We start from the raw sequence: 72,089 nt of genomic DNA, 5'->3' as shown, positions 1-72,089 counted from the left end.
TTGGTATTAAAAATATATTTAACTTTTTTAGTTAAACAAAATTTACTTTATAATCTAAAAAGCTAAATTATAATGTAAATGTGTAAAACATATTAGACCGTTCTTTCCATGTAAGAATAAAATCGAAATATTATTTTTAATTTTTTTCAACTACCGCAACCCCTACGACAGAAATAAAGCAAAAATCCAAAATTAATACCCTGTTAAACATACAAAGAATGCTAATTTGAAAAGCAAAACCCAAAAATTCACAAAAACATATAAAAGTAATCAAAAATACTAAGAACTAAAGTTTTTTTTTCTCAAATAAGGACAAAAACAACTTAATTAAAAGCTGACAATTAAAGATATTTTTTCTTCAAATAAATTAAAAAACAACCTCTTGTTAGCAACAAATCAATGTTTTAAGAGTCAGTCTTATCTAAAATGATTTTTGACAAAAAAATACATTAAAAAAAATTTGTTAATTAAATTGACTTCTTATTATAATATAGCTATTATTTTCATTACATTATAAAATTTTAATTTTATTATGTAAAAATATCAAAAAAAACAATTTATTGTTTAAATGACATAAAGAATATTTAATGTTTTTCTGATAACAAAAAATTTTGTTAGAATTATCTACAAACTCATATAATTTTTATATTAAATCCTATTTTGTTACCAACCATAAACAATAATTCTGTCCTTTTTTTTCCCGTTTTCTTTGTTTAACTATTAAGCTATATTTTAATTATCGAAAAATATAAAAAAATGGATAATCACAAAAACAGCAAAAACAAAATTTTATATTTTTATCTTCGTGTTACAAACAAACTTTTAATTAAATACAATTTTATTAAATAATTTTTTAACTTAAATATCACTTAAAATATTATTTTATGTGAGGTAGGTATAATGTCATGAATGTTTTATATAATATGAATTAATAAAAAAAATTAAAATTTGTGTATATGATTAGCAGTTAATAATTAAATATAAATTGATTTATTCATAGAATTAACATTTGAAAAATTTTAACAATATTTTTAAATTAGCTCTAATTGGAAATTCATTTAAGCAAATCTTTTTTTTTTTTTGCTAACAAAAAATAAAAGAATTAAAAAATAAATAAATAAAAATTAACAAATTTCAGTTATTAAGAAAATAAAAAAGCATAAAAAATGACATTTATGACTAAAAGTGTAGATATAAATAATAACAAGTAAAAGTCTAAAAGTAAATAATAATAAATAAAAATTTAAGCATTAACTACAGAAATTCTTTCAAATTTTAACAAATATTTTGATTTTTATATTTGTATATATAAATAATTATAATATTAAATATCTTAATTTTTTCTTTTAATCAAGTTAAATTCCAAAGTTTTTAGTTTTACATTATTAAAAATCACATTTTCTTAACGAAAATTTGAAATTTTGTTTTTGTATTTTGTCTTTTGAATTTCAATGTTTTTTAATTTTTTTTATTGAAATATATTTAAAAACAAGATATTTTATTTATGTATTTAAATATATATTTATTAATTTCCATTTTTCAAAAAAATAATATAACAAAGTTAATATTTAAGTCTTTTACCAATTTCAGTTTGATTTTATTCAAATTTATGATTAGGAGTATTTTTAATTTATTTAATTGTTACCTTAAATTGTGTTTAGCTCAAAAAGTAAATTTTTTTTTGAATTGAAATATATTTATTGAAATGAAATTATATAAAAAAGTATATTTATTTCATTATCTAATTAATAATCTCTCTTTAATGGTATAAAACATTAAAAACTAAACTATAAAAAATAATATGCTATTTTCCATTTCAAAGTATGTCAAACAAAAAAATTTTACACAAGAAAAAAATGCTTCTAATTGATAATAAAAATCTGTACTTAAAATTATTATAATATATAACAATTTCATAAAAATTTTATGATTTATTAAAATTGAAATAAATTTATAAACTTTTACAAAAACATAAAAAATTTAATTAAAAAAATTTATTATGAGCAATATAACAACAATTTTTTGCTACTTAAAAAGTTTCAATTAATTTAAAATAAAACTTAAGACATTTCTTTTAATAATTGTTTATTATCATTTGTGTAAAAGAATCATATACTATTTGCCTATTTAAAATAAATCTATTTTTATTTAAAACATCTAATGTACTGTTTGTTATAAAAATTAGGGCCTCTCTTATCAGCAGGAGCATCAAAAATCAAATATCATTGTGACGTTCTGACAACAAATTTGTAAGTAACAATTTATTTTATAAATGTTATAAATTTAATTTTTCTATAAACACCTTTTTGATCAAACATGTTTATTTCTAATAATTTTTTGTTTTGGCTATATCTTGTTTCTTGTTAAAAAACACCAAAAACTCATTTATCATATCTTTACTTTTTATTTTTAATAAATCACTGGCATCTAATTTAAAATTTACCACAATTTTTTTATACTTCTTTATTGTAATTTACATAAATGAATAATATATTATTGCCTATTAACTATATTTTTATCAAAAAAATGTAATGTACTATTTGTTATAAAAAATAAGGGCAATTTAATCAACAGTAAGATCAAAATTCAACTCATATTGTAATCTTTTGTTAAGAAATTTATAAGTATTTATTTGTTCTACAAATATTAGAAATTTATTTTTTCTATAAATGTATATTTGATGTTACATATTTATTCCTATTTTTTTTTTACCTTCTATATATTGTTAATCAATAAATTTACACAATATTTCTTTTACTAAATTTTTTTTCATGCTAAAACTAAATTTATACATTTTTATCTTTTAATTATTACACTTATTAACTGTTTGTATTTTCTTAAACATCTATTTGCCCTTGAACATCAATCCATCTAGAACTTTAATAATATTATTCATTTTCAAAACAATTGTTAGCATAAAAAATTCATAATAAAAAGTTATTTGAAGTATATTTTTTTTTTTTGCTTTTTGTAATTCTAAAATATCTTACATTTTACAAACATCTTTATTAAACTGTAATATTTAAATATAAAATTTCCATGTACAAATTTTATGGTTCTGGATGGATTTTTGTTCAAGGGTGAATATTCTGTTTTTCTATATAATAGAATTAAATACAAACAGTTATAAAATATTATATTATCTCAATATAATATATAAATTGCAAATTATTTTAACATATTTATTACAAAATCATAAGTCTCTTTATTTTTTTTCTTAAAAAATATTTTGGTTATGTTTATCTATTAATATTTGAATATTTTGTTCGCTCAACAATATTTTAATTCATTCAAAGATAATATCATATTAATTATTATATAGATATTTATTTTTACAAATATTTTTTCATTTGACATATGGCCAACAAAAATTTTGATATAGACTTTAATCTAAATGATGGTGTTTGCAAATTACTATAAAAAATAGTAATTTTAAATATATTACCACATTTAGACATTAATTTCTATCCAAACTTGAATTTATCAGGCTTAAAAATATATAGCCATAAATTCAAAAAAATATTTATGGCCAATTGTTTAATGGTTAATGTTTGTAAAATAAAATATTATATATTTATGTTCTTTATGAAACAAATTCTTTAAATTTTACATTTATTCAATTTAACCATCTAAAACAAATCTACCAATTAAAAAAATAAATTAAAATAAATACAAAGTTAATACACAATAGAAATTTCCATAACTTATTTCATATAATTCAATAGTCTAAAATTACAGATGAAATTATCAAGAATTTGTTAGCAATAATTTTTATTAATTATTGTATATTTATGTTTAAAAACACTTATTATATTGTTTTTCATCAAAATAAATCACAACAAATTAAAACATTTTGTTCCCTTTATAAATTTTATAAAAAGTGATGATTTCAAAAAAATAACATAACTTTTTCTTTTTCTTATCAAACATAGGGATTACATTCTCAACTGAAAGATACAAATTCAGCAAATCTTATTTTGTGCTAGCTAAAGAAACTGTAAGTATTTATTGTTATGCATATTAAAAATTCTTTATTTTGTTTAATTCATGCTTTAAACTACGTCTTTTTTTTTAACTGTTTGTTATTTTGCATAATAATTATTGATATAAAATATATACACATAAACATATTTATTATATATTCTTTTATTTTTTATTTAACAAATATTTAGGAAAATTTAAATTAGATCACTTTGTAAATATTTTAGATTAAATTCTAATTATTCGTTAATTTACTATTTACTTTGTAGCAATATAAAATTTTCAATTTTTGATTTGCTTTGTTAACATAATTTATCATGAAATTATACTTGTTAATTATAAAATCTTTACTTAAACAAATAATTAAATAAAATTCTTTTTCAGAAACAATCAACAAACAAAAATGTCATCTGAAGATTTTCCAGAAGACAAAAATGCTGAATTCATACAAAGAACAAAAGAAAAATGTATTCAGAAACAAAGTTGTAAAAGAAATATCATTCGTCTAGAAGATTCAATACCATCTGATGCTGATCAAATGATTATATCAGTTGATGATACATTAGATGATCATCTCCAATCTATTCGTGATATTCAAAATTCTAATGTTCAACAAGTTCATGGAAAAAGACCCAGACTTTCTGGCCGTAATTTTAACATTGTTAGAATGACCTCTTCCCAAGAAACTAGCGTATATTCAAACGTTAATATCGTTGGTGGAAATCCCGAAGAATCTGCAGAATCAAATATCTTATTCAATTCTTCAGCAACGTCAAACTGCTCTGTAGATTTATTGCAAGAAACATCAACAAATGCACCAATAGAGACAATTCAACTTTTCAAACAAGTTACACTGCAACAGGTTTATAAACTTTATTTATTTTTCCTTATATATTTTATTTTACTGTTTTTATTAAATAATTAGTTTTTTTACAAAATAGGCAGTTCTTGTTGATCAATCAGAATCAAGTTCTCGAAGAGTTCGACCAAGATCTGTTTTTGGTAAAAAGTTAAAATATAATTAATTTCTTAATAATGTTACATTTCAATTTTATGTACACATATAATATTGATTGAAATTTAGTAATTCAATTATTTTTATTGAAATTTTTTATGTTTTTTTTTTACCCCAACTTAATAGGCAGATCACATCGTCATAATGTTGTGCATAGACAAATATTACAAAATGTTCCAGTTGAAGCTAATTTTTTACCAAATGTGCCACCTTGTAAACATTGCAAAGCAAAGAGATTCTTTCATGAAACAAATAGTTTCTGCTGTGCCGACGGATCAATTTCTTTGGCAACAAATGATGTTCCAGATCAACTTTATAACTTGTTCGTTTCAAATACTGCTGAATCTATACAATTTCGGACATATGTTCGGACGTATAACAACAAATTTGCTTTCACATCTTTTGGAGTTAAGTTTGACAGAAATCTATGCCAAAGAAATAGAGGAATCTATACATTTCGAGCTCAAGGCCAGATTTATCATTATCTTCCCAATTTAGTTCCTTCAGATGGTCAACCTTCTAACTTGCAGCTATATTTTTATGACACTGAACATGAATTTGAGAATCGCATTGTTGATTCAATCAGAATGAATCCTTCTATTATTGCTCAACTTATGGATATCCTTCGTGTAAATCCATATTCTACATTTTTCCGATCTATTGGTGATTTACCAAATTTAGAGTATCAAAAAATCTGTATAAAATCAAATCCTGGTTTGGATCAACGGGTGTTTAACGCCCCAACATCATCAGAAGTTGCAGCAATTTGGGTTGAAAACGATGATTCAGAACATTCAACACCTCGTGACATCTTTGTATTTAACCATATTGGTGGGAGTCATTTAGTTCAATATTATTTTGGTTGCTATGATCCGCTTCAATATCCATTGCTATTTCCTTTTGGTGATATTGGATGGCACCAAGGCATACAAAGAATCAACAAAAGAAGTGCATCTGTATCTACCAATAATTCCACAGCTGAATTACTCAATCCTCACCAATCAACATCAGCAGAACAATTACTCAGAAGAGAACAACAAGGTTAAATTTTTTACACTATCTTTTTTGTGTTAAAACTTATTATTAGCATATTTATTATACAATTTTTTAAATAATTTCTTATCACTCCTGTAGTTTTAAACCGAAAAAGAAAAGATCCAACTGTTTCTTGCCGTGAATATTATTGTTACAAGTTACAAATCAGAGAAAATTTGAAATCTATTCTTCTAATCTCTGGTCGACTTTTTCAACAATTTGTTGTTGATATGTACGTGAAGATACAAACTTCAAGACTAGATTATTTTCGCTGCAATCAACAACACATTCGATCTGAATTATATCAAGGTATTGTTGATAGCATCGATCTTGGAGAAACAAATGCTTCTAGAATTGGCAAGCGTATAATTTTGCCTTTATCTTTTATCGGAGGCCCAAGAGATATGAAGAAAAGATATATGGAAGCAATGACTTTAGTTCAACGATATGGCAAACCAGATATTTTTTTGACAATGACCTGCAATCCGAACTGGAAAGAGATTTCAAATGAATTGCAACCACATGAAGAAACTCAAAATCGGCCTGACTTAATTGCTCGAGTTTTTAAAGCAAAATTAGAAGACCTGAAGTATCAATTATTCAAGCAAGAAATATTTGGAAAAATCTCAGCATATGTATATGTTATTGAACACCAAAAGAGAGGACTTCCACATGCTCATTTTCTGATTATATTGCGTCAAGATTGGAAATTATATACACCAGAATCTTTTGATGAGATCGTATCTGCTGAATTACCTGACAAAGACAACAACTTACATCTTTATACAGCTGTTATCAAACATATGATGCATGGACCATGCGGAGATCTAAATCCAGCAAATATATGCATGAAAAAAAATGGTTGTTGCAAAAATAATTACCCAAAACATTTTGTTTCAAACACTGTTATTGGAAATGATTGCTTTCCGATATACAGACGCTCCAACAATGGAAGAACAGCCAGAATTAGAGGCCATGATTTGGATAATCGTTGGGTTGTTCCATATAACCCTTATTTAGTTGCAATGTTTGATTGCCATATCAATGTCGAGATATGTTCTACAATTAAAGCTGTCAAGTATTTCTACAAATACATTTATAAAGGCCATGATCGTGTTGCATTCAATTTAGTTCCTGAACAAAGCATTCATCAAATTGACGAAATTGAACGATTTCAATCAGCTCGATGGATTGCCCCACCAGAGGCAATGTGGAGAATATTTGGATTTATTGTCAATGAAGTTCATCCTGCAGTTTATAGTCTACATTTACATCTTGAAAATCAACACCAGGTGACTTTCCGTGCTCATGAAAACTTAACAAATGTGATGAACTCTGATCTTTCAGCAAAATCAATGCTAACAGAATTCTTCGCAACAAATCAAGTTGATCAAAATGCAAGAAAATTATTATATAGAGAATTCCCTGAATTCTATGTTTGGAGTCAGCAATACAAAATGTGGACTGTTCGAAAGAAACAAATTGTGATAGGCCGAATTGTTACAGCAAATCCTTTTGAAGGAGAAAGGTATTATCTGCGAATATTATTAAATCATATAAGAGGTCCTCTATCATTTCAACATCTTAAGACTGTAAATGGTATTTTGGCTCCCACATTTCGAGAGGCAGCAACCATGCATGGTTTATTGGAAAGAGATAATAGCTTGGAAGAATGCTTATATGAAGCCTCTTTTTATCAAATGTCTTTCAGTTTAAGAAGACTATTCGCAACAATTTTGGTTTATTGCAATCCAACAAATCCAAGAGATCTTTGAGAACGCTTTGAACGAGATATGTCTGCTGATTTCCAATTAATTGGATGTTCTTCATCAAATGTTAGAACTGAAACTTTACACTCTATCTCCACAATCCTTGAATCAATGGGTAAAGACATTAATTCATTCCATCTTATTGACTAAAACATTGATTTTGATGAAGATGGATTTCTATCTAGAGAAATTGACGACGAATTGGCTATTCCAATACCAGAAGAAGATCTTCATGCATCAACACTGCTTAACAGCGAACAACAACATGCTTACAATTCAATCTTGCAAAAAGTTTTATCAAATCAAGCTGCTGCATTCTTTATTGATGGTCCTGGTGGAACAGGAAAAACATTTTTATACAAGGCACTCCTTGCTACAATAAGAAAAAAACAACTAATTGCTCTTGCAACTGCTTCATCTGGTGTTGCAGCATCAATCTTACCTGGCGGTCGAACTGCACATTCACGATTCAAAATTCCATTAAATGTCGACAAAAATTCAACATGCAGTGTCAGTAAACAAAGTGGACTTGCAAGATTACTACAAACAAAGTTGATCATATGGGATGAAGCTCCAATGTCTAAAAAAGAATCCATAGAAGCATTAGATAAAATGCTAAAAGATATTAATGATTCAGAATTATCTTTTGGTGGAAAAGTTATTGTCTTTGGTGGAGATTTTCGTCAAATTCTACCTGTGGTCCCAAAAGGAACAAGACAACAACAAATTGATGCTAGCTTGGTTTCTTCCTACATATGGCCTAAATTGACAAAAATTTATTTGACTGAAAATATGCGAGCAAGACTAGATCCAAACTTTTCAAGATACATATTGGATTTAGGGAATGGGCTACCACCAATTACAATTAATGAACATGTCAAGATTCCTACAGCCATGTTAATTCCACATGAAAATGATGCTGCTTCTTTGGATCGTTTAATAGATGCTGTGTTTCATGATATTTCTGACTATTCAACAAATATTTCAAACATGATGAATCGAGCTATATTGACACCAAAGAACAATTATGTTGAAGAAATAAACACTTTGCTGATCCAAAGATTTCCTGGGGAGTTAAAACAATATTACAGTTTTGATGAATCAATTGATGCATCTGAGCAGGCAATCATGGAAGACTTCTTACATACTTTAACACCAAATGGACTTCCTCCACATGAGTTACTATTGAAAGAAAATTGCCCAATCATGTTATTAAGAAACATCAATCCTTCAGAAGGACTATGCAATGGAACACGGCTAATCTGTCGCAATTTTGATCGTAATGTTATTCACGCAGAAATTGCAGTTGGTCATCACAGTGGGAAAAAAGTTTTTATTCCAAGAATTCCATTTTTACCAAGTCCTGATGAAAACAGCGGTTTTCCATTCAAGCGAACTCAATTCCCTGTTAAACTAAGCTTTGCAATGAGTATAAACAAATCACAAGGACAGACATTGGATTTTGTTGGAATATACTTACCTCATCCAGTCTTTTCACATGGACAATTATATGTAGCTTTATCAAGAGCTAAGACTATTTCTGCAGTCAAGATTTTGATACGACCAATCTCAACTGATCAACCAGAAAAAAACTACACAAAAAATATTGTCTACACAGAAGTATTAACATTAGCCTCCTCTGATTGATGTTACACAGGTAAAAAAATAAAATATTAAAATTTAATTTTAACTATTATAAATAAATTAAATATTTGTTATAATTTCAATTTTGAATTTTGAATCTTTTACTACTCCATTGTTATTAAGTAATTAATACATATCAATTTTTTTTTTTTACTTTTTATTCCATTGTTTACTTAATTACATTTCTTGTTCTTTATACTTATAAATTTCATTTATTTCTAATTTATTAGCTTTCAAAATGCGGACCACTTATACATCAATCAAAGATATTACTCCAAAGACAAGGGATTGGAAAATCAAAATGCTTGTAGTTGAAAAATCTCCCAAACGAACTAGCCAACACTCATAAGTCAAGTACCAAAATTTAATGTTGGTTGATGAACAGGTACAACACTTTTTTACCTATTTACCATATATACACACATTTTATATACCATTTCTTACATTTTTGATATAATTATATTTCATCATAAATTTTTTTGTTACTTTTTTAAAAAACAAATTTCTTGCTTATTATAAATACTAACAACTTACACTTTCTTATATGGCACAGGGAAATCGTCTGCAAGCAACAATATTTGGAAATGATGTTGATTCAAGGGAAGACACTTTGCATATTTTTCAATCTTACTATATTATTAATGCATATGTAAAGCTACTGGATCCTAAATATAGAATGGACTCACATCAATATCAATGGGTTATAAACGCAAAAACAATCATTGAAGAAATACCAGAAAATGAAGATCAGGTTCAAATACCAAAGTACAACCTGATTCCTATTGATGAATTGGATGCTTATAAAGATTCAATTGCAGAAATAGGTAATTTACTATTTTATTTTAAAATCTTTTTTTCATCAATAACTAATAATTTAAATGTTTTTAATCAGACCTCTTAGCAGTTGCCCTTCATATAAAAGCCCCTAAAGAAATAACATTAACAAATGGACCAGCTACTCTTCAAGAAATGTATGTCATAGATCAAAGGTAAAAAATTATTTCCATCTTTAATCTTTTATAATTACTTTATAATTTTCATTTTATATATTTTTTACTGATTTTCCTCATTTTTATGTCATAGCTTCAATCCAATCTCATTGACTATGTGGGGTCGTTTCGTTCAAGATGAATGCCAAAAAATTTCATATATAATCGAAACAAAACCGATTATACTTGCAACAAAACTAAAAGTTCGCTCTTACAATGGTAATTTTAATAATTCAAATTCTTATTTACTGTTTTAAATCTTATATTTTTTAATTAATAATTATCTATGTTGATGAAACAGGACTGTCTCTTTCATCTCGACCAACAAGTGCATTTACAATCAACCCTGTTATTCCCGAGGCAAAACCACTGCAAAGATGGTAATTCATATTACTTACAAAATTTTTCATTCATACATCTCTACTATAAACATTCCAATCATAATTTTTTTTTTCTTTCTTAAGGGTTGCAATTAATGATTCAAGACTTGAAACTATAATTGCAAGATCATTAAAATATCCACCTGTACCTTTATCCTCGGTTGGCATTCGACAAATAACAAAAAATTGCGACGTTGCTGCATTATTAAAAAGTTTACAACCAATGGAGGTAAATAACTTTTCCTAACATTATCTTTAAATTTATATTCCTTCTTATCATATAAAATATCATTTTTAATATCATATAGAAAGCAAAATTCTGGATCAAAGGAAAGATAAATATCATAAATTTGCAACAAATCTTCTTCTATATGTCATGCACCAATTGTAACAAAGGAACTGGCCATAAGCAAAATGAAAGCTTCCTTTGTTATCACTGCAAACATCAAAGTATTGCTGAACCACGGTACACATTCTTTACATTTCAACAATTTATAATTCATTTCAAAATTTTCTCATATATTAATTTTATCAATACTTACAAAAAACAATACTCTGACTCTTTATAGTTGTCGAGCATATATTGAAGTTGACGATGAGACAGGAAAATTACCAGCTGTTATGTTCGGTGAACTTGCAGAAGAAGCATTCGGTCATTCAGCCATTGATTTCATGAATCATACTGGAGAGGTAACTTTTTTTATTTTTACTATATTTTCATTTTAAACAAAAAAATATTATTTCTCCTTTAAAATATATCTTTTATTATACCTAAAATAATTCAACTATATATAACAATAACAAATAATACTGTTTTAATACACAGGAACATTTACCATTTATAGAAAAAATGGCAGCAGAGTGTTCAGAAAATCAATGGATGATTCAAGTTGCTGTAGACCCAGAAGTGTTCAACCAACAAAGACACAAAAACTTCAATGTTATTTCAATCAGTCCCATCCAATACGGCCCTGAGTTAGAATAACAGCAAAACAAAAAAACAAACTTATTTTGTTGTGTATATCTGTATAATATTTTTGCTGACAAATTCCTGTAAATTAATCAAACAATGCAACGAAGCAAACGTGCATCGCACGTTACACCTCGACTAGTATATATATATATATATATAGATTTAGATTTATCGGTACAATGCAGGGACACTATTTGCAGTCTAAAATTAAAATGGTTGTTAACAAGCCTTTGTCATGAGCCGGTAGAGCTTCACTGGTTCAGTCGTAATATTTTGTATTTACGTATATTTTTAATAAAAAATTATTTAAATTATTATAAATAATAATTCTCTTATTTTAAATTTAATTAGTTATTCTTTAGATTTACTTTATAATTCTTTTAAATTGTGCAATTTATTTTAATATACTTTCTTGTTATAAATTATTGTTTTGCATTTAAATTATTCTTTACTTTAAATATTCTATTGTTAGGTTTTAAATATTTTATTTTATTAATGTTAAGTTATAGTGATTTTTAATTATTTTTTATTTAATTTTATTGTGCCTTTTTATTTCTTATATTCTTATTTTTAGTTGGGGATTGTTTCTGTTGGATTTTCCTTTGTTTTCGACCCAAGCCCAACCGGTTTCAGCCCAGCCCGTTTCTCTTAGAAACCCAACCCTCTTAATCCCCTATACGGCGTCGTTTTGGGAGATAGCACTTAGGGCTTCATATTTTCTCTCTTCTCACTTGCACCGTCCACTTTTTTTCTTTTCTCTTTTTCATTTTCGTTCTTCTTTGCCTACAGCCGACAGCATCTTCTTCCCCTCATGTGTTGCATTCCTTCCATCATCTTCAGTTGGTTAGTTGCATTTTTGTCTCTTGCATGTTGGTTCCTTGTGCTGCAGATCGAGCCCTGTCTCTCTTCTATTTTTTGCATTTTATTTCATGGGTTCTCACTATTTTTGCAGGTCTGACCGAAGCTATTCATATGCCTCTTTCCTCTATTTCTTTTCTTATGTATTCCTTGTTGAAATATTATTGGGAGCAGTCCCTGTTTGGGAGCAGCCGGCGCACACCACACGTGGCAGGGGCGAAATGACTAAACTCTCCCCAAGTTCCGTTCCCTCCCTCAGTTTTGGCAAACATTTGATTTTTGAGAAATGTAGCTCGAGCTCTGTAGCTCCATTCCCTCCCTCATTATGTCCCGCTACCAGCACTTCCCTCCCTCGTTCCGTCCCCCTACCAGCACTCTCAGCCCACTCTCCCCCTCATCTTCTTCGATCTCAGACCTCGAAAACCACCAACGCGAAGCCCTCTGTGACATGATATGAGTACGAATGTTCTTTGCTTTTTGCTTTCCTTGTGAAATGTTTATTTTACTCTCACTAACAACAGGCCCTTCACCCACGACGGAAAGAACACCCCCTTTCTCCCATGTCCTGTCTCCGAAGTCCGAACTGCAGCTCCTTTCTCCCATCTCAAGCAACCGTTCGTTCAACGCAGAATCACTCGGAAAGAGGGAATCTAGGGATCGCCGCAGCTCCGATTTGTGAACAGTTAGGGTATTTCTTTGGTCTGCGATTTTTTGCTCATTAATCTACGATTGGGTCTGCGATTGTTCAATGGTCATGAACCAACTGAGTTTACTCTGTTTTCTAGTGCTCCTAATCTGTCTTATTATCATAGTAAAACGCTTACCCACTGTGTGTATTTTCTAATCTTTAGATGAATATACTCTATCATGAATGGAATTAAAAATTGCAGACAAATCACTTTGTGTATTTTCAAATCTTTATATCCTACTCGTGACTAATATATTGTTTAGTTTTCAAAATCATTATATAATGAATGTTGGGTGATGACGAATTTTTTGGTGAACTCTATTAGGAGCAGCAAGTTTTCTTCCTCATCTCCGAATCTTATATACTTAATTTGGATTAACCTTCACTATAGCATTTTTTTTTTATGATACAACTGATAAGAAATTCTGGGATTTGTTTTTGTTATCCTTTTATTCAATTGGGTCGAGTTTTAAACCTTCCTGCAGGTCCCCCCGCACTAACATTAATGATGTCTTGATGATTTAAAACACTGGAATGTAAGTTCCCAATGTCTGCACATTCTGAAGAGAACCTCAATAAAACCAATAGAGTTTATTGAGGTTCTCATGGGTATTCTTTTAGGATTTCATAATATTTTATTGAAATGCTATAGAACCATGAGTTCGACTTCTCACATTGGGAGAAATTTTCTTTGCTTTTCCAGAATCAATCATGTCAACATCTCAATCATCATCTGTACTTAATGATTATGTCATGGATTCTCCAACTTGTTGGTGTGGTTTGAAAACACCACTTAAGACATCTCACACGTCAAGAAATCCTGGAAGGAGATTTTTCGCTTGCCCAAACTATAAAACGGTAAAAGCAATTTGATGGTTTGCTTTGTTTTGTTTTTACCTAATGGTTTGCTGCTTGGGTGTATTTTATCATATTAATTGGGAATTAATACTGTGTGTAGGGAGAAGCAAAGTGTGAATTTTTTGTTTGGGCCGATATACTTCATTTGCTAGAGCAAAATTTTCGTGCCCGTGAGAATAAGGCGACAATTATTTCGTGGAATGATGTATTACAGCGCGAGTATGCCGTTCGGAAACGGGAAGATAAAGTGAGAGAAATAGCAAAGAATCTAAAAAAGCAAAAGCAAAAACTTTTGTGTTTCTACTGGATTCTGACATTTGTAATAGTATTTATTTGGTTCGGATAAATTCTATGTAAAGTACGGCGTTATGAACTCTTTTGAGTTTTGCATAGTTCTTTTGAAGTGCACATGGTTTGTGGACCAAGACCATGTATGTAAATTGTATGGTGTTAGCCTCACCGTGTAAAGAAGAACTTTTGTGCTTTGTAGACTTTAGCAAAGTGTCATTTAGTGACATTGCTCAAAACACGGATGCTGGAGCATTTAAGTTTTGATGCACTGAAATTATTGGTTTTTGGCATTTTCTGATCCTCATCTGATTTACCTAGGGCAAGGTGGATTTATGTTTTTACCCAGTTAATAAGAGAATAAGTTGGAGCATTTTTTACTCATTTGATTGATTACTTGTGCTGCTGTATTTATCAAGTGTTTGGCAAAATTGTTATTGATATATTATAGCATCCTGATGGCACTTAAAAATATTACCTCATCACAGTTAATATCCGGTCCATTCTATTTGTGGATATGGTAGAATCGAAATTAATATATGTAGATAAAAAGTCAACTTTAATATGTTAAGCTATTTTACATATTGAAATGTACAAGAACAACCATCAAGTATATCTAAATTTTCGAAATAGCAAAGTGTCAGATTTTAATACATATCCATTGGATTCTAGGCACATCACATGAATGGACATTCCAATAACCATTCAAAATCTTTGAAAAAAGATTTAGATCTTCATTTTAAGTGCAGCCTCCTCGAACTGAGATCTATAAAGTTGCATCATATAGTGCATTCCGATTGAATGGTTCATATGTACTGCAGGAAAAGAGGATGCCTGTTAAACTCAAGTTTCCTTAGATAGACATCTCCAATTGATCAACGAGACCTATAAAGGGATCAAAGCATAAATGCATAAATAGAAAATACTTTCTGGCAAATAAAACTATTTTACATTACAAAATACAATTTCATTGCAAAAAATAGTTTAGTAATCATCAAGAAGAATAATTCCACACAACCTATTTTGTCACTTCTAGATTTATTCAACCAATGGTCAGAATTTATAAAAGTATTATTCATCGAAAGAATGTCAGTTTTCAATATGCGTACAATAAGTAGATTATTGTTCTTTTCATGCACAATTACTTTTACAGGTGCCAATGATTCAATATATGCCTGTGAAGTATTCTTGTGAGTGTTATCTTATGAAGTTCAAGAACAACATAAAAACACAAAAAACCCTGAGTACAAATCTAAAAATGGCAGCTAGGTCATGGTCACCGTTGTTTATGCTCAAATGGTTACTTAAATAGGTAGATGCTTATATGGAGTCGATGCATGGTCCAGCTATATATATATATATATATACACCTAATTAATTCCAAATTCTAAAAGTAAGTGATCATTTATTGGCAGTTGACTTGGTTTAATTTTGCCACAATTTGGAAATATTGCCTTACCTAACTATTTGGAAATATTAAATTCTCTTGGATGCAAATTCTACCACAATATAATTCCTTACCTAAGTACACAGAATTACCAATTCTCTTGACGCGGTATATATCAATATATGCATCCATGCATTGTGAAATATTAATTTGCATTGCTGGTTCATTACTGCTGCTATTGGTATCCCTATTACTGTTACCATGCATCATCTCAGTACCCATGAAAGGGAGATTGTAGTAGCCAATGATTCAAAAAAAATACTACGTATTCTTGTTGCCGAAATCTTAGTGCAGAAACAAGATAAAAGCCCAAAAATATGTTACTAAAACTGTGGTATAACCAACTTATGTTACAAGAGTGCAGATATTAAAGAGTAAAGAGTAAACGTATATAGCTTGGATCAAAGTCAGGTGTTAACCCCTAACCAAACTATAGCTTCATCCAAGTAAGAGAAGTTTTGTGCTTCTCACAGATTAGAAGTTTTGTGCTTCTCACAGATTCAACAGCTACCACATAAATAGGAAGTTCATGATTCGTTTAATAATTTAGTCTCTTTTTTTTTTTTTTTTAATGTAGCATAAAACATGAAGCTAAATCTCATGTGAATTGGTAGAATACCAGCAGTATCTATTTCATCACTAGGATCAAAACACATAATTTAGGCATGTGTCAAATAGGTAGATGGATGGACCCAAGTAGAGACACATGTCTATTTCGTTGTCAGCATTTGTATAGGACACCAAACAAAGAGAATTGCATGGTCCTTGATACTTTAGATCACAACTTCTCCCATTCGCACACATAAATAGAAAATCTGTTTGGGCTTCAACAACTCTAACATATTAAATTATAAGGGATAATGCCATTAGACGGTAAATGAAATACATATGACAACAACTACCTGGGGAAATAAAACCAATTAGAGCGCAATCTCAAATTACTGCATCCACTGCTTTCCTTACTGTTTCTATTGTTTCTGGGACACCATCCTGAATTAGTAAATACATACCACCTCATCAGCATTTAAATAAGGATAGAATTAAGAATCAGCAGAAAAGACCCACCACCTCATCAGCATTTAAATAAGGATAGAATTTAGAATCAGCAGAAAAGACCCACCACCACAAAGGATCAGATTAGGAAAATGAAACTTCTCCTTACAAGTAAACTACTATAGCCCGAAAATATGTTACTCACCTGTAGACGGTCTTCTATTGCAGTAACACTGAAATTTTGCAACGAATGTTCTAACCTTTAGTAACCATCAGCAATTCTCATTTTCACATTTCAAGTGCCATACTGCTACCATTTTCAACTGAGTCAGGGCAAAGTAAAGCCCAGCAACATCTAGGAAGCTTTCAACAGTTCCTGAAAAAAAATCATCATATGTTATCAAGGTTTTCCCACATGCAAATATGGTTAATAGAAAATTTCAAAATTAAAGTTATAATGCAGATTCCAAAACATTATCGTTGAGGCTTAATTGAGCTCTCACTTGTTCACAATAAGGTCGATCGAGATCTGTAAGCTCCTCCCTCATCTACACCAACATTTTTTACTCACAAAAAAGACGGGTTTCTCACAAAATCAATGTTTACAACCTGTAAAGGGAGATTGAAATGCCATCAAGTATTAAGTAAAAATTGTTAAATAGGCTAGGTATCTAAATGAACAAAATAATATTACCAAAAATGTTACTACCACCCTTTACAAAAATGAACTTGGTTAAGGTTGAGATCCCGGGCTTTCACCCAATTTACTTTCATCTACCAAGAGTTTCCTGCAAGTCTAAGTTCCATGGAAAATTTCCATATATTAGATTTTCAACTACAAAGTATCAAGTAGGCTAGGTGTTTCGACAATTATTACCTGTTTTTTTCTCTTTGTTGCCATCTTCTCCACGGTTGGAACTCTTCTCTTATTTGGAGGTCTCCCTTTCCCTCGAACGACGTTAGGGCTTAAAATCTGTTTACCCTTATCTTTCTCCACCGTTGGGTTCGCCTGAGTTGATTGAAATGTCGAGTCACACGTTGAACCGATGCATGTTTTATCAAACTCGTCAACATAGTGCAGAAATGCATGGACTTTGTCAGTGTTTGAGGATATTTTGGCTGCTAATTTTGAACATCTTTGGATCATCAGCTCGTAATTATGCGTGTCTGACCTACCCCGCACGTCATCATAACTACTTCTGATTAGTGTGTAATGCCTTTTTACGTCCTTTCTCCATCGATCTAGGAAATATACATCTGGCAGCACATTAATATTTTTCAACTGACAAACTCTAAGTGCATGCCTACATATAATCCCCCTCATCTCAAACAATCCACAAGTGCATTTTACCTCACACTCATCTTCGTTATAGTAAACTAAGTAATGAACTCTTTTGGTTTTCTCATCAAACGATATTTCATCCAACACATCAAATGTTAAAATGCAACCTTGTGTGCTTACCAACCAACAATTACAACACATTAGGCCCATCAACTCTCGTTGGACCTCCTTAAACTTTGCATTGGTATAGACTTTTTGAAACTGCTTCTCAATGTTGAAAGGGGAGACGCAGGGAATAGTTTGGTTGCTACAATTGAAATCAGCAGTTGTCTCGACCTCCACTTTCTTTCTAAGAGCATTATCGAATTGGTCGACAAATTCCTTCAATGTCGTCCCAGCATGGACATACCCGTCAAAAAATGCATTCATACTTTCGGACCTTTGCGTTGTACTCATTCCAGCCCAAAATACACTCTTGAGGAAGACTGGAACCCAAAAGGACCTCTCCTCATACAAGGACTGAAGCCAATTGTTGCCGAACAGATCATACTTTGCAAGTAGTTGACCCCAGCTCTCCTCAGATTCTGTGGTGGTATGTGAATCATATAATGCAGACTGAATGTCAGTTTTCAATCCATAGTTGAATTTGGCGTGCGATCCTAACTTCTCTGGAAGTTTGCGCATTATATGCCATAAACAATATCTATGGCGAGCTTCAGGGAATACAGTAGCAATCGCATTCTTCATCGCTCGATCTTGGTCGGTTATGATAGCTTTGGGCGCCCTACCCTTATGCAATCCAACCACATTTGGAACAACCAAACAAAACTATGTGTGTCCTCGCTTGATAGCAATCCCGCCCCGAATAGTATGGACTGGCCATGATGGTTAACACCAACGAATGGAGCAAAAGGCATACCGTACCTATTTGTTAGGTACGTTGTATCGAAGGATACAACGTCTCCAAAATACTCATAGGCGGCTCGTGTGACGCCCCCAAATTCCGTTTGGGATCGGACGGACATTTGACGCGTCGAGACATGCAACACAAGGTTACCTGCCCCCGTTCATGACATATAAGATGCAATGTTCCTAACATGCATATAACATTATGCAATATTCGCAGCGGATAATTTTTTTCTTTAGCAATACTATGCACCAAATTGAAAATATCTCAAATACTTAAAACATACTTCATACATAAAGACCCATTGAATAGATCACAACACTAGTTCAAAATGGTTATGATCCAAAAAGTACTAAAGATGCAACTCCATTGTACAAGTAGTAATTTACGTTAACTACTATATTAACATTGACGTCGCACCGTCACTTAGTCAACTGTGTTTAGTTGATCAGCTCATGATTCTCCTTCAGGTCCTGTAACAAGATCTACCATTCGGTGGGAATGGTAGTTGGGACTACCAAAGTGAGATTTGATTACAAATTTCAGTAAGTTAACAAAAAACTTCCACACAAGCTAATGATGCATGGATGACAGTAAAAGTATAAATGCATAATCAAATTCATAAGTAATTAAAGCATAACTTGGCGTACAACATAGCATAATTGACATAACTTAAATTGAAACATGAACTGAACTTGACTTGACATGAACTTGATCTGAAACTTAACTTAACATGAAAAATACATACTCCACAGTTGTTGTGGCCCCATGTATTCTACGTGTAAATACATACTCCACAGTTGTTGTGGCCCTATGTATTCTACACAAACTTGACTTAACATGAAAAATACATACTCCACAGTTGTTGTGGCCCCATGTATTCTACGTGTAAATATATACTCCACAGTTGTTGTGGCCCCATGTATTCTACGGAAACTTATTCTTTAACTGCTTAAATACATACTCCACAGTTGTTATGGCCCCACGTATTTTACGTGTCACAATTGCTGTGTCTCACGTAGTGTATGCGTCACAATTGCTGTGACCTCATACATAAGTAATCAAGATGAAACATGACTGGAATACGAAATGACTGAAACCCTGACGTAACATAATGTGACTTGAATATAACTTGAAATACATGACCAACTTGAGATAGAAATATTTCGTAACATTACATAACATATAATAGACAACATATTTAACATGACATACTTGCAACAGTGAATATTACATGACTTGACATACATGTAATAGATGGCATACTTAGCATGACGTACTTGTAAGGTACAGTAATACATGACAGAATATATTATGTAACAGATAAAAATTGATGATAGAATAAATTCTGTATAATAGACAATTACGTGATAACTTGGCATGGCATGACATATATGATAACACACATACATACACTGTAGTTCCTTTACTTAGCACACATACACAGTAGACTGCTAGTAAGTTAAAAGCTAACTTACCTCGATCTTCGCATTTCTTATAAAACTTCAAGTGCGACCACGAGGAACTGTAATTAGTGATTCTAAAAGTTAAAACTAAATCACTAATAATTTGAAATATGAAAAATACTAACTTAAAGAGTAAAATTTTCATTTTACTCTCTACATGTGGGAAAATGACCGTTTTACCCATAACTTAAGGATTTTGCATATTAACTCCAAAAGTTTTCAAAATTTACATTCCTCATGTAAATTTTGTCCTAAACTTAAATATCAACTCAGAAAAATTTAAAACAAAACACAACTATGAAAAACACACTATGGCCGAAACATCCATAGGCCATTTCCCTTGATTTTTGTTGCAATTCCTTCCAACTTCAAAACTCATGCTTAAACCAAAATTTTGCAACAAACATCTTCCAATCCTAAGTTCAAAACCATACTTAAAACATCCATTTAGAAAAAACTAATAATTAACACCAAACTTTTTTGTAAAAATATCCAAGCACTTGAATCACAAGTTTTGACCTTAAATCAAAACATCTCCAAGAATTTCAAAAATCAAATCTTACTTCTAACATATTCATAATATCATCCTAAAATCAACCATGCTTTAAATCATCAAACTAAAGTCACCAAAATCACAAAATAACATTTGGAGTTTTTGGTTTTACACTTAGTCCAAAAACAGAAACCTTTTCCTCATCTAGTTTTGATAAATCTCTTGATCTATGACTTATAAATATATGATCTTCAAACCAAACCATCACATGGTTTAAAAAGATGTCTTAAAACATATATAAGCTTCTAATTCAAGATCACATGGTTAGAAATTAACCAAAGCATAAATTTAGCCAAGAATATCCACACTTTGGCTTATTTGAATATCTCTTTGCATAAAATTTCATATCTTTGAAAATAACATCAAATATCTTCAAAATAATAATATAACATGTATATAAGATACTTAGGATCCTCCAATAAAATTATTAAAGTCATTAGAATAGGTTTAGACCACCAAAGAGTTAAACTTTCTCAAAACAGAAACTGTTTTTCTTCTTCCAGTTTCTAAGTTTCTAAATCTAAGAAAATCTTTCATCAAAACCTTTAATCATGCAAAAATCCTCAACCAATAGTCACATATACATGTTAAAAATACTCCATAAAAATTTCGGACCAATATCTATCCATTAGCTTGGTCAAAAACTCCAAACTATAACATATTCTCCAGTTTATCTCCCAGAATGACCTTTATATAGTTTACATAATATTTAACTGACCAAATGATCTTCAAATGGGGAAAATAATATATCCATGTAAACTAGACTAAAAAAGGAACAACTTATATGAAGGAGACTTTATGATAAAACACTTACAAAAGCTTCGAAATGGGTGTGCAAAAGACCTCCTAAAAGTTGTCCGAGAGAGAGTGTTTGATATTCTTTCAATGGAAAGTATAAATGAAGATAATTTCGTGGGGAGAGGTGGCTGGAGATACTTATGGATGAGATATGGAAGAGATGAGGCTGGAGTTGAGAGTTGAGTGTAGTTTTCTCCTACCCAAAATATCTATAAAAGATTATTTCATAATATTCTATCCAATAGTATCTACAAAAAATCAACTTAAGATATTTTTATCTAATAATATCTATAAAAATCAACTCAAAATATTTTTACCCAATAATATTCATGAAAATTACCTCAAGATATTTCTTTTTATCCAATAATATCTACAGTTTTGAACTGACGTTTTGTCCGAAAATATGAAAAAATTTTATTGCGCCATAAGACTTTAAATAACCCTCCGAGTCTAATGGCACAAACCATAATACATTTTGACACTTCTAACTATCTCCAATAATCTAAAACACACTTCTGATACCATAGTAAATAATAACACTAACTATGTAGTTAGACAAAAACCTATACGATTAATGGATTCGTGAAAACTTATAGGGTTTTCACGACGTTCTTAAAGTTAATAGAAATTTCACAATTAAATTTATAGCGGGCTGTTACAGTTCGACTCCGTCCATCAGCCCAAAACACATTCCATAGCCTTCCATCATCATCCACGTCCATGTAAGAAACAAAGCCATCGTCTTGATCTCTCATTCTTTTGAAATACTCATTAAGTGCATCGCTACCTCCTTTACCCAACCTTAAATATCTAGCTTTGTCAATATAATTCCTACAATCTTTCTCTTGAAAAGCCAAATTCTCATAACCCCCCGCGTCAACAAGAAGAGAATAAAAGTTCTTGTGCATTTGTATACCTGCTCTATCATTCAGATCGAGGATCCTTTGACTATATTCATTTAGATGCTTGTGCGATCGCAATAGTCTACTTTTCTTGGGGCTCAAAGTAATATGGTTGTGAGAGTTTTCTACAGTAGTCAAAACCCATTTCTCATGGCAGTTCAACGTTGCATTTACCTTCACCTTACAACCCATTTTAGTTGTTGCTCGTGGTTTCGAGATATTAGTGTTTGGCTTCGGATAGTACTTTCCGCCACGGGCACAACCAATAGTCAGATACACAGGCCTCCCATCACCATCTCTTTTAGTCCTCTGTGTCCTTACACCAAAACCCTCTTGCTTGGCATATTGCTTATAGTAGGCAATAAGCTCTTTCTCACAGTCAAACTCCATACCGGATCTTGGTGGTTCAACTTGTACCTCATCATCCGGGACAACAGTGCTACCCTTTAAATCTTCATTTATGTCGAAGAACATTTCTATGAATGAAAACATAAGGATGAATTAGCATCAGTACAATATTAGCGTCATTAAATACATAGAATCGAATAGTATAATACCATCAGCATCATGACAACTTCCAACATTTTCTTCAAATTCATATTCTACACTATTTGGTGTCATTGACGCGGGAGGCGTTTCTTGCCTCAAGTATTCCGGATTACTTGACGACTGGTACTGATTATAAGGTGGCATCTGCTCAATAGCAACACGATGTTAGAAAAAATGAAATGACTTTAAACAAATTAAGTAACACGTAGATTTTTTGAATTTTGATAACAAACTCAAATATACCCGGAATGAATCTTCAACTCTAATAAAATCCTCCAAATTAATTGGCGGAGGGTAGGGAATCTCGTGAGGATGCTGCCATTATGCAATTAGTTAGATGCATAAGCATGTCAAACACACTTTAAAGGAAAATAATACATCGACCTGCCTACTCACATGGTTGACATTTGGAGATCCAAATAAATTCTGATGCGTGTAAAATGGCTGTGAAGTCAACGTCGAAGGTTTGGGTGCCATTCTATCTTCCTCTTCCCCCATCACACTAAAATTAAGTCAGTCTTCCGAGGCCTTAATTCAGACTGCACAAAAGAAGAAAAAGTTTATTAAACTGTCACAGTTAATATAGAATCTCACACTTGAAAAATAGTTCCTGAAAATATTATTGCTACAAATAGCATTTTTTGCGTGTGGCCCTTATTAATGCAACCTATCAATAAGGGCAAAGATCCAACACTGTTTATTTGGATGTTATTCACAATTTCTAAATTTATCTATTCAACCTATGAAAAAGAATAAAAAATACTAGGACCAAAAAATTTCTAAATCAGGTAATGCACTTAATTGGGAAATCCAAGATGGAGCTCTTGCCTCACAACATGCACAGAAAGATCTTCGTTAAAGAGAATAGTGTTAACTTTCAGTGGACTTGAAGATAACAAGAAAAATAGCAACTGGCTGATTCCCAAAATTCTAAAATCACATTTGAATAAACAATTGGCCTGGAATCAGTCTTGTCAACTAGCATATAGGACCCAAACTTAACACTAAAATTAAGTTATTGCATGAATGGAAGTAGTTCTTGAATAATTTCATAACCAAGTCATGGGGAGAAGCATTTCTGCACTACAATTTACAGCAGATAATAGAAATGATGAAAGCAAAATCAAAGGAATTTGAATTCACATAAGAAAGACAGATTAACATTATGGTTTTAGGTCTTATTTTTGGCTACATCTTAGAGTTTTTTTATAAATGAATATCTTATTTTTATTTTGTGTATAGGACGGATTTGGGCAGGACACAATATACAGAAGTTCGATTATCCACGAATATGGGATTGTTACATCTTGTTAAAACTCAGACTCTTGTTAAAACATTATGGTTTTATTTTTGCTTTAATCAAATATAGTGTTCTGTGACTTATAAAAAAAATAAAAAAGTGTTCCGTGTCTTATGAGATCTGATAACAAAAAAAGCCACATTCTAAGACGCATATCCAAAAAAGAACAACCAAGAATATGAAACGATGTTTTCATTTCCAACGTTGTATGAAATGGCTCAGAACAGAAACCTTACAGCACTTTTCATCACTCTACTACCAACCAACCAAAGTGATAGCAGCCGTGAGTCCGGCCTTTGTGTCATCATCGCCAGAAAAGTCATCAATGGTACAACGTTACCTTTTTCATTTCCGTAAACTCAAAAATTCAAAGAAATGTACTTTCTAAAATGAATGAGAAACTAAAATTCGAACCACAAATTTTGAGAAAGAGACTATATTAGCAGCATAGTTTTGAGACAGAACAACAACCATGATATTCCAGGAAATATAGAACTGCTAGAAGCGAATAAGAGGGAGAGAGTACCAGTTCCCTCGGTTTGCCTTGGAGCATTGAACTCAATGATCACGCCGATGAGGTTCACATTTTGAAATTAATGGAAGCAACGACGTCTCTTATCTTCAAGAACTTGTAGTCATCGCAGATAAAGCAAGCAATGTATGAAAGAGGAAGCTGCATTGCAAGAAAACAGAGATGCTTGAAAGAGATGCTTGAAAACAGAGCTCGAAACCAACGGTCAAAAGCCATGCAAATTTTTTTTTCCATGCCCTAATCCGAAATATCCATCTCACAAAACCCAAAACTCACATATCCAAGTACACGATGAACGTAACCATATGAAAGTTCACTTTTCACAAACTTTCTGTTACCTTCGTATGAGCAACGCCGGCGGCTAGAGAGTTTCAAGGACTTCGCAGTCCAAAAATTACACCATTTGCTTGTTAAAGGATTTCCCGAGGAGCGGCGGCTTCGTATGAGCAAAGTGGTGACGCTCAGTGTTTCTAGGCGGAGAGCCGGCTTCGCCGATGGCACTGGGCAGAGTAGGGGGTGTGTCGCGGGCGACGTAGCAGGGGTTTTGCGGGAGGGAGGATTTTGAAATGCAAGACACCAACCGTATTCCATTTTTTAAAAACGCACGTTTTGAATTATTAAAAGAAAAAAAAAAGGAAGCCACGTCTGGTGTGCAAGTGTGCAGCTCTACAGTTGTTGTTCCGTAGAACAACTCTTCCTTGTTATTGTGGTGTAAAAACCCTTGCTTTTTTCCCTTTGCTTTTTCCCCAAATCGCGCCCTGTTATGGACCCGAAAATCATGCTCTGTTATTGTTCCAAATGTGAAGCTTGAAGCTCGGTTTTCTCTCTCTTTTTCTCTAGTATTTTCGTGTAATAGCTTGTGGGTTAAATCTTGAGTTTTTGGGCATTTTTCTTACTCAAATTGTGCGCCCATACTCTAGTTTTCTTGGTTCTCATTTCACCTCCATTTCTACTTTTCCTTCCTCAAGTTTTAGTGCTTAAGAGCATCCACATTGATTTCATCAAAGCCATCTTCAAAATTTGATAAAAAGTATAAGTTTTCCATAAATCTAAAAACTTCTTATCCATAATCTCACGTTAGATTAGCTATTAGATTCATTAAAATAATAATATAATATTATTTTTTAATAATAATATAATTTTTTTTTCATATTATGCAATTATATGGATATATATTTATATGGATATATATATTTTTGCCTTTTATTAACTTATATGAATATGTAGTATATTCAGTAAAGCAGTTAACTTATTAATATGCAGTAAAGTATTTGATGAATTAAAATGCAGTAAAAAAGTTGACGTATAATATGCAGTAAATGCAGTAAAGCATTTGATGAATTAAAATGCAGTAAAACAGTTGACGTATAATATGAAGTAAATGTAGTAAAGCATTTGATGAATTAAAATGCAGTAAAATATTTAGATGATTAGTGTATAGTAGCTCTTCATATTTGAAGGAAATGGGACAAACATTGTAGGTCAAAACTTCTCATTATTTTGTTTGACTAATCCAATGCAGCTCTTTCCCACCCATATTCATCATTTTATGCATTTGGATTGGCTTTTGATGAAACCAATGTCAATACTCTTAGTACCTTGTTTTAAACCCAACTTGTGCCCCTGTTTTTAGGCAAGCCGTGAGCTTTATTTTGAGTTTTCTTGGTGATTTTTGGAACTGCCGTGGTCCACATTTTAAACTATCTACTTTTAGATTTTATTGCCTATAAAGCATTGTAAGTATTTTCTAAATAATTTTTGAGATTTAAATATATTTTGTATTAACAAATTTTCTGTGAAATTAGTTGATTGTGCTGGACCGAGTCCGAGGAGTCGGGGGTTGTTGGAATGGAAAATTGAGTTGTTTGTGCGATTGGCTGATGTTGGGATTTGTTAGTTGTTGGATATTTTTGTGTAGTGCCATATACATTGCATAATTGCATGTATGTTCATGAGCATAAATGAAAATTGGGTTTTTATGTATAAAATGGTTTTTGAGTGCTAGTGTATCATGACCCCAAGCAGAAATGGGGTATTATCTCGATAGAGCTATTCTGGTCACTCGGGAGTATAATATACTAAGTGACCTCTCTTGAGTTGTTGCTGAGCGACAACGCGATTGGACGAGATGGTAACCCTCACGTGCCGATTTCGTGGCCCCTCTGCCGGCGGGGGCTAAAGGATGCTTGGCCATAAACGCGTTGGGTGCAAAATTGGGCATCGCTCATTATAAAGTTACATACACGGTCGTTACTCGTGGTGTGGCGAAAGAAGCCAGGGTGTACGGATGATCCCTATGGGAGATCATGGTGCATAAGGTTTAAAATTGGATAACGGGCCATTTTTTTGGAAAATTAGCGGGAAATGTTTTAATGGAATGTTTTGTGCCAAAAATGGATTTTGGCATGAGGAAAAACTATTCATTTTTGGGAAAAGATGATTTTGGAACTCATGCATATGTCATCATGTGCATGCGTGTTTGTTGTTGCATGAATATATTTTTATCTTGTAATCTGTTTGAATTATTACTTACCTGCGATACCGTTTCTTGGTACCGTAGATTTTGATTCAGGTGATGAGGAGGCTGAGCTTGACGTTGCGGCTCTACCAGATGAGTGATTTGGTGCCACTCACTCTTATCTTGGGAATTGATTTCTCACATTTGAATTATGTATTTTGGTTTATATTATGTTTTGTTGGTTAACTGTAATTTTTTTATACCCTTGTATTTAAGTAAATTTGTATTTAAAAAATTATGGTACTTAGTTTACTAACTTTAATTATTTCGCTGCATTTTTGTTGTACACTTTTTACATGTATACACACTTGGTACTTATCGATAGGATGCGTAACCCATATTATCATCATCCTGATATCTCGGTTCTCATGTTTTTGTACATGGAAGTTGGAGGTGTCACATCAGTTAACAAGCCTAAACCACGAATAGGGTTGTAATCGATCTAGTTTGGTCTTGTTTTAGATAAAATTTAGGATTGAACCGATATGTACCGATTTTACATTTTTAAAAATCGATTACGCACCGGTTACCCTTCTTAATTAGTACTTCCTGTTTTACTGGTTTCGATCTGGTTCGATTTTTCAGTTTTAATAGTATCTGTATGTATATTAATATTAGTTATAGTGATTAAAATAATTATATAATAGTATTTGTTATAGTGATTTTAAGTTATTATAACTATATCATTAATAGTAATAGTAATAGTATTACTATATCATTATTTCATATATAATTATTTAGTATAGTGATTTATATAGTAATTTATATATTGTAACGACCATAATTTTAAATTAAGATTTTGTTAATATTATTTTTTTTAAAATTAATAGTATCATCATTATTATTATTTTTAATTTTTAATTTATTTCCTTTAAAATATTCACATTTTCAGCCCTTCAAAATTTTCAGCTGTGGTTTCCATTTCAATTACTCGATGCAAATTATTCAATTTAAATCCCATATTCTTGATGTTTTCAACCTAACAAAAAATACCCTAAACTCTTTATTTTCTATTTCTGTTCTATAGCATCAACCAAATTTCCTCTTGATTTTTTGCACCATATCACAAAAAAAATCATTTCCTTAATCCAATGTTGTTGTAGTCTGTCTGTGCTTGGCATCTTTTCTCCAGTGGTAAATTTCAGCAACATGCTCTCTCTCTATGTTCTTTTGATATTTTTGGTGAGCACTACTGTGACGCCCCCAAATTCCGTTTGGGATCGGACGAACATTTGAAGCGTCGAGACATGCAACACAAGGTTACCTGCCCCCGTTCATGACATATAAGATGCAATATTCCTAACATGCATCTAACAATATGCAATATTCGCAGCGGATAAATTTTTTCTTTAGCAATACTATGCACCAAATTGAAAATATCCCAAATGCTTAAAACATACTTCATACATAAAAATCCATTGAACAACTAAGATCACAACACTAGTCCAAAATGGTTATGATCCAAAAAGTAGTAGAGATGCAACTCAATCGTACAAGTAGTAATTTACGTTAATTACTATATCAACATTTATGTCGCACCGTCACTTAGTCAACTATGTCTAGTTGATCAGCTCCTGATTCTCCTTCAGGTCCTGTAACAAGATCTACCATTCGGGGGGAATGGTAGTTGGGACTACCACAGTGAGATTTGATTACAAATCTCAGCAAGTTAACAAAAAACTTCCACACAGGCTAATGATGCATGGATGACAGTAAAAGTATAAATGCATAATCAAATTCATAAGTAATTAAAACATAACTTGGCATACAACATAGCATAATTGACATAACTTAAATTGAAACATGAACTAAACTTGACTTGACATGAACTTGATCTGAAACTTGACTTATCATGAACTTGTTCTGAAACTTGACTTAACATGAAAAATACATACTCCATAGTTGTTGTGGCCCCATGTATTCTACGTGTAAATACATACTCCACAGTTGTTGTGGCCCCATGTATTTTACACAACTTGACTTAACATGAAAAATACATACTCCACAGTTGTTGTGGCCCCATGTATTCTACGTATAAATACATACTCCACAGTTGTTGTGGCCCCATGCATTCTACACATCACAATGCAGTTAAATACATACTCCACAGTTATTGTGGCCCCATGTATTCTACACAAACTTGACTTAACATGAAAAATACATACTCCACAGTTGTTGTGGCCCCATGTATTCTACATAAACTTGACTTAACATGAAAAATACATACTCCACAGTTGTTGTGGCCCCATGTATTCTACGTGTAAATACATACTCCACAGTTGTTGTGGCCCCATGCATTTTACACATCACAATGCAGTTTAATACATACTCCACAGTTGTTGTGGCCCCATGTATTCTACATAAACTTGACTTAACATGAAAAATACATACTCCACAGTTGTTGTGGCCCCATGTATTCTACGTGTAAATACATACTCCACAGTTGTTGTGGCCCCATGTATTCTACACAAACTTGACTTAACATAACTTGAAATACATGACCAACTTGAGATAAAAACATTTCGTAACATGGCATAACATATAATAGACCACATATTTAACATGACATACTTGCAACAGTGAATATTACATGACTTGATATACATGTAATAGATGACATACTTAGCATGACGTACTTGTAATGTACAGTAATTCATAACAGAATATATTATGTAACAGATAAAAATTGATGACAGAATAAATTCTGTATATTAGACAATTACGTGATAACTTGGCATGGCATGATATATATGATAACACACATACATACACTGTAGTTCCTTTACTTAGCACACATACACAGTAGACTGCTAGTAAGTTAAAAGCTAACTTACCTCGATCTTCGCGTTTCTTATAAAACCTTAAGCGCGATCACGAGGAACTGTAATTAGTGATTCTAAAAGTTAGCACTAAATCACTAATAAATTGAAATATGGAAAATACTAAGTTAAAGAGTAAAATTTCTATTTTACTCTCTACATGTAGGAAAATGACCGTTTTACCCATAACTTAAGGATTTTGCATACTAACTCCAAAAGTTTTCAAAATTTACATTTCTCATGTAAATTTTGTCCTAAACTTAAATATCAACTCAGAAAAATTTAAAACAAAACACAACTATGAAGAACACACTATGGTCGAAACATCCATAGGCCATTTTCCTTTATTTTTGTTGCAATTCCTTTAAACTTCAAAACTCATGCTTAAACCAAAATTTTGCAACAAACATCTTCCAATCCTAAGTTCAAAACCATACTTAAAACATTCATTTAGAAAAAGTTAATAATCAACACCAAACTTTTTTGTAAAAAGATCCAAGCACTTGAATCACAAGTTTTGACCTTAAATCAAAACATCTCCAAGAGTTTCAAAAATCAAATCTTACTTCTAACATATTCATAATATCATCCTAACATCAACCATGCTTTAAATCATCAAACCAAAGTCACCAAAATCACAAAATAACATTTGGAGTTTTTGGTTTTACACTTAGTCCAAAAACAGAAACTTTTTCCTCAACTAGTTTTGATAAATCTCTTGATCTATGACTTATAAATATATGATCTTCAAACCAAACCATCACATGGTTTAAAAAGATGTCCTAAAACATATAAAAGCTTCTAATTCAAGATCACATGGTTAGAAATTAACCAAAACATAAATTTGGCCAAGAATATCCACACTTTGGCTTATTTGAATATCTCTTTACATAAAATTTCATATCTTTGAAAATAACATCAAATATCTTCAAAATAATAATATAACATGTATATAAGATACTTAGGATCCTCCAATAAAATTATTAAAGTCATTAGAATAGGTTTAGACCACCAAAGAGTTAAACTTTCTCAAAACAGAAACTGTTTTTCCTCTTCCAGTTTCTAAGTTTCTAAATCTAAGAACATCTTTCATCAAAACCTTTAATCATGCAAAAATCCTCAACCAATAGTCATATATACATGTTAAAAATACTCCATAAAAATTTCTGACCAATATCTATCCATTAGCTTGGTCAAAAACTCCAAACTATAACATATTCTCCAGTTTATCTCCCAGAATGACCTTTCTATAGTTTACACAATATTTGACTGACCAAATGATCTTCAAATGGGGCAAATAATATATCCATGTAAACTAGACTCAAAAAGGAACAACTTATATGAAGGAGACTTTATGATAAAATACTTACAACAGCTTCGAAATTGGTGTGCAAAATACCTCCTAAAAGCTGTCCGAGAGAGAGTGTTTGATATTCTTTCAATGGAAAGTGTAAATGAAGATAATTTCGTGGGGAGAGGTGGTTGGAGATAATTATGGATGAGATATGGAAGAGATGAGGCTGGAGTTGAGAGTTGAGTGTAATTTTCTCCTACCCAAAATATCTATAAAAGATTATCTCATAATATTCTATCCAATAGTATCTACAAAAAATCAACTTAAGATATTTTTATCTAATAATATCTATAAAAATCAACTCAAAATATTTTTACCCAATAATATTCATGAAAATTACCTCAAGATATTTCTTTTTATCCAATAGTATCTACAGTTTTTGAACAGACGTTTTGTCCGAAAATATGAAAAAATGTTATTGCGCCATAAGACTTTAAATAGCCCTCCGAGTCTAATGGCACAAACCATAATACATTTTGACACTTCTAACTATCTCCAATAATCAAAAACACATTTCTGATACCATAGTAAATAATAACACTAACTATGTAGTTAGACAAAAACCTATACGATTAATGGATTTGTGAAAACTTATGGGGTTTTCACGAGGTTCCTAAAGTTAATAGAAATTTCACAATTGAATTTCTAGCGGGCTGTTACAACTACCGAGACTAAGCCTCATTTGCTTTCGCAACTGAAAATTAAAATTTTGAAAACTTCTCAAAGTTTTTGTATGGTTAGAGGTTTTACAAAAATAAACACACATTTTGATCTATCAATTTTTATCTCAAAAGATCTCAAGTTTTTTCTCAAGTTTTCATCTCCTCGGATCTCACCTTATTTCAATACTGTTCCCTCCAATAATCTATTTTAAATAAACAGTATATTGACATGAATACACACTGCAAAAAAAGAAAAAATTATACCAAACGTGTAGTAAAATATTTGATTAAAAAAAATATTTACACATAAGGTAAATAAATAAATAAAGCAGAAAAAAAAATTGTATCATTGGTAAATAAATAAACAAAAAACAATAGCAAAAAAACAAAGACCAAATGGTTAAAAAAAAATGCACCATTGGTAAATAAATAAACAAAGGAAGCTGCCAAAAAAAAATGACCAAATGGTTAAAAAAAAAAGAAAAGGAAGCAGCAAAAACAAATGTACCATTAGTAAATAAATAAACAAATAAAATATTATAAAAAGTATTACAAGTACTTGTGGGTCTCATCATATTACTAATTATAACAAAGTTCAAACTATTCTCATCTATTCTCTATAAACAAATACATATTTCATTTAATCTTATTCTATCTCATCTCATCTCAACATATTTTAAAAAATTTTATCTTATCTTATTTCACTTCTGAACATAAACTAGGAGTGAGTTATTTTCTCTATTTGAACTTCACTATGATCAGAACCCACCTTCAGTTGCACTGATGTTGATCTTCATGGATCTGTCACATCCGTTCCTCTCACAGTGAGTTGGATTTCCTCACTGTCGGACAGCTTTGCCTTTCTCAGTTCTCAACTTTGTTTATTCATAAGAAAATTTTTTACTTTTGGTTTCTCTCACGATTTGCAATACAGTTCTTCTACGTACAACCGGGATGGGAAACTGTAGGGGAATCAGTTGGCCACATCAGCCAATGTATATATTAAAAAAAAAAAGCAAACACAAGGAAATAGCACAAGCTGAAGAAACAGATCTGTTGTTGTCTTCATGTGTGCGAGTCGTCATGGGTAGGAGAAATTGAAATAGAGAGAGGTCTGTGTGAGTTGGCATGGGTCTTCAAGCAAAGAGAGGTCATCTTTACCCACAAATCACAGGCTTTTTGTCAGCCTGATCAACCAAGAAGATCAAGCTACCTCTCTTTTGTTTTTATTTTTAACTCATAGAGCTAGAGAAGCCATTATTGGCTACTGAGAAAGAAACTAAGCTCCATGAGAAATAGCTTGAGAGCTATGAAAACTGCAAAGGTCATTAAAACTAACGGTGAGACATTGAAGTTGAAGACACCAATACAAGCTGGGGAAGTTGTGAAAGACTACCCAGGGGCCAGGATGATGCAAAAGGTTTTTTGGAAAAAAATTGAAAAGCTTGGAAAACTTATCAATCCTAATGTCCCAAAATTTAGTTCTTCCAAAAAAGTTAAATTATGAGGAAAAAATTTTTAAAAATTATTTTGGTCTACAACATGAACATGGCGGATCACCTCTTCTCCGTATTTGCTAACGGCTATAAAGGTGTGCTTGAAGATTACACCACTTATACGTACAACTAGGGGGGAGTTCGGTCCAGTCTGGTCCGATCCTGGGGGGTTTAATGGACCGGACCGGATGTATTCGGTCCAGGGTCTCCCCACCCTGGACCAGACCAAAACTTATAAAGACCAGTGTGGTCCGGTCCCATTCGGTCCGGTCCGGTCTGGTCGGTCTAATTGGTCCAACCGACTTCCAAATGGGCCAATGATCCAATATTTTTATAACAGTTATTTCGGCCCAACAGTTAGAATCCACTAACAATTTATCTAGTTTGAAGCAAAAAATACAAAAAAAAACTTAGAAAGATAAATAAAAATAACCATAAAAAAAATTATATATATACAATAAATTTGAATAAAATATTTTACTGTCAAAAAAATAAAAAATTTCTATATACATCCAAACAATTTAAACAAATGGATCAATCATCAATCAATCATAGCATATACCATTTAATATTTATTATATAGCAAAGTACCAACTTAATTGCAATTTGCAACTTGCATTATCTTAAAAAAGAAAGAAAGGTCTTTTTTTTTTTTAAAAAAAAAAAAAGAGAAAAATATAGCTAAAATCTACTTTCATGTATCTTACATACATCAAATGATTCAAATCTACCTTCGAAAAGAAGGAAAAATAAAAATCCATTCTCAAGCATATTTAAAAACTGAAAATTAAAAGATCTGAAAAAAAGAATTATCAAAGATTAGAAATCATATTTAATAATTTACATCAAAAGCACTGATACACAATGCACTAAACAGACTAATAGTAGCATAAATTATGTAAAAAAAAAAATATGACCAACAGTAGCCTAAAGCATTAACATAATTACACCAATATAAAATACAAATTATACAATTAGGCAAAGTGAGAATCAGTCCCTGACTATCAGCTACTAGATAAGTGCCACAAATTCCTCACAATCAATTTTTCCATCAAGGTTGAGATCACAGATCTGTAGATAAATAAGTAAAAAAATCACAGCCATAACAAATTAATCAACAATGTTTATATAACTCATTATATAGCCTTGAACATGCAGAAAATACAAAATAAAGACAAGGACCAAGTTTGAACCAACATCAAATAGAACCAAACTCATGTAAGAAACATCAAATAGAATTCCAATAGTGTGTAGGCAGATTCATCATTAGTTTAGCCATAATAGTATTCTTTAACATTAATAATCTAGCTACTACTTTGGAAAACAGAGAGCCCAGATTTACAAACAGATGATGGAGACATGAGGCTGCATGGATCATCATTAGATTTTACAAACAGAAATTGTAATGAAGAAAGAAGTAAAACTGGACAAAAAAAAAAAAAAAAAGATTTGACTTGAGCACAAAACAATCATTCTATTTTCTCACGGTCTCACCTTTTTGGTCTTACATCAACATTGGGTTGAGAGTTGGTACCCATTGAATTTGATCCTTCTGCTAAATCAGCAAATTCCCCAATAAGTTCTCCTTCAATTCAAAAAAATTGAAAATAAAACAAATTAAATAAAGTTAATTTAATATAGAAGATAAAACAAAATATACCACAAAATAAATCAAAAGTAACATGATTACATACCCATATCTATATGCTTCTCAAATTCCTCAACTTCATCCATTAAAGTCCTAAGGCTTATTGGAGTAGAGGAAGAACGGAGCCAATTTTGTACATATATGAGAGCCTTAACCATCATCGGGTTTAAACTATTTCGGAAAGGGTCAAGTACACGACCCGCAGTGCTGAATGTAGATTCAGAGGCCACAGTAGATACCGGTATCGCACGTACATCACGTGCAACCTTCGAAAGTACGCGATATCTAACTGAATTCACCTTCCACCAATTGAGTAGGTCAAAACCTTCACCTTGATCCTCACATTTTTCAGCTAGATATCTATCAACTTCTGACTTGCTTTCCAAAGAATCTTCTGACTGTAACTCTTGCTTAAATTGGGCCATCAATACGGCCTGTCTATTCGTAGACTGAGTTGTGGGAGGACTTGCATCTTCACGTGGGGAACCCGTGCGTTGAGGAGAACTCCCTTCTTTATCTTGGATGTATGCCTCATACATACGGATAAATGTATTTTTCACCTTCCAACTCAAATCAATGATTTTTGATTGATCATATGCATACATTTTTCTTAGCCCAAAGTCAAGATATCGCATCTTGTAACGAGGATCAAGAACAATCCCAACGTAGAGCAACATATTCTGATTATTCATATTCTTCCAATACTTTTCTAACTTTCTCTTCATATTTGTGGTCATTAATCCTACAACGGGTCCTCCTTCTTCACACTCTATGTTAATGACATTCTTAATATTAACCAACTCCGTAACAAAAGTATTGCAAGTTACATACTCACCCACCGAAAAGCGTAAAGTTGCATCATGAAATAATGCAAGAAACTTCTCAAACAACTTTACCTTATCCCAATCGGATGCATTGGGAGGCCCTAACTTTTTTGACTTTCTCCTAGTCACCACATCACCTTCATCATCGTCATCATCATCATCTCCAATACTACTTAAAAAGCACATATCTTCTTCCTCCAACCGATCAAAAGCCCTTCTAAATTTTCCAGCCCTCTCCAACATAAGATAGGTGGAGTTCCACCTAGTCGGCACATCTAGGCAAACATGACTTTTGCATTGAATCTCTTCGAACTGCACACATTTCTTAAATGTACTCCACCTTTGGGGGGAGGATTTAACATACTTCACAACTCCCCTCACCTTCGCAATAGACTCCTCATATTCTTTCAATCCCTCACGTACAATTAAATTCAAAATGTGAGCACAACATCGAACATGTAAGAATTCATGTTCCAAGACCGTATCCCTCCTATACTTGGTTTTCTTTTTCAAATAAGAAACGACCTCATTATTAGAACTTGCATTATCAAGAGTAATTGCAAGTATTTTCGGTCGCCCCCAATCATGCAAACACAACTCTATGCCCTTACCAAGGGTATCACCCTTGTGATTTTTAACCAAAGAAAAGGAAAAAATCATCTTATGTAACTTCCAGTCATCATCAATAAAATGTGCCGTGAGACACATATAATTAAGGTTTTGCACGGATGTCCATGTATCCGTGGTTAGGAAAATTCGTTGCCCTTGAAGAGCACTCCTCAATTTATTTTTTTCCTCATAAACAAATTAAAACAATCCTTCGCAATCGTCCAACGAGATGGAATCCCTACCCACTTAGGGCAAACCACAAGTATAAACTTTTTAAAACCCTCCCCTTCAACAAACCTAAATGACAACTCATCAACAATAATCATCTTAGCTAAGGCTTGTCGGCAAGCCTCAACACTAAATGCAATTGGCACAAGTCCCCCACCGCCACTACCTCCCTCCACCTTCCAGCCTAGAGTTGTCTGGGACTTATCCGTATTCTTAAAAGGGCCTTTCTTACATTGCTTCTCAATGTGATACTTCATAGACTTTGTACCATTGATCTTTGTATCACATGCATATGAAACACCACAATAATTACATGCAGTCCTAGATTTAGTGGGATCACCTTCTGGTATTCTTGTAAAGTGATCCCAAACTATTGACCTAACTCTACCACTTTGTGACGCACCAATGTTAGATTTATCACTTACATTGGATGGGGGTGGAGGCGGAGGCATATTTGGGCTTTGTATTGACTCCTGGACATCATTTGTTGAAGTTGAAGAATCCATCTAGAAAAATAAACAACCAACAATTAGTGTAATGAGTTTCTATAGAACAATAAATATTAAAATTTAAAAACAAATCAATCTCACTTAAAGACTATTTAACAATACTTTCAAAAAAATATAAGAAAGCAAATTCAACGATAAAGTGCTACATTCAATATGACTTAGTGACTTTAGAAAAAAAAAATTAAAATACCATAGCCCAATAACTTGAGTAGACTACAAAATATCATTTTAGTGACTTTAGATTGCACCGCTCGACCCTCGCTCGACATAGAGCTCGAGCGAACTCAGACAGATTGCACCGCTCGACCCTCGCTCAACATGGAGCTCGAGTGAATTCAAGCAGATTGCACCGCTCGACCCTCGCTCGACACTGAGCTCGAGCGAACTCAGGCAAAGTGTAGAAATTCAACCCTAATATCCACCACTATACAGCACACAAACCATCCTAAAATCCACAACTATCCAGCACACAAACAACTGAACAAGCATCCACAACTATCAACCAAATTAACAAAAATAATAACTAATAGGTAAGAATCTAAGATATAAAAATTATATAATAGATAGAGAGAAAGAGAGAGAGATCGGCACATAAGCACCTCGTATTGCAGGTGAAGGGGCTTAACTCTTAAGAGGTTCATACAGGGCAACGGAGGGGCAACGGCACGTCGCACGGCAATGGGTTACGGTCCGGTCGGTTCCGAGGGGATGCGCACGGCACGGCTAGGGTTTTAGTGACTTCTTTTGAGTTCTGAGAGAGAGAGAGAGAGAGAGAGAGAGAGAGAGAGAGAGAGAGAGAGAGAGAGAGAGAGAGAGAGAGAGAGAGAGAGAGAGACCGAAGTGAAGGGGGATGGGGGAGGGGATGGAATGGGGGGGAGGGGGAAGCTAAAATCTAATAATGAAACGGCGCCGTTTGGGATTAATTTTAACTCCAAACAGCGCCGTTTCATTATTAGATTTAAAAAAAAAAAAATATGTGTTGCGTGAAACGGCGTCATTTCACGCAACTGAGTTTTTAAAACTAGACCTAAACGGTGTCATTTAGGTCTAATTTTACTGAAAACAGTGCCGTTTTCAGTCCCTCCCTAATTTCTTTCCACTTCTAAATTCCAATTCTAAACAATAAAAATAATTAATAAGTTAGTAAAAATATATTTAACTAAACTATTTAATGTGTATTATTTAATTAACTCACTAAAAAATACACTAGTTAATTGTTACTTTATTATTTATTACTAACTTAGTTACTTAGAGACTTAGAGTATATTTAGTGACAATTTTTTTATTTTATTTTATATCCAAGAGAATATATTTAATAATTATATAATTATCTTGTGATATTAATTTAATATATATATATATATATATATAAGTATATAACTAATAGTATACTATTATATATATATTATTACTATTAGTAATTTACTATATACTAATACTATTACTCTAATTTTTTTTTTTTTTGTATTATAGTATATACTGAATTAGTAATATTTATTAACTTATTTACTATAGTTTAATAACTAGATGTAATAACTACAAACTAATAATATGCAGTAACACTAGTTAGTAGTTACACTAGTAGTAGTACTAATACTAATAGATAATAACTTAAAGATATTAATTTAATATATATATAATTAATACTACACTATTATATATATTAGTAAATAGTAATACACTAATACTAATACTACTACTACTAGTCTATTAGTATATAGTAAATTAGTAATATTTATTAACTTATTTACTATAGTCTAATAACTAGTAACTACTAACTACTAAGTACTAACTAATAATATGTAATAACACTAGTTACACTAGTACTAATAGATAATAACTTAAAGATATTAATTTAATATATATATATATATAACTAATAGTATACTATTAAATTTATATATATTATATATAATATATATTAGTAATACACTAATACTAATACTATTACTATTAGTCAATTTAGTCTATTAGTATATAGTAAATTAGTAATGTTTATTAACTTATCTAGTATAGTCTAATAAGTAATAACTATATGTAAATATCATGTAATAACTATTAACTAGCAGTGATTTAGTCTTAGTCTTAGTAAGTTAGTATAAATATAAGTATTAGTATAAAATTATAAATATTAATAATTAGTATGATAAATATTAGCCTATTAGGTTAGATAAAAATTATAAATAATTATATAAAATTATAAATAATTATATAAAATTATAAATAATTATATAAATAATAAAATATATTAAATAATATATTAATCATTCGGTCCGGTCCGGGGCAAAAAACCCCTGGACCGGGACCAGGACCGAAACCAATCGGTACAGGGGATTTTGGACCGAGACCGACCGGACCTACTCCCGGTCTGGTTCGGTCCGGACCGAAATGGCCGGTCCGGACCGGCCGATACTCACCCCTACGTACAACAACTGCAATCTAGAGTTATGTGTGTTAGTGGAAATGGTGATTTCAACTTTTGAGTGGAGAAGATGATGGGGGCTACACATTGTGTCTTTGTGGGTTCTTGGAGAAGACCGATGGGGCTTCGCTTTGTGGCTACGTGGGTTCGTGGAGAAGACGAATGGGGCTTTTTTTTGTGACTTTGTAGCTTCGTGATTTGTGGAGAAGTAGAGTTTTGTGGCTTGGTGGAGAATAAGAATTTTGTGACTTCGTGAGAAGACAAAGGCGTTTTGACAAGTTGAATAAAATGGTACTGTTTCATTTATGCCACATGAGATGCGATTCTCCCACGGTTTGACCAGCCGGTTACATCCATAATTTTTCTTTACAATATTACAAATAAGCTATTTCAATTCTCTGTTGTGTAGCCCTCTAGAACATGTCAAAAAGATGTATCTTACTGTAGCCTCGTAAGACATTTAAACTTATATTTACAAAACTGCCATCTAGCTTTTCAGGAAGTGTGCTATAATGTTATTCAAACTTATGTTAATATTTACAAAAACTGCCATCTAGCTTTTCAGAAATTCTGTTATTTAAATTTATATTGATATTTACAAGGCTGCCATTTATCTTTTTAAGAAAAAAAAAAAATCAAAATATAAGTCTATATACCACACACCATATATTTTTTTAATTTTTTTAATTTTAAAAAATATTTGGCATATGAATAATGAGTATAAAAATTTAATTAGTTTAAAAAGAATAAATTTAAAAATAATTTAAAAAAATAAAAAAAGTGAAGTGTGGTGTGTAATATGTATGGTTTATGAGTAGCAAAACTCTTTCAAGAAGCATAACACGTACCAGTTAAAATGTTTTATTACATTGTTACCCTTATAAGCCATGGCAACAAGTGATTGCTTCTAAATTGATTTCTACGTGAACTTCTTGGTGTAGAGTTAAAAATATTATCAATTATTAAAATTAAAATTTAGATTATATTAAACAGTAAGGCTTTAATGATTTATTTTAAATATTTTAAGTTTAGTAGTTACTGTATGAAATGAATTCTCTACTATTTACTCAAGTAGATTTTAAATAATTGTATTAATTATAAGAAAGTAAACCTAATTTAAGAGATGGGGTTTTCACGATTGGTTTTATAATATTGTCTAATATGCTACTAAATTATAGTTTGAAAGTGAAAATATGTTATTAGTATTTAAAGAATCCACATTCATAGATTTCGTATTAAGTAGAATATTTATTAAAGTATGCATTTAATTAAGTAAGTGGGATATTAGGACACATTTTCTAGAAAATTAGTGACGATTAGTACTTTGTATAGGTAACGAACTATAAAGTGAAGTCGTGGAAGCATCGAGGTAAGTAATTTGACCACAAATTAATACATATTTAGACTATTACTATTAAAGCTAATTCTTTTATAACCATACTTTTATGTACCACGCATGTTGTGATCCATGTAAGCATATCAGTCATCAAAGCATATGATTACATTCATTTTCCATATCATATTCATGTTTAGCATGTTGCAATTATTTATATTAGTAGGAATGTCATGCATCTCACATTGCATAAGACATGTAAGCTATCTTAAGTTTAAGTGTAAGATAAAATTAGATCAGTTAATCAAATCAATTAATCAGATGCCCTTTTAGTTCAGTATTTGGAGTGGATGTGCAAGTCACGGACTCAAGTGTGGTCCGCCGTAATATGCCAAAATTACTCAGCAGCTCCCCTTACTACAGGGGATGTGGGGCCGGTGCACAACCTTGCACACAGGGTTAAGTGTGTGAGCCAGTCAAATCAGTTAGTTAATCAGTTAATTCAAATAAATAAAGACAGTCACACATAGCATGAGTATCAACATGATATGACAAGAATTTTATTCTTTTAGCATGAAAAATTTATGACATATCTTTTATTTATTATGTTTACATTGTGGTGAGTTCTTATTGAATCTTCGACTCATTTTAGTTTTTATTTCATTTTTTTAACCACTCAAGTAAGGATGATGAGGACTATGAGCAGGCGAACCAAGTTGAGAAGGAGCAGACTAATGAAACTTAGAGTATATTTATGGTTTTGCTTTTCATTATATTGGTTTGGAAACTTGGATATGACTATAATTTAAACAATGGTTTTACTTAAGTTTTCTTTTGGGAATGAACAATGTTTTTTTAAAAAAAAAAATATTCAAATCTGTTACCTAGTTTCAGTAACATATGTAATTGACAGTCCTAACTATGGGGAAGGGGATGTTACATATATAGACTTAAAATATATTACTACTAATAACATAGTATTAAACTATTAGTATTAGGCCATAAAATGTAAATTGTAATTAATATCCATTATATACTAATTTACTTATTAAAAAGGATATATTGAAAATTTATTAGGTCATAAAATGTTATTAATATATATATTTTATGATTAAAACATATGATCAAATAAGTTTTCATGTTTAAAATTAAAATTTTATGTTATAAATTAAAATAATATTATCTTATATATAATTATAATTCATATTATTATATATATTATATATAAATTATATATATTATTAAAAAATATTATATATAATATTAAAAAAATAATTTAAAATATATAATATAGCGAACCAGTCTGGTAGTCTTAAAAAGCATAGAACCGAAATCAGATCAATACCAACCGGTTTTGAAATTAAGAAAATCGGTCTCAGATCGGACCGGTCTAAAACGAGACCCGTTAGAGCCAATCCGGTCCAATTTTTCGATTAATTTTTACACCTCTAACCACAAACATAAATCAACCTCTTCATCCGAGCATGCAACCCCAAACCACGAACATGGATCAAACTCTACATCTTCCTCTTTCCAATTTGACAACTCGACAAGTGGATCCCTCACCACTCTCTCTCTCTCTAAACCTCTGTAGAGCCAAACTGGCGAAAAAGGAGAAAATCTTCAAATCGGATCCAGTGAAAAACGGCCATGTACACCACGCTATAAAACGCTGGCATGTTAGCTTCTAAACGTTTTTGCAATAAACTGAGGAACACCTGATCATTTCCCATTTTAGAATAAAAGAATATCATATTCTTTCCTGTTTTACCGTCTCTCTCCTCATCAACATGCCTTTCTCTATCAAACTGAAAGCATGAGCTTTCTCATTTCAAACCCAACTATTTTGCTCCCTCACCATCTATGTTTTTTGTTAATTTCTTTTTCATTGACCTGGGTTTTGATTTAGTCGGTGACTTTTGGTTCTTGTTTTTTTCATTGATGTTGGAGAAATGGTGGACATGTTGATTATCGACTTTAGACAAGTTCTTTTGCCGTTTGCAATTTTATTGTTTCTTATTTCTAATACCCAAAAGATAGTGTGATTTTTTTGAGTGCTTGGATTTGATTTCAGGTGAAATGGAAAAATGGGTTTATTGACAGTAAAGAATTTGGGAGATCATCACTCCTGACAAGGGAGCGCCTGGCAGCCGGTCATGGTGTATATATAAGTTTTACACCAACCAATCAAAAGATGCCACATAAGAGTTTCTTTAGAAGTGAATTAAACATGAATGTAGTGAATCTTTAAGCTTTTCTCCACTTTTCATACCTTGGGACGATACTTTTCTCTCTCAACTTTTTGCACCCATTTCCCCCATCTCTCTCTCTCTCTCTCTCTCTCTCTCTCTCTCTCTCTCTCCTCCTTCAGATAACTAGACCCCAATTCTCAGACTTCCACTCTCTTGCAGTATCCTTCACATTCTGTCGCTATAGATACCAAGCCAACATCTTGTTCATGCAATTTACTTTCTTCTATTTATTCAGAATATTTGTTTACATCTAAAACAAAAATACAACCAAATAACTAAGCAAAATCAGAATGCAAAGTACAAGGAAATTTGATTTTATTTCGCTATCAAAAAGGCACGAACTCATCTCATATATTTGAAAATTAAGTTAGAAATCAGAGCACTGGCCATTTCGCTCCCAATCACTGTCCATTTAGTTAGAAATCAGACCACAAAGATCGTCATCATCTTCGTCTTCTTCCCCTTCTTGATGATCGTCTTTGGTTTCGTTTTGGATATTATTTTTGGTGGTCTCATCTGCTGTTGCCTATTGATGTTTTCGTTGAGTAGTTGCAGCTACTGAGTAGTTAAGCAAATGAGTTGGTTCGCCGAATCGGACATGGACCAAGCCAACGGGTAGGATTTAGTGTGGGAGAAGCTCAGTTTAGGAGCGGAGAGAGTAGATATGGATGAGAACAGACGGCCCAGCTTGCTCGCCATTCTTCCTTCTTTGGTCCTCGACTTTGTACAAAAAAATAGAAAAAACCTGCTGATGGCTAAAATTAATTTGAGGGGCTAAAGAGAGAGAGAAATACTACTACTGTGAGAGACGAGAGAGCGAGTGCAATAGAGGGAGAGAGACGATTGAAAGCTCTGAAATAAAGTCTCTTTTGCATAATGAGAAAAAAATACTCTAAAGCGTACATCCATAATTTTTTAGGTGAAGTCTCTTACGTATTTATGGTTTATTGGATGGTGAAATTCTAAAGCGCACATCCATGATTAGCTGAAGTGTCATTTTATTATTGAATGGTGTAAGTCTTTACACAACGTCCTGCCCAAAGGGTCTCCCGCGCAAAAAATACCCCATTATCATTTCAATTCTTCCTTCCCATCCCCAGAAAACAGAAAAATTTTAAAAAAAAAACAACCAAAACTCCGATCCCAAAAAATATAGGAAAATGATAGGGATCTCGGTCGGGGATCCCGTTCATTTGTCCCGCTCAAGTTTTTTTTTTTGAAATTATTTTTTTGAAGTTTTTTTTTACAGAAAAATTAAGAAAATGTTGTTTAATTATATTGTGAATTTTATTCATTTTTTTAAAATATTTAAAAGTGTTAAAAAATGATTTGAGAAAAATATTTAAAAAGTGTTTTTATTTTTTATTTTTTTCATATCATTTTTTTAACACTTTTAAATATTTTAAAAAAATAATAAAATTCACAATATAATTAAATATAATTTTCTTAACCTTTGTGTAAAAAAAAAATTCAAAAAATAAAAAAAGGTTGCAGCGGGACAACTTAACGGGATCCCCGAGCGGGATCCCTAGCATTGTCCAAAAATATAAACCCGGACCTTTGTCGTTGAGACTTCCGAAGAAAATTCTGACACAAGAAAGCACATCACCATCACAAATACGAAACGACCCAATTTTCAGTAATTTAGATCATCTAATTTCATTCTCTTTAATAATTATAATTTTTTTAAATTTTCGTACAACATATAAACCGAGTTTATTAAATCCGAGCTCACAACTTGTTAAAGAAACCGTAACAAAAATTTGTGTAAAAATACAATTTGAGTGGATACCTATAAGAAACAAAACCATTAGGGCTGTCCATCCAGATTTCGAACCGGGTATACGGGTATACCCGGCCCAAAATCCGGAGTCCAAATCTGGATCGGGTTTCGGCCCGGATATACCCGGTCCGAAACCCGGATGAATCCGGGTACCGGGCTGTACCCCTTTTTTTTTTTTTTTTAACTACTAAGGCTATATACTACTAAATTCTGTTCCAAAAAAGATGTTGTAAAGCAATTTTTTTTAAAAAAATCTAAAGCCTATATTCCATTACATTTGAAAAACTATTTTTTTTTTTTAATACAGAAAACTTATTATCTTTTTAACTAAATGCATCTAAAAAATAGAAATTCAGTATTTATAATATAAAATGCATGCATCACATAGTACATCTCACTTCATATTACATTATTTGGTATTTAATTACATTACAAAATACAAAATTACAGGCTATTATCATTAGTTCAATCGTTAGTTCAAAGACCATGTGGAATGATCTCTTTGTAGGAATGACATGGGTCGTACCTAGAAAGGCTAGTGAATTCCCTAGCAAGTTGGAATGGTCTCCAAGGAAATCCACAGGTGACTACAATATAAACTTCTTTTATAAAACTTGCTCCTTCTGCGAGGCATTTCACATTATTTGCAGCTGCATCATGAATCGAGTAAACCTACAGCCAATGTCAATATTCAATAAAGCAAGCAAAATATATACCACATGTTAATATGCAAGCCAATAAATATTGCATAATCGTGCTTGTTATTTTGCAAGTCAGATATTCAAGCTGGTTTTTCAGTACAGAGTATTCAAACTGCAGTTTTTGCATACATGTCTTGAAAACAAGTACTCTAAAAAATATGGACTATGGATACTTACAGTGGATAATAGCGTACACTGTCTTGGTTTAATATAGAAAAGCATCCAAATCTAAAACAAGAAATTCCTAAAGCTTCACACTGATATATACAATGAAGATAGGAACTACAGACCATCATCCTTCCAAGCTAAAACAGCAACTTGGGGTTTGTTAACAAGTTAATAGCAAAGCTTAGCAAGATTGTAGTTTGTTCTTATCAAAAAAACTTCAATGATGCATTACTGTATTTTAGTTTCTGTTTTTCATGTTTAACAAAAGAAAAACTCTCCTAACATTGTCAATATTACCTAGCACTTGATCAGCTTCTCTTGGAGGAGCCCATCCTTCACCCTCCTTCGTTATCTTCTTCAGTATTCCTCCATCACCAGCTATGTCTCTAATAGTGGTCGAAGACAGCATTTCAATATCAAAAATGAGAGTTGAATTGGGAGGAATCAGGGGTGGAGAGCCGAGTTCCCCATAGGCTAACTTTGGTGGAGAGCCGAGTTCCCCATAGCATTTCAATACTACACATAAAAACTAGAGAACGAGAGCAAGTATTGATACAAAAACATCTACTTGTGAAGTTTCTCTTTGGCTTGATACTCCCTCTATTGCATGGTGACACACTGAATTTCATCGAGCAAATGGGAGACAAAACCAAAGCAATTACAAAAAATTGTCTTTCCAATAAGATTCCATAATTAGATTCCAGTTCATTCAAATTTTCATCCTACATAAACTAAGATAAATATAGGAAAATGAGAAAGTACTAACTAGTTCAACACCATGGATCTTTGAGTGTCAGACCACACTTACTTTGGCCTAATTTAAAACGAAAGGAAGTTCCTTTATCACGACTTGGGTAGAGACATTCCCCGCCCTCAACGCACCCGTTGAAAAGAACTGAAATACGAAAGAGAGTCTTAAACACGCAGATATAACGAATGCTAACTGATTGTTGATACCAGAGTGACATGACCCTAAACGTCAAAGTGAATTCTCGAAGGGTGCCCTGTTTTCACTACCTTCCACTTCATCCCCGGGAAATGGAGTCTGCCATGAGTTTCCTTTCCTGAGAATCTGTTTTCCTTTCCTAAAACATCTCCACGATTCAAAAAACAACCCAAAAAAAAAAAACCTCACTCTCTTTATACCCATGTTTAACAGAAAAAAAAAAAAAAAAAAAACACACCCAGATCAATCAAAATAACAACATATACTTTATACGTGTTTAACAAAATAACAAGAAACCCAGATCTACCAAATCTAAAACATACCTAAATCACAGAGAACAAACCTTGAGGTCACGAGGATGATAGCGAGTCGGCGACGACGATGATGGGTCACGGGATGACGGGGTTTCTTCGATCAGCAATGAGGGAGGAAAGGGAGGCTATCTTCTTCGATCGGCAGTGAGGGAGGGAGGCTAAGGTTTCTTCGGAGAGAGAGAGAGAGAGAGAGAGAGAGAGAGAGAGAGAGAGAGAGAGAGAGAGAGAGAGAGAGAGAGAGAGAGAGAGAGAGAGAGAGAGAGAGAGAGGTATCCATCAACTCTTGGTACAGTCCCGCCGCTAGTCAATCGTGAGTTCCTTGAACGGTTTCGGGGGAGAGCAGATGAGAGAGAGAGAGAGAGGTACCATCGCAGAGCACAGAGAGAGGGAGAGCAGATGAGTGAATGAGAGAGAGAGAGAGAGAGAGAGAGAGAGAGAGAGAGAGAGAGAGAGAGAGAGAGAGAGAGAGAGAGAGAGAGAGAGAGAAGATGAGAGTGATTTCAGGGGGAGGGGGCAGCTAGGGCAATTACGGGTAGGGAAAGTTTTAAGAAACCCAGGTACTGGGTTTTAGATCCGGATTTTGGATTTAAATTCGAAACCCGGCCTAGATTCATCCGGATTTCGGTCCGGATTAAATCCAGACCAAAAACCATAACTGGAATCTAGTTGAGGCCGGATAAAATCCGACCCGTATAAACAGTCCTAAAAACCATGTTCTAAAACGCCTACATTGGAAGTGTCCTTATTTTCGTTGTCTTTTTACTTGACTTGTAAGTTTTTTTAAATAGTCTTTCTATTAAAAATAAACGCTGCAAGAAGTGCCTATTATACACTACTCTTGTGGTGCATGTGGGGCATCAAATTGGATTGAAAAATTTTATTTATTATCTTTACATACTATATATAATTTTTTATTTTTTTTATACTAAATATATGATGTAAAGAAGATAAATAAAAGAAATTAATTAATTTAATATAAATAAAATAAAAATAAATATTATATATAATATGTAAAAATGATGAGTAGGAAAAACTTAAATAGACCAAAGCTTCGGACAGAGCCACGTATCTCAATCTAGTTTTTATTCCTAGAAAATGCCTGCAACTATTATTGGAATAATTTTATTTAAATATTTTTATGCCACGTAAAATTAAAATTTTACGGATAATTTTTATCTGACGAGGCAACAACCGGCTCTTCGTAGAAATGCCTAAAGCTACTTTTAAATAAATCGTCATCACCCTCCACATAAGCTTCTCAAATATAGTCGGGAAGAGCAAATAGCAATAGCTCATCCCCAACCCCATGAAAACGTTCGCCCTCTTCGTCTCCTTCCTCCATCTCCTTTTTGGCCACTTCGTCGCTCAGGACAGCCCGCCACCACATATTGCTCCCGACTATATTCTCCTCGACTGTGGCTCCTCCTCCACCAACTCAGCCTCACCCGATGGCCGGAACTGGGAGGGCGATTCTCACTCAAAGTTCTCGCCCCACAATACTCAAACTACCTCCACTGCATCCACACCCACGGAACAAATCCCTTCTGCTGCCCAAGTTCCCTACATGAGCGCACGAATCTTTCCCAACAACTTTACTTACTCCTTCCCTGTCTCTTCTGGCCTTAAGTTCGTTCGTCTCTACTTCTACCCCGCCACGTACGCCGCCGTCGAGAAATCCAAGTCCTTCTTCTCAGTCACCGCCAATGATTTCACTCTCTTGAGAAACTTCAGTGCCTTCCTTACCATGTTGACGCTGGAACCTCCCGCAGCTGTCGTTGTCAAAGAATTCATTATCCCCGTGTTGAGCACCCAGTGTCTCAACATAACGTTTATATCGCTTAACTCCTACGCCTTCATTAATGGCATAGAGGTCGTTTCTATTCCAAATAATCTATATATGGACAATACCCATGATACTAGAATCAAGTTTGTAGGTTACAACACAATTTTCTATTTCGATGGCACCACCGCTCTGGAGACCATGTATAGGCTAAACGTTGGGGGAAAGGATGTCTCGGGCGTCGACGATACAGGAATGTTCCGGACATGGGTTGACGACTCGCCGTATGTACTGATTGACAATTTCGGGATGACTCCTAACGACCTGAGTAATGTCACCATACAGTATACGACGGAGACACCGGCCTACACTGCGCCGGAGATTGTGTACAAAACTTTTCGTTCAATGGGTAGAAATGTCACGGCCAACTTGAATTCCAACCTCACGTGGAACTTCACGGTGGACGCTGGGTTTAACTATCTCTTTAGGCTTCATTTCTGCGAAACACCACAGAAGCCGGCCGTGTATAAGAACGACCGTGTTTTTCAAATATTCATAAATAATCAAACGGCGGAGACAGATGCAGATGTGATAGTATGGAGCGGCAGGCAAGGAATTCCAGTGTACAAAGATTATGTTGTTTTGACCCCTAATGGAAACCAACGCAAACTAGATATGTTGTTGGCGCTACATCCTGATGTGGTTTCGAGACCACATTACCAGAATGCATTGTTGAACGGTGTGGAAATATTTAAGTTGAACCGATCGGACGGTAATTTTGCTGGGGTCAACCTGGACGGATTGGTGGTTCCCACATCCCCTGAAGGAAACGAAAAATTAACGGAAAGGAAAAAAAGGTTGCCATTGATAATCATTGTTATCGGAGGTGTTATTGGAGTCTTAATAGCTACTTCCGTTATTTGCATCTTCATTTTCCGGAGAAATACTAGGGTCAAGGACTCTGGTTCTCGTACCAGCAACTCCAGGTCCTCGTGGGTCTCATTCCCCAAGGTACCTCGTTCCACAAATTCCCACGCTTCATCATTACAGTCGCACCATTGCCGTAACTTCTTGCTCGTTGAAATCAGAGTGGCCACGCGCAATTTCGACGAAAAGTTAGTCATCGGATCGGGAGGATTTGGTAGCGTATACAAAGGATATATTGACGGGGGCTCCACCACAGTTGCTATTAAACGGTTGAACGCATCTTCGAAGCAAGGGGTCCGCGAGTTCTGGACCGAGATCGAGCTGCTCTCCCAGCTCCGTCACGTCAATCTCGTGCCGTTGATCGGATATTGCGAAGACCAAGGTGAGATGATCCTCGTCTACGAGTTCATGGCCCGTGGGGCTCTCCGCGAGCATCTCTACAAAACAAAGAACCTACCTCTTCCATGGAAGCGGCGCCTCCAGATTTGCATAGGTGCCGCCCGCGGGCTGGAATATCTTCACAGTAGTGCGAAGAACACGATCATACACCGTGACGTGAAGTCAACAAACATCTTGTTAGACGAGAAATGGGTGGCCAAGGTTTCGGATTTCGGAATGTCCAGATTGGGTCCCACTTGTACTCTTCAAAGCCACGTAAGCACAGTGGTGAGGGGTAGTTTCGGGTACGTGGACCCAGAATATTACCGACGGCAGAAACTGACCGTGAAGTCTGATGTGTACTCGTTTGGTGTGGTGTTACTCGAGATCATATGTGGTCGGCCAGCTGTGGTCCGAGGTCTACCGAAGGACCAAGTCAGCCTTGCGGAGTGGGGACGAAAATTCTATCGAAGTGGGACCCTCAGCGAAATCGTGGACCCAAATGTGAAGGCCGAGATCGCACCCGCGTGTTTGAAAAAGTTTGGAGAGATTGTGGACCGTTGCTTGCGCTGTCAAGGAGAAGAACGGCCCAATATGAGCGACGTGTTGTGGGGTCTTGAGTTCGCATTGCAGCTCCAAGAGTACAAAGACAATGCCGACAAGGAAATCAACGAGTTGAACATGGGCAGCCGAATTGGGGTTGTTGAGGGCTGTGCCCGGACCAGCGCCTCTGATCCAGGTGGCGAGATATCTACCGCTGATGAGGACGATCTTTTCTCTGCTTCTGGTCCGCATGTATCAGACAATGCGTAGATGGTATTAGACAATGTGATTAGTTTGGTTTGCACTAATTTCTGCAACTGTAGTAATTGACACAATCAAATAATCAAAGCAAAGTTGTAAAATTAAAGAAATGTTTGTTTTGTAAACATATATCATAAAAAAGACTTACAAATTCACGTGGTTTGTTGTGATATTATAAAACTTTTTATTTTTATAAAATTTATCTAGCATTTTACATTTAGTACTCATCCATCTTTATGATTTTTATTTTTGTAAAATATTTTTACGAAATTATGGTCTTTATAAAATTTTATTTTTGTGAAATCTTTTTATTAAACTATAGTACTCATAAAACTAAGTTTATACACTCAAGTCTTCATTTGCCTTTGAAAGATTCAATTTTGTTTAACTAAGCTAAACCATATATATAATATAGTTTTCAAATTATAAAATCATAAAACACAACCAATAATTTTTGCAGGTTGAAACTAAAAACTACTGACTTTAATTAAACTAGATTTATTTTTCCGGTCCAAGTTCACATGTATTTCAGATTCATAAAAGAGACGCGTTTTGATCATTTCTTGCGTATCGGATGATGAAAGAAAAATATTCTACAGCTTCAAATACTACAAGAAAATGGGCATAAAGGCCGTGAAGAATAAGCTGGTTTACATTTTGAAGATATACTGCCATAAAAGTCCGCTGCCGACAATATTGATAGAATGCAAAATATTGGACATTATTTTGGCCGTAACCCCACATGCATGCATTTCCGTTGTAATTTTTAAAAGAGTTTTGGACTATACTCCAGCAAGTTGATTCACCAATGAGAGAGAGAGAGAGAGAGAGCTATTGCTATCGTGTGGGAGTGATGGAATGGCTACTTAATACTTTTCAGGCCTGGAGTTTGTAAGGTTGTGAAACTTTCTTTTGGGGAAAGCAGTGTTTAGTGGGGATAAAAAAAAGACTTGAAAAGTCATGAATGACCACCAAAATCAATGAAAAAGCAATTGCAAAAGGAAAAAGAAAAAGAAGGGTGTGGACGAGGAGGAGGCGTGGCATTAGAAATCAGGATTAAAATATGAATTTGGGCCTGCTTTTGTCAATTTGTAAGAAAAAAAATAAATTCCAATAAATTATGAATTAGCTAAAGAAAAAATAAATCTTGGGGATTGGGTTTATGTCATAATTAAAAAGAATTGTTGATTAATGGATCCGAGTGGAGCTGTCCCCAACATCATGTCATCGCTTGCTTTAATTAGATGATAGATCTATGAGCATTTAGAATTTTTCTAGATGTATAAACCATGATTTTCACGGAACGCAATCATGCATACAACTGCACTATTATCTGCCACTTTTGACGTCCACCTGTCAGTCCATCGATAAAGTTAATAATCCTCAGTCTAGCTTTTCACACTGGCCTCTGCCTCTGCATCTGCTGCAAATTCCAACTATAACATTCCTTCCAGGGTTTTCAGTCTGTAAATCTAGCCCCATGCCAATCCTCGCACTACTCTGCCTCTTCTCTACCATCGTTCATTTTCTCCCATCTCTCCCCATCACCACCGCCAAAACTCCACCTCCTTACACTCCTACTGATTATTTCCTTCTCAACTGTGGCTCCTCCTCCAACTCTACCTCACTCGATGGTCGACATTGGGAAGGCGATTCCAACTCAAAGTTCTCCCCATGTGACATTCAAAGCACATCATCATCATCCAATACTTCCAAACTAGACCCTTCCCTTTCTCAAGTCCCCTACATGACTGCTCGTATATTTGATCGCCAGTCCAAATTCACTTACTCCTTCCCTGTCTCACCTGGCCCAAAATTTCTCCGCCTTTACTTCTACCCTACGTCGTGCACCAATTACGACAAAACCAAATCTTTTTTCGCTGTCACTGCCAATGACTTCACACTCTTAAGCAACTTCAGCGCCTCTCTCTCAATCACCAGTTCTACAAATCCTTCCACAGCATATCTTGTCAAAGAATTCATCGTCGATGTTCAAAAAAATCAAAATCTCAACGTAACCTTCATACCATCTCCGAGCTCTTATGCCTTCATCAATGGGATCGAGGTTGTTTCTATGCCAAGTAAATTATACATTAGTAATCAAGACATGGCCCCAGCGACCTTTGTAAATGCATACGACTCGCCCTTCTATATTAATAATCCATTCGCTTTCGAGACGTTGTATAGGTTAAACGTGGGTGGCAAAGATGTTTCCAACATTAATGATACTGGAATGTTCCGATCTTGGAGTCAGGATGAGGATTACATCTTCGGAAAAGCGTTTGGCACCATGCCTCATCGGTCTAATGCCACGATCAAGTACACTGAGGACACCCCACCATACACTGCACCAGAGATTATATACACTTCTTCTCGTACAATGGGTAAGAATCCTAACATTAACTTGCAATACAACCTCACTTGGATTTTTCCTGTAGATGTTGGGTTTCTATATCTGGTTAGGCTCCATTTTTGCGAGACTCAATTAGAAGTTACGCTTGAGAATCAACGGGTATTTCGTATATTCATATATAATCAGACAGCTGAAGAGGAAATGGATGTGATCCATTGGAGTGGCGGTAATGGAAGTCCTGTGTACAGAGACTACATTGTGTTGGTCCCTGGAAAATCCCAAACTAAGCAGGGTTTATGGCTTGCACTCCAACCAAACAGAGACGTGATTCCAAAACCGGATTATGCAGATGCAATCTTGAATGGTGTAGAGATATTCAAGTTGAACCAATCGGATGGTAACCTAGCCGGGCCCAACCCAGAACCACCGATGATGGGTCTAAGTTCAACATCCTTAGAACCAGAGAAGAAGACAGCGCCTAAAAATAACCTGTCACCGATTATGATTGCAACAGGAATTGCCACTGGTGCTTTGCTTGCAATACTCATTAACATATGTTTCTTAGCTCACTATCAGAGGAGGAGGAAGAGATCGGATGAATCTGGTACAAGCTTGGCCAAATCCTTGTGGGTCCCATTTTCCAAGAAGTGGAGGTCCACGGACGAAAGCATTTCAACATTGCCATTAGAACTATGTCGTTACTTCTCGATCGTGGAGATCAAAGCGGCCACGAACAACTTCGATCGTCGATTAGTCATAGGTGCTGGAGGATTCGGCAATGTGTATAAAGGGTACGTTGACAGTGGGTCCACCGCTGTTGCGATCAAACGGTTGAACCCATCGTCAAAGCAAGGGACTCGCGAGTTTTGGACTGAGATCCACATGCTCTCCCAGCTTCGCCATGTTAATCTCGTTGCTTTAATCGGATATTGTGATGATCAAGACGAGATGATCCTTGTGTATGAGTACGTGGCACGAGGTACCCTTCGTTCTCACCTCTATGGAAATGACAACCCTACGCTTACATGGAAGCAACGGATCCAAATTTGCATCGGCGCAGCGCATGGGTTGAATTACCTTCATACAAGTGCAAAGAATATGATAATTCATCGCGACGTGAAATCCACGAACATACTGCTAGATGAGAGGTTGTTAGCGAAGGTTTCAGATTTCGGTTTGTCAAAATTGGGTCCTACAAGCATGTCCCAGACCCACGTCAGCACTGTTGTGAAAGGTAGTTTAGGGTATGTGGACCCAGAGTACTATCGGAGGCAGAAGTTAACAGAAAAATCTGACGTGTACTCATTCGGGGTGGTGTTGTTTGAGGTATTGTGTGCTAGGCCAGCATTGATGCCGAGCCTACCCAAGGAGCAAGTGAACTTGGCCCAATGGGCCAAGAAATGTTTTCATAATGGGACCCTTGAGCAGATCGTTGACCCGAGTTTGAGAGGTGAGATTGCATTCGATTGTCTTAACAAGTTTGGGGAGGTTGCAGAAACTTGTACACGTGATCGAGGAATCGAACGGCCAACAATGAGAGATGTGGTGTGGGCCCTTCAGTTTGTACTTAAACTTCAAGAAAACGCTGTGAAGAATATCAACGTTGGACATGGGGTTGAAGATGTAGGCTGTGTTGGCCTGGACACAGGTGGGACCCAAGCCAGCCCATCTAATCCACGTGGAGAGGTGACTGCCTCTGACTTTGATGACTTGTTTTCTTCTCGTGGACGCGTGTTGGACTCAAGAAGTACTTGGGAAGCTAGTAGCGGTGGGAAGAGTATTCAGATGGGATGGAATAATTCTATATCCAACAGTAAAGATGAAAGCAAGTCGGGAATTGATCAGAATTTGTAAGTGTATTTTATTTTTGTAATTTAGATAAAGACTGATCATGCTGTAGATTTATATAATTAATTATTATGGAAGCAATTAATGATTTTAATATTTTTTTATAACAATGATTGATCAAAGTGGCGGCGAACACTTTTATATCAACGAAGTGGAAAATAATACGGTTTTAGCATAAGCATCCCACGAGGAATAACTTCAGAAGAGACGACCAATATGGATTATAAACTAATTATATGGATCCTGGTATTCGGCTCAGCATTTATCGTTGGATGTGTAATTATTTTCTTTTTTTTTTTAACAGTTTTTAAACATTAAAAAAATATATAAATATACTAGTAATCACTTTCTTAACTATTAAAACAATTAAATTATTAAAATGCATTAACGATCAAATTCAAAAGGCAAAATGAGGAGGGCAAACTAACATTTTTCCTATTATATTTCATATTTTACCCAAAAAAAAAATATCCATTTCAGTTAAAATGTTTGTGTTTCCTAAATAATGGATAGGATCTCTCATCTTTGATCTTTAGATCGTGTGAACGCTGCTTTATAAATGAGCTTAGAGCTGTCACTTTAGTTGATAAAGAAGTGAACTATTACTTTTGCATTTCGAGTGGAATGGTTCCTTTATATACTTTTGAGTCATTTGTTTTGCAACTTCTGTGAAACTTCTTTTGGGAAATGAGTGTACAGTGGGATCAAAGTTTGGCCTTACTTTTGTTGATTTGTGAAAAGACTTGGAAAAAAAAAACACGTGTTACCTTTCAAACCAAGAACTTTACAAAAAAATCCATGGGTCAACATCGTGATTTGTACACTTTTGGCTTGGTTCTAGCTACTCAAGTCTTGGTCTTTCACTTACACACTTAGAAAAATATAAAAGAATTGAAAGCCATGACAGAGGCTGGAGGGTCTCCAATAATTCAGTATCCCACTTTACCGTCAATTCCTATTGCACCCATTCAATATTAAATGTCAACTTCTATATGCTGTTGTCTCTATTAAATAACGGTATTAATACGTCTCTGGTTTCAGCTCTTGCATTATCTGAATTTTCCTTTTTGAGTGCAATTGATTCCTTCACTATTATTGCAAGTGGGGACCAATTAATTAATTCATGACAGTTATGTTCCATTTATATATATATATATATATATATAATGGGTGGCTGGTTGGATTTAATTCGATTAATTATCCAATTATTTTTAATATTTGTTTTTTCAAAATTGATGATTGATAGTATAGTCTTGCAACTATTATGTGGTAAGCTGTTACATAGCATTTTTTTTTTTTTTTTATAATCCTATTACATTGCATTTGAGTACACAAACTAGATAAGAAGTGATTATTTTATGACGCGGACAAAGTTATATTCTTATATTATCAGTATTTATTGCTTTGTCTCCCTTTCCTAATCTTAGGAAAAATAAAACATTTCCCTAAATTTAAAAATTAGTAACCATGTCTTGTCATGCGGTAGAACATGTCCTAATTAGAAGTCAACCCAAGGTGAATATATGAAAGAGCATAAGTGGATGGCCATCATGCATGTGTAAATCATGCCCTCCCAATCATTGATCTCCACTATTCATTGATGGCTTTGCTTTTACCTTCATCGCAGGTTCTTCACGGGTCATACGCAGAGATGGCCCGTATCATTAAAACTCATTTAGATTTAAAAATTATTTTATGTTATCATTATTAATTTTTATATAAAATATGATAAATAATTCAACTTTTTAATATTTCAATTCAACTTTTTTAAATTTTATAATAATAAAAATATTAAAAAATAATAATTTATTTAATTTTTATCTTTTATCTAAAATTATTTTATTTTTATCTCTAAATTCAAGCCGAACTTATCTGAATGGATCCAGTTTGCAGCCCTGCCTGGTGAATATTTAATATTTATTTTGTTTTTTCGTTTTTAGATTTATTTTTGGAAAACGGGATTGTGAATGCTTGGCTGCTTGCTCCCTCCCTCTCCTCTCGTCTTTTCAGGGCTTGGCCTGAGTGCATTATTATGAATTCCATTACGTTATCATTATCATTGGAATTGGGCAAAATATTTTGTACCGACAACATCACTTCACATACATGTACTCTTTAACTTATTTTGTTTTTCATAAAAAATCTCGATCTATTTTAGACATTAAATTTTTTGGAAAAATACGATATACATCCTATGTGAATTGGGGCTTTTGGGATTTAATAATCTAGCTAAAATAAATTAAATAAATAATCCAGCTTTTATTTTAGAAGACCCAGCTACCCTTTATAACAAAAAGAACATGGACCCTAGTTGAAGAAAAACCGGTCATTTGTTATTAATAAAGAATAATTTTTTTACATTTTTTTTAAAAGTAGAATCAACTTTTTTACAAATACTTGTGTAAACTTATGTTATTTTTTAAGACATAAAACTTATCCATTTTGAACTTGTAAAAATTATTTCTAATTTAATTACATTTGTCCACAGCGTCCCTTTGGAGGAGTAAAATGATAAAAAAAAATCCAAAAAATAGAGAAGAATTGAAAGGCTCGAGCCCTGTATGAGCTTCGCTCGAGCCATGTTGAGCTAGCTCTATTACTTTATCCAACTTAACACTGTTACAACAATTTAACAAAGGTTGTCATGCCAACACGTTTATTTTACACTAACAAGATTACCACTCTTTATTGAAAAAAAAGAATTGTAAAAAAGTTACATGCGGATCTTTAATGATCATTTAACTAACCCAATATTAAATCTTGCCAATTATTACTTTTGTGCCAATGCCACATTTTTTCTCGAAAGAAAATTTCAGCGTATTCGGTAGATCAATTTTGGCATCATATTGGAAATCATTGCCTTTTAAATATAAACCTTTAGAGTAATAGAGTTTTAACAGCTAAAAAAACTCAGCTAGGAAAAATAGAAAGATTCATTTTTATGATTGTGGAATATTTCTATTTGGAAGATAAATAGGGAGACTTCAGGTCAACGATCGTTAAAAAGATTCCGCTCCTATAAGATGTCGCAAGGATTTCGCACGAGGAATTTGCTTATCTCCCACCCAAACATGAACAAGCTAGCTCTCTACGTCTCCTTCCTCCATCTCCTCTTTGCCCACGCCGTCGCTCAGGACAGCCCGCCACCATATATTGCTCCCGACTATATTCTCCTCAACTGTGGCTCCTCCGCTGCTAACTCAACCTCACTCGATGACCGGAACTGGGAGGGCGATTCTCACTCAAAGTTCTCTCCCCACAACATTCAAACTATCTCCAATTCATCCACACCCACGGAACAAATCCCTTCTGTTGCCCAAGTTCCCTACATGACCGCACGCATCTTTCCCAACAACTTTACTTACTCCTTCCCTGTCTCTTCAGGCCTTAAGTTCGTCCGTCTCTACTTCTACCCAGCCAAGTACGCCGACGTCGATAAATCCAAGTCCTTCTTCTCCGTCACCGCCAATGATTTCACTCTCTTGAGAAACTTCAGTGCTTTCCTTACCATGTTGACGCTGGAACCTCCCGCAGCCGTCGTTGTCAAAGAATTCATTGTCCCCGTGTTGCGCACCCAGTACTGTCTCAACATAACGTTTATATCTCTTGACTCCTACGCCTTCATTAATGGCATAGAGGTCGTTTCTATTCCAAATAATCTATATATGGACAATACCAACGGTACTGGAATCAAGTTTGTAGGTTTCGACACAATCTTCTATACTTTCGATGGCACCACCACTCTGGAGACCATGTATAGGCTAAACGTTGGGGGAAAGGATGTCTCGGGCGTCGAGGATACAGGAATGTTCCGGACATGGGTTGACGACTCGCCTTATGTACTGATTGATAATTTCGGGATAACTGCTTACGACCTGCCTAATGACACTATACAGTATACGACGGAGACACCGTCCTACACTGCGCCGGAGATTGTGTACAAAACTTTTCGTTCAATGGGTATAAATGCCACGGCCAACTTGAATTCCAACCTCACGTGGAACTTCACGGTGGACGCTGGGTTTAACTATCTCTTTAGGCTTCATTTCTGCGAAACACTGCAAGAGGTTGTGTACTTGAACGACCGTGTTTTTGAAATATTCATCAATAATCAAACGGCGGAGAGAGATGCAGATGTGATACTATGGAGCGGCAGCCGAGGAATTCCAGTGTACAGAGATTATATTGTTTTGATCCCTAATGGAAACCGACGCAAACTAGATTTGTTGTTGGCGCTACGTCCTAATGTGGTTTCGAAACCACAATACGAGGATGCATTGTTGAACGGTGTGGAAATATTTAAGTTGAACCGATCGGACGGTAGTTTTGGTGGGCTCAACCTGGACGGATTGGTGGTTCCCACATCCCCTGAAGGCAACGAAAAATTAACGGAAAGGAAAAGGACGTCACTGCGGATCATGGCCGTTATTATAGTTATTTCAGCTTCGGTTATTATTCTTGGTTTTATAAGTTTCCGTGTGAGTAAGAAAGCTAAGATATTGGGCTCCCGGAAAGTTGGAGATTCTAATTGCTTGCCTCTGCCGTCCCATTTGTGTCGTCACTTTTCGTTTGCTGAAATCGAAGCCGCCACAAAAAATTTCGATGATGGTTTGATCATAGGGGTTGGAGGATTTGGGAACGTGTATAAAGGGTACGTAGAGGATGGAAGCAGCACAGTTGCAATCAAACGGCTGAAATCGGGATCACAACAGGGGGCCCACGAGTTTACGACTGAGATTTCAACCCTCTCCAAGCTACGACACCGTCATATTGTGTCTTTGATTGGCTACTGCGACGAGGACCGGGAGATGATACTTGTCTACGAGTACATGAATTGTGGGACCCTTCGTGATCATCTATATAGCACTGATAATCCTCCTTTAACGTGGAAGAGACGGCTCGACATTTGTATCGGAGCGGCACTTGGGTTGGAATACCTCCACACCGGTGCGAACCACCTGATTATTCACCGAGACGTAAAGACGACGAATATACTTTTGAACGAGAATTGGGTAGCCAAGGTTTCAGATTTCGGCTTGTGCAAAATTGGGCCCATAAGTGTTTCCATCACTCATATCAGCACCGCAGTCAAAGGTAGCTTTGGGTATCTAGACCCGGAATATTTCAAACGTCAGCAGCTGACGGAAAAGTCCGACGTCTACTCCTTCGGTGTAGTGCTGTGTGAAATATTGTGCGCAAGACCGCCGTTGGTTCGCACGGCGTTGAAGAAGCAAGTGAACCTGGCTGAGTGGTTCCGAGAATGCTATCATGAGGACAAGCTTGACGAGATTATTGACCCATGTTTGAAGAATGGGATTAAGCCAGAGTGTCTGAAAAAGTTTGTAGAGGTTACGATGAGCTGTTTGCTGCATGACAGAAGCAAACGACCATCCATGAAGGACGTCGTGGGTGGCCTCCAGTTCGCATTACAACTTCAGGGGAGCTCGTGTGATTCTCCAAATTTCCCAGAGCTCGATGATTGAAATGTTGGCGATAAGCAATAGCTAGCGATCATGACATGCATGTTGACTTCCGGTGCTGATCAGAGCAGCGATCGAGATAAAGGGTTTGCTAATAAGGTTGTTGATGTCGGTAAGTTGAAATTGGGGCATTAGCATGTTAGGATTACGTGGTCCACATGAATGTCTTTTTTACATCAGATATTTGATCATAAGCTTATATTTTCTGTAATAGGAATTTATTATTTTCATGAGTAGTATTTTCTTTTCAATTTATAAAGTGGCAATTTCAATTTTTCTCAAGAGAGTTACTTTTCCTCCACGCACGTGTTATATTTTGGATTAATATGTATGAAAAGTCTACTTAAAATTTAACGAGTAATTTTGAAATAGGCTATGACTCTAAAAATAATTTATTTAGTAGGACTTGATAATTAAGATAAAAAAATTTTAATGGACCAAATGAGAATTTGGTCGAGAAATTTATGAGACAATTGACAAAGTTATATTATTTTTAAAATTTGAATCGAGGCTCATTCTTTGATCAATACATTTTTTTGTCGGCAGTTTATGTTCTTCATCTCAGCAAAATGAAAGAAAAATATGTACTAAACATGCGCTAGGTGAATAAATACTAAATACAACCAAATGCAACATCCAAAAATAAAAATAACATCATGTCTACCTTTTCCAAATTAGGATTTTTCTTAATTATTTATTGTAAGCCAAGCTGGTTCAAAGTAAAAAGTTCTTGCATATAATCATTACCTAATACAAAAACTAGCAATGTTGATGTGAACAACAGGGCCACTACGGTCTACGGATTATATATATACAGAACATATATAGTACTAGAGTTGTAAATTTGTTAAGCGAAGTATGTGAATTCATTGAGTTTGTCTGGGCCGGTGCATGCGATGCCGCATATATATGAAATTTAAATTTATTATTAAAACTATTATTTTAATTTATTCTAGATGATAAATAATCATTCTCATAAAAAATAATTCGTTATAAATATTCAATTTTCTTGTAATAGCGCTTGCACAGTTGAAGAAAGGTGGGATGGATGGTTGTGGGAGGGGAGAAGCTAAAGAGGAGCACGTCCCTTTCCTAGTAGGTGTTTAATAGGAGTGATAATGTGTGACACGATCTATTAAATTAACACAAACATAACATGATAATAATTAGTTTGTGTTTAGTCTTAAAAGATTGAGTAAAAATGGGTTGACTCATTAAGACATAATTGTTTAACAGATTAATAATAGGTTAATCCGTTTTGACATGTTATAACCCGTTAAAAAAGTTAAAATTATAATTATATCCTTATACTTAAAAGTAACATTTTTAGAATTTTAATTTCAATATTTTTATTATTTAAATTATAATTTTGGCCTTGTAGTTAGTTTTATAATTTTTCTAGATATTATAATTTTAACATTTATATAAAATTATACTAAATTTAATTAGGTTAAAGTAGTTAATTTCACATCTATTCAATCCATTACATAAACGAATTGAAATGGATTGACACGACACAACTCATTATGTAAATGAGTGGTGTTAGGATATGATATTTTAACATGATGAGTTTAACGAGTCGGGTTCAAATTTATCTATATAATATAATATGCATATTTTAATACGATATGAACAGGACTCGTTAACATAATTTAACATTCATAATGTTTAATTCCTTGGCCTGCACAGCAATAGAGAGGTGAGGGAGGAGTATATGATATCTTTTTACCAATATTTTTTTTTGAGAGAGAAGATTTCTGTAAATGAATTTCGATATAATAAATAAAGGATAATATTATATACATTCGTGCCGTGGACACTCGGACATTATTTTTTTGGAGAGAGAAGATTTCTATACGCATCATTATTTGTTTGTTTGTAGTTTTTCTACCGGGGAATACACGCATAGTTTTTGTTCACACTGTAAGAGCTAGCTAGACTTTTCTTCCATTTGGATAAAGAAAAAAAAAAAACTTTTCTTCCATTCGGAGAAAGAAAAAAAAAACTTTTTTTCCATTCAAAAAAAAGAAAAGTCAAAGACTTCACTTGGATGCAAAATTGGCGGCTAGACTAGGACACTCAGAAAAGATTCTCCGATCTGCCGTTAGTCCTGGCTCATGACCCACCTAGAAATGCGTGAATAGATTATGTGAGTTTGTGGATTATTAAATTCGCCACCCAACGAATAATGATAGTCACATGATATATTTGACACCATATTTTATAAAACATATTTTAAAATAAGATATTTTTATAAAGTATTGTTATTTTTATAAACTATTATACAAAAATATCTCTAATATTAAAATATATTTTATAAAATATTGTAAAAAATAATATGTGTTTATCATTTTTCTTTTGAATACATCAAATAAGTCCAATTCACTTCAATCACTCCTAAGATAAATGTTTAGATCCAAAAAGAAATTCAGAACATTGTTATATAAGTCAGTAGTAATTCAAATTGTAAAATATTTTTTAAATAAAATCAATGATATCTAACCTTTCTTTAATTATCTTCTAAATTATAGGCTTTTTTAGTTAATCTCTTAAATATGTACAGTTATGTAGATTAGGCTTTCGTAAGCCATTGGGCTAGACTCCAGTGACTCAAGTCTTCGATTATGGACCTGGACACTTAGAGAAAATGCAGGGAGTCGAGAGCCTTAGTGGAGACTAGAGAGTTTCCGATGCTTAACTCAGTATTACCTTAGTATTTCGTGTGAGAGAGTAGAGGGATCAGAGATAATTCTTCGTACTAGAGGATCAACTTTTATCATGGTTTTCAATACCATACCATACAGCACCGGCCACTGGTCCGGTATAGGTATTGTACCTGTTTTGTACCGGCCTGCGTACCGAATGGTATTTTGGCCTTCACTTTTTCTTTTTCTTTTTTTTTTTGTCATTTTTTCAAACTACAAGCTCATTTTTTGACTCCCAATTTATACCAGACTATTTATAATTTATAGATATATGTATTTATGTATAAATTATTCATATATAAACTATTATTTTAGAATATAATTTATATATATTTATACATATAATTTATTTATATATCAACTATCCCGAAATGGTACACGAAACGGTACCGGTACCGAAATATTTTGTTCCAGTGCCTTGACTGGTACGGCATCCGTACGGTATTCAAAACATTGGCTTTTATACTAGGTTTATGGGGGGAATCGCCCATACCTCGTAGCAAGAGTATACATCTCCTAAACTATTCCCTTGGTTAGAATCATTTAATGTGGTGTGGTTTCTTGGGGTAGGGTAATAAATACAGCGTGACTTCTTGTCCCTTTTGTCCTGTAGGTACACTTCATCAAACTCCTCCTCACTTGCTATCATAAGATCAAGGGCTCCTTGAGTTTCTTGCCTGGCTGCACAAGTTCTCTGAGGCTAAGCATCATAGGGGGATGCTGGGGTGATGTATCCCTTCTTTCCTTTTACTTTGAGACTTCTCGCGTGATTATGGTCATTGGCCGACCTCAACTTTGTGGTCGAGGGGTCGTCCAGCCAAACCTGACTCTCTGTATCTAGGCTTGTCTTCTAGGCTTTTGGCCCGAGGGGAAAAATCCACATAGAGTTAGTCTGATGGTAATTTCTTCTTGCTTTCATCTTCATGTCTCCCCACGGTAATTATTGTTTGATATCCTCTTTTTTTTTTAAGGAGCGGCCATTTTACTTCCCAGCTCTTCCACGTGTCATGTCTTTAGATGCCCCCACTTGGTCTTTTCATCATTTGATGCGACGTGCGATGGTTCTCTTATCGACTTTCTTGGAACGTTGTCGAAAGGTTGAATTCCAGCACTCGATTTCATCTATTTTGTCTCTTCAGCATTGATGGTGTCAGGTGGCTTCCCCACGTTGCATCTAATGCGTGTTTCACGGGATTTAAATTGTTATGTATCTCACTTCCAATACATAGGGGCAGAAAGTGAACTGTCGTTTCTTCCTCCCATTACCACATTCGCATTCTTCTCATGTCCTAACTTTCTCATTTTTCATTGCTTGACTCATCTTGCTTCCTATTACCTTTCTTAAATTCAACTTTAATGGCTTCCAAAAAGGTCATTCAACCCAAGATTCTCGGGGAGTTAGATAGGCCTGAGGTCTGCACTATGAAATAAACATTTGTTGGTTACCATTGGCACTTGAAGGCTACCCCCGAGTTCTTGTCATTGCTGATTTCCACCTATTACGTTCCAGAGAATGTGGTTTTTTAGGTCCATGGGCCATAAGAATGAGCAATCGACGACGAGGGCTACACCTCACATGTTGCCCTCTTCCCTAGCATGTTCTCCTACAGGTTAAGGTTACATTTTCCTCACCATGTTCGTGACATACTAGATCGTCTTGGATTAGACCCCCTCATCTTCATCCAAATGCTTGAAGGATTTTGATGTACTGCTACATTTTATGATGGCGAGCCTTGTTGAAGTCTGACCTAGAGCATGCCGACCTTACTAGTAGTAAATTCCTCCTGACCCACAACCTCATAAAGTGTGAGGGGAACTTTTGCAGCTTTCGGAAGATGCACGCCCTCGTCACATTGGAACCGCGCTACTGCAAGGTCAAAGACTAGACCAACAAATTCTTTTTCGTGTCGGGTTGAGGGTGGGAACTTCCAATTGGGCAAGTAACTTGCGGGTAGGGATGAAAAAGAAAACAAGACCAAACTTGTTCGGTTCTAAATCGGTTTGGTCTAGTACCGGTTCCATTTTTTTCAAAATCGATCGAAATTCGTCTAGTTCCAATTTTCCTTTTTCTAACACCGAATCGAATCAAACAGGTTCATATAAATATATATTTTTAAATTTTTTTATATTATATAAAATATTTTTATATATATTTTATATTATATATCATTTTTATATCTAATATATATAATTATATATAAAATTATATTGTATATATGCTCAATTACTAATTAAAATAACATTAAATTTTAAAACCTTATATAAAAAACTATATATTATCACTATATTATTATATATTATAATATGTATCATATTATGTATACTATATATATAATAAAACAAAAAAACTAGTTCGAACCGGATCAGAACCGATAAAATCGGAAGTACTGATTTTAAGGGTGTCTCAGTAAGGGTATTTACTAGGTGAGCTTGACAATACTGGTGGAGCTTCTGAGTGGTTACTACTAAGGAGGAGGCGAGCTTCTCTATGAGCGGGTATCTAGCCTCCTCTCCCCGATAGGTTCGCTGGTGTAGTATACAAGTCTCTAGACCTTGCTTTCATCTCGTACCAAAGCCAAGGAGGCCATCTGTGGGGAGATTGATAAGTACAAGACCAGTACTTCTCCACATCTGGGCTAGCTGAGCAAGGAGGGCTGGTGAGGCACTTCTTGAGGGCATCGAACACTTGGTCGCACTCGCTATCCCATGTTTGAGCCTTTTACAACACTTTGAAGAATGGAAGGCATTTGTCGGTGGATCTCAATATGAAACGGTTAAGGGCTTCTACTCGACCTATGAGTTTCTGTACTTCGTTTATACTCCGAGGGGAGGGCATGCTGAGTATAGCTCCTACTTTCTTCAGGTTGGCCTCAATCCCTCATTCGAACACCATGAAGCCCAAGAATTTCCTAGAGCCTACATTGAAAGCACATTTCGCCGAATTCAACTTCATTTGGTATTGCCTTAAAACTGCAAAGGCTTCACGGAGGTTGTCAAGGTACTACTAGGGACTTCCACTCTTGACCAGCAAATCTTCTACATAGATCTCCATGTTTCTTCCAATTTGATTTTTGAACATGTGGTTGACTAGCCGTTGGTAGGTGGCCTTTGATGAGTTGAAGAGGCCTATGACAACCACTCCCGTGCTTGCGCTACCTAACTTTGAGAAGCCTTTTAAGGTTTACACTTATTCTAGTGGTGAAGGGATATGGGCTATTTTGGTTCAAGAAAAAAGACCAATAGCCTTTATTTCCAAAGCACTTGGACCTAAAAAAAAGGTTTGGAGTACTTATGCTAGGGAGATGCTAGTGGTTGTGCATGCCGTGAAGGTGTGGAGACCTTATTTGTTGGGAAGAAAGTTTACCATTGTCACAGATCAACAAGCATTGATGCATTTGCTTAAGCAAAAGATATTGACACCCGAGCAATAAAAGTTCTTGGTGAAGTTGCTTAGATTTGAATATGAAATCATCTACCAACCGGGCAAGGAGAATAAAGTGGTGGATGCCTTGAGTAGGCGTGAGGGGAGTTCGTTACTGGAGGTAGATCATGGAGATGATGAGACGGTGTCGAGGGTTCCACAGTTGATCCTTGAGGGCAAGGATGTGCTTGAAGGGAGGGGGAATGTCACAACCCCCAGGAGAATTGCCCGGGACCACACCTCGACACGACTTATGGAGGGTCAGGACAATCACATGGCTAGCTTGCTTGCATGCCTTGGCTCAGACCATGACACGCAGCGGGCAACTATAGAGGCTAGTGACCGCATGCAGACCATGTGTGCAGGCTTGTGCATGCCCTTGAACGTGCACCTACGAGCATACATGCGTGCCCCAGCACCACTAAGCGAGGCTAGTGGCATGCCCTCACAGGCACGTCATCCAGCGCACAGCTCCAGCCTGTGCCTTGCAGGCAAGGCTAGTGGCATGCCAACCAGCGCACGGCTCCAGCCCGTGCCTTGCGGCCTCATAGCCCAGATCGTCAGCTTGGGCCATGCATGCTCATCACCCAGGCCACCAGCTTGGACTATGCAGGACCACCACCTAAGCCACTTGACTAGGCACCACAACAGCATCACGGCATCACCTTGTGCCACCATCATGCCTAGGCTTCGCACCATGCCATGCCCACCATCAGCAGTCCATGCACAGCGCCATGCCGTGCCTACCACCAGACCAATGCATAGCACCATGTCATGCCCACCATCAGCAAGCCATGCACAACGCCATGTCGTGCCTACTACCAGACCAACGCATGGCACCATGCCATGCCATGCAACAAGCCGCAGACCAAATCATGACTAGCCTAGCCGTGAGCCATGCACCATCATAGCCCACCATGGGTCTTGCATGCCACAACCAACATGACTAATTTATCCATTTTATTATTTTTATTTATTTTATTAAAAGACTTGTTAATTATTATTTCATTTTTTTTATTTATTTATTTTAATTTTCCTAGGGACCTTTTGGGGGTTTACACTTTGTAAACTTTATAAATAGGACCCTTAGACATTTCATTAGGATCTTTTGTCATTTGGAACATTAAGTGGCCGACCATAGGGCTTGGAGTTCTTCATTTTCGATGCATCTTGCACTTGGGCTCTTTTGGGGTACAATTCGTGAATCCCCAAGGAGATGATCATCACCTTGCAATTCGTGAATATGTGTGATTCAATTTATCCTTTAATATATTGAGGTTTCCTTTCAATTCTTTGTGCAATTTGTGAATCAAAGATTATTTGGTTCCTTGTTCTTTATTTTATCTTTTTGTTGGTTTATTTGGAGTAAAGAGGCCCAATCCTTCATTTGGATTTCGGTTTGTGTTTTGATTTGCTAGATCTCTTGTGTTCATGTGATTTCTCACAGTTCATAAGATTTCCTTGAAGTTTCTTAAAGATTCCCATCTCCCAAACACATATTTCGGCCAGCCCTATCCTTTACCATACACGCCACCTTCAATTGCCTCAAACCACAAAACCCTAGCCTCACATGAAGCCCTACACGCACCTTCATATTCCCTAGCCAAACAAGTCCATACACCCTAGATCTCACCTTGAAGAATTCGGCCATAGCCTCCTTGGCTTGGCCAAAACCTTAGATCCTACATTTTCTCACTTTCATTTTCCATCCATAATTTGATTGGTCAATTTCCCTTGATTGACTCACTCAAATTCCACTTCCCTCCAAAACACTTCAGCCCCTTATCCATCCCACTCATTTTCGGCCAGCCCTAGTCCATCTAGATCTCAAGATCTCAATTCCTACATTTTAAAAATTTCACAATTCCTAACTTTTAGGATCTCCACAAGCCACATTTGCCCAAGCCGTGTATCCCAAATAGCCTTGGCCAAACCCCTCATCAAACTTAGCCTCAATCACTCATCACTAAAGCCAAGATTGCCCATCATCCAACCTTAGCACACAAGTGGAGCCTAGCATCCCAAGGGTCACTTAGTCGTGCACCATCACCTAGCCCAAACACCATCCATACTTCCCATAATTGAACTCTAGTCCCATCTCACCCAAGCTCCCTTTGGACTACACGTGATCTACACCAAGCAAAGGAGTCCTATTGGTTACTAGAGGAGCAACAAGGAGAGGATCGGACCTTTAGTATTTAGAAGCTTGATCGAGGTCCCCAACAGCTACTCCCGAGTTCTTGTCGTCGCCAATTTCCACCTATCACATTCCAGAGAAGGTGGTTTTTAAAGTCTATGGGCCACAAGAAGGGGCAACTGACGACGAGGGTTACACCTCACATGTTGCCCTCTTCTCTAACATGTTCTCCTACAGGTTAAGGTTACCTTTTCGTCACCCCATCCATGACGTACTAGATTGTCTCGGATTAGCCCCTTTCAGCTTCACCCAAAATGTTTGGAAGATTTTAATGTGTTGCTACATTCTATGGCGACTTGCCTAGTTGAAGTCTGACCTGGAGCATACCAACCTTACTAGCAGTGAATTCCTTCTGACCCACAACCTTATAAAGCGTGAGGGGAACTTTTGCAGTTTCAGGGCGATGCACGCCCTCGTTGCACTGGAACTGCGCTATCGCAAGGTTAAAGACTGGACCAACAAATTCTTTTTTCATGTTGGGTTGAGGGTGGAAATTTCCAATTGGGCAAGTCACTCGCGAGTAGGGATGAAAAAGAAAACAAACCGGACCAAATACGTCCGGTTCTAAATTGGTTTGGTCCGGTACCGGTTCCATTTTTTTCAAAACTGGTCGAAATCGATCTAGTTCCAGTTTTCCTTTTTATAATACCGGATCAAACTGGACCAGTTCATATAAATATATATTTTTTAAATTTTTTGTATTATATACAATATTATTTATGTGATTTTTTCTCTTATATATCATTTTATATATAATATATAAAAATATATATAAAATAATATTGTATTATATGCTCAATTACTAATTAAAATAATATTAAATTTTAAAATCCTATATAAATAACTATATATTATCACTATAGTCTATAGTAGTAGTAGTAGTTATACTAATACAATATAACTACTACTACTACTACTACTATATCACTATCTATTATAATATACTATAATATATTATCACTATATTATTATATATTATAATATATATTGCATATTATATATACTATATATATAAAATATCGAAAAAAAATGGGATCGAATCAGACTGGAATCGGTAAAATCGGAAGTACTGATTTTAAGGATGTTTGGGTGAGGACATTTATTAGGTGAGCTTGAAAATATGGGCAAAGCTTCTGAGTGGTTACCACCAAGGCAGAGGCGAGCTACTTCATGTGTGGGTATCTAGCCTCCGCTCCTCGATAGGCTCGGTTGGTGTAGTATACAGGTCTCTAGACCCCACCTATGTCTCGTACCAAGGCCGAAGAGGCCGCCTGCAGAGAGACTGATAAGTGCAAGAACAATACTTCTCCACATTTGGGCTGGCTGAGCAGCAGAGGGCTAGTGAGGTACTTCTTGAGAGCATCAAATGCTTGGTCATACTCACCATCCCATGTTTGAGCCTTCCATAACACTTTGAAGAAGGGAAGGCATTTGTCGGTGGATCTAGATATGAAACAGCTAAGGGTTGCTACTCAACCTACGAGTTTCTGTACTTCGTTTATACTTTAAGGGGAGGGCATGCCAAGTATAACTCCCACTTTCTCTGGGTTGGCCATAATCCCCTTGTTTGGACACCATGAAGCCCAAGAATTTCCTAGAACCTACACCGAAAAAGCACTTTGCCGAGTTCAACTTTATCTGGTACTACCTCAACACTGCAAAGGCTTCATGGAGGTTGTCAAGGTGTTTCTAGAGAGTTTCACTCTTGACCAGTAAATCGTCTACGTAGATCTCCATGTTTATCTAGATCTGATTTTTGAACATGTGGTTGACCAGCTGCTGGTAGGTGGCCCTTGCGTTCTTCGATTCAAACAGCATGATTGAGTAGCAGTATAACCCTCGGTCGATGATGAATGACGTCTTCTTTTCATCATCCAGGTTCATGCGGATTTTGTAGTACCCAGGTTAGGCGTCCATGAAACTCAACATACAATGACCTACCATGGAGTCAACGATTAAGTCGATGCAAGGAAGCTGGAAGCTGTCCTTTGGGTAAGCCTTATTCAGGTCGTTGAAGTTTACACATATCCTCCATTTTTCTATTTGCTTTTTCACCAACATCACGTTAGACAGCCATTTTAGGTAATGGGCCTCTCATATGAATCCTACTGCGAGTAACTAGTCAACTTCTATGGCGATGGCGGCATTCTTATTGGTACTGAAACTTTGGTGTTTTTGTCTTATCCCTTTAGCCTTGGGGTCCACACTCAGGTGGTGCTACATGACCCTAGGGTCAATTTTGGGCATGTCTTCGTGACTCTAGGTGAAGACATTCCAGTGCTCCATGAGGATCTGTTGCATGGCACCCCTCAATTTGAGAGTCATCCTGGTGCTGCACCTAGCAATGGCTTCTGGACGACTCGGGTCTAGAAGAACAAACTCTAACGGCTCATATTGCTCCAC

General features: G+C 34.5%; 4 protein-coding genes and 1 non-coding gene across 5 annotated transcripts; 3 read left to right on the top strand and 2 right to left on the bottom strand.

The window, feature by feature from the left end:
* Positions 1 to 16,858: 16,858 nt before the first annotated feature.
* LOC122303045 (protein FAR1-RELATED SEQUENCE 5-like) lies at positions 16,859 to 23,873 on the bottom strand. The gene is made up of 8 exons (XM_043114574.1): positions 23,772 to 23,873; positions 23,619 to 23,690; positions 23,384 to 23,519; positions 22,584 to 23,302; positions 17,796 to 18,989; positions 17,490 to 17,527; positions 17,124 to 17,178; positions 16,859 to 16,915 (listed from the first exon to the last, which is right to left on the bottom strand). The coding sequence occupies exons 1-8, from the start codon at positions 23,871 to 23,873 to the stop codon at positions 16,859 to 16,861; spliced, it is 2,373 nt and encodes a 790-aa protein (XP_042970508.1).
* Positions 23,874 to 24,888: 1,015 nt separating this feature from the next.
* Positions 24,889 to 24,988, bottom strand: LOC122305961. The gene has a single exon (XR_006241386.1). It is a non-coding gene; the product is annotated as a small nucleolar RNA snoR113 (small nucleolar RNA).
* Positions 24,989 to 49,041: 24,053 nt separating this feature from the next.
* On the top strand, positions 49,042 to 51,880 carry LOC122303035 (receptor-like protein kinase FERONIA). The gene has a single exon (XM_043114567.1). It carries the CDS (start codon positions 49,100 to 49,102, stop codon positions 51,689 to 51,691), a length of 2,592 nt encoding a protein of 863 aa, XP_042970501.1. The 5' UTR covers positions 49,042 to 49,099; the 3' UTR covers positions 51,692 to 51,880.
* Positions 51,881 to 53,606: 1,726 nt separating this feature from the next.
* Positions 53,607 to 55,993, top strand: LOC122303034 (receptor-like protein kinase FERONIA). Its single transcript, XM_043114566.1, has 2 exons — positions 53,607 to 53,747; positions 53,870 to 55,993. The coding sequence occupies exons 1-2, from the start codon at positions 53,725 to 53,727 to the stop codon at positions 55,887 to 55,889; spliced, it is 2,043 nt and encodes a 680-aa protein (XP_042970500.1). The 5' UTR covers positions 53,607 to 53,724; the 3' UTR covers positions 55,890 to 55,993.
* Positions 55,994 to 58,891: 2,898 nt separating this feature from the next.
* Positions 58,892 to 61,647, top strand: LOC122303057 (receptor-like protein kinase FERONIA). Its single transcript, XM_043114584.1, has one exon. It carries the CDS (start codon positions 58,907 to 58,909, stop codon positions 61,364 to 61,366), a length of 2,460 nt encoding a protein of 819 aa, XP_042970518.1. The 5' UTR covers positions 58,892 to 58,906; the 3' UTR covers positions 61,367 to 61,647.
* The last annotated feature ends 10,442 nt before the right edge of the window (positions 61,648 to 72,089 follow it).

The sequence above is a fragment of the Carya illinoinensis genome, chromosome 3 (genome assembly GCF_018687715.1).
Source record: "Carya illinoinensis cultivar Pawnee chromosome 3, C.illinoinensisPawnee_v1, whole genome shotgun sequence".
Taxonomy (NCBI): domain Eukaryota; kingdom Viridiplantae; phylum Streptophyta; class Magnoliopsida; order Fagales; family Juglandaceae; genus Carya; species Carya illinoinensis.
The sequence above is the reverse complement of the archived record's forward strand: the minus strand, read 5'-3'. Positions and strand labels throughout refer to the sequence as shown.

Excerpts from the sequence above, each read along its gene's own strand:
- LOC122303045 (XM_043114574.1), bottom strand. The coding sequence starts at position 23,873 with ATGGGGGAAGAGGAAGATAGAATGGCACCCAAACCTTCGACGTTGACT. Across the intron at positions 23,303-23,383 it reads AAGTTGTCATGATGCTGATG|AAATGTTCTTCGACATAAAT; the intron begins GTATTATACTAT and ends TTTCATTCATAG. Across the intron at positions 16,916-17,123 it reads CAATAGAAGACCGTCTACAG|GATGGTGTCCCAGAAACAAT; the intron begins GTGAGTAACATA and ends TTACTAATTCAG.
- LOC122303035 (XM_043114567.1), top strand. The coding sequence starts at position 49,100 with ATGAAAACGTTCGCCCTCTTCGTCTCCTTCCTCCATCTCCTTTTTGGC.
- LOC122303034 (XM_043114566.1), top strand. The coding sequence starts at position 53,725 with ATGCCTTCATCAATGGGATCGAG. Across the intron at positions 53,748-53,869 it reads CCTTCATCAATGGGATCGAG|GTTAAACGTGGGTGGCAAAG; the intron begins GTTGTTTCTATG and ends GACGTTGTATAG.
- LOC122303057 (XM_043114584.1), top strand. The coding sequence starts at position 58,907 with ATGTCGCAAGGATTTCGCACGAGGAATTTGCTTATCTCCCACCCAAAC.